This window comes from Phoenix dactylifera, chromosome 4 (assembly GCF_009389715.1).
Source record: "Phoenix dactylifera cultivar Barhee BC4 chromosome 4, palm_55x_up_171113_PBpolish2nd_filt_p, whole genome shotgun sequence".
NCBI lineage: Eukaryota > Viridiplantae > Streptophyta > Magnoliopsida > Arecales > Arecaceae > Phoenix > Phoenix dactylifera.
The window spans coordinates 32178795-32250336 of NC_052395.1; the positions used below are offsets into that span (position 1 = coordinate 32178795).

The window sequence follows — 71542 nt, forward strand, 5'->3', positions numbered from 1 at the left end:
GGATGGGGCCCAAGTGACTATGTAGCTGCTCACATAAGTGTAACCCACTTAAGATGGGCCTAAGCGAGTGATTATTGGGCCTTTTACTTATATGAATGTTTAAGGTTATTGGGCTAATTGTGATGATCCCATCTGTTGGATCTTGAGAGTTATCATTGATAGGAAGAAACTCTACTAGTATTTATAGGGTCTTGGTCTCTCTCCCAGATAGATCGATCATTTTCTCTTCTATCTGAGTGGGATATCCCTTTTGTCCATTTCGAAAGAAAGATCAAGTTTCAGGGAGTGGAAACCAATACGCAATACAATAGAATCATCTTTTATGGGTAACTGTTCTCTTCTCTGAATATTGTGTTATAGATTTGGCAAATTTATTTCATGCAAATTTTACTTATATTGGTATCTGAGCGGGGTTCCTCGGCCTCTCTGTGAACAATGAAATCACGATTTCTCTAATCACTTGAACAGTGAGAATCGAAATAGGGTGAACAGTGGAAATCGTGATTTCACTATTCACCCTTCTTCCTCCTTCCTTTTGGAAGTTTTTTTTTGGGTTAAAAAAGAAAAAATAGACAAGCACCATCGGCGGTCGAGATCGCATTGCACTTCGTGGGCGTGGTAATAGCCACGATCGTCGGCGATCTCGGTCGGATCGTGGATCGTTTCGACAGTTTCCATCGCGTTTGAGATATTGTTTTTTCAAATGGGTTCTAATTGCTTCATTGAGAGGAGAAATGTTGGCATCTCCTCTACAATGGACGTGTAAAGCCCATTCAACAGGCTCATTAAATAGTAAAGTTACAACCCATTCAATGGCCCTGTTAAAATAATAAAAGGGCTATTATGTAGTTTTTGGGGCCGACCAGGAACCTGATTAAATTGTGAATATTGCTAGTTATTGGATTATGTTCTTGTATTATGAGTTCTATGTACTATTCATGGGGCCTGTTTATAATAGTGGCTTCCAAGTTGTAATCATTCATCTTTTGGTTTGTATAATTGGACTTTTTGAACATTATTATTCTTTTATTTGTGATGATGATGTTATGTTTGGGTACCTAGTCGAGCCCTATAGCTCTAATCTAATCAATTTAGATTCATATCTCTAATTATGCTATATACATGTTTTATACGTGTTGTTGCCCTGTATGCCCATATAGCATGATTAAATTTATGATTGATGATTAAATTTATGATGGAATGCATAATATATATCTCTATGTAACATATATGGGTGGTGTCAACTTGCATTTTCGACTATGTGAGTGCAAGCCAAAGCGGCCTCAAGCCGAAAAATCTGACAAGTTCACCACATATGTATTCATGTTCACACTATCTTGCACTTGAGTTCTAGCATGTCTAGTCTGCTCCCAAATGAGGGCTGAGCATGATATTAGACCCAGGTTGGAGCAGGATGGGAGTTTTCTGTGACCTATTTTGTAAAGATCTGGACTGCCCAAAGGTGTCTGACTCCCTACAGAAATTGGAAACTTTAGAACTCCTAGTCTTGAAGACAATTGCTAATTGTTAGGATGGGTGAATCTAGAGGAGCTATAGATCTACTCCCAAAGGAAGAAATATGGTGTTGCAATTGGTTACTCTCCAAAATGTCATTAAATTTTTGTATACTGTATTTTGGGTTCCCAAGCATTTTTAGTTTCATGAACACATAGTGACTTGGGATATTTGTGTGGATGTCTTTTGATGTGGTTTCTTTACTTATTTTTGTTTATTTTTAGTAATGAAAGCTTCCCTATTGTTACCCATGAGTAATTCTCAACCAATCCTTAACGGTTCCAACTATATGGAGTGGAAGGAAAGAATGCTTATTTTGTTGGAGTGCATGAATCTTGATCTAGCGTTGAGAGTTGATAAGCCATTTGCTCTTATAGAAGGGGCAACGCTAGAAAAAAAGGCTTTTTATGATAAGTGGGAAAGTTCAAATCGGCTAAGTTTGTTGCTGATGTCGGCGCATGTCGGTAGGAACATTAAGAGATCGATCCTTCATATCAGACAACCTACGAATTTATGGAGGCAGTAGATCATCAGTTTGCTTCCTCCAACAAAGCATTGGCTAGCACCCTAGTGGCAAAACTTTCCTTCATGAGGTACTCCGGTTCGAGATCCATTCGAGAGCATATAATAGAGATGCGGGATATAGCTTCACAGTTGAATGCGATCGAGATCACAATCTCTGGCCCTTCAAGATCTCTTATAACACGCATAAGGATATATGGTCAGTTAATGAACTACTGACCATGTGTGTTTAGGAGGAGGGCAGGTTGAAGCAAGAGGGATCTCTTAGCATTCATTTGATCCCTCATAAAGGATAGAAATATATCAGAGGAGAGAGTAGTCGATTTGCGAGACGTGACTCGAAAAAGAAGAAAGCTAAATAGGCATCAGCTGCAAAGGGAAATCAAGTTGGCATTTAGGAATGCAGATGCTTCTTCTGCAGGAAGAAAGGACATGTGAAAAAGGATTGCCCTTATTTTGCCAAGTGGCATCAGAAAAGAGGTAATTCTTTTGTTTTAGTGCTCCTTGAAATGCATTCAATATCTATTTCATTCAATACTTGGTGGATTGACATTGGTGCCGCTGTTCATGTGGCAAATTCCATACAGGGATATTTGAACAACAGGTTGCCAAGAGTGGATGAGCACAGTGTGATTACTAGGAATGGCGTGCACTCAAAAGTTCATTCAGTCGGCACTTTTAGGCTGATTCTAAATTTTGGTTTGGTACTTAATCTAGAAAACACTCTTTATATTCTTGTTTTTTCTAATTTTTCTATCTAAGCTTGATATGCTGGAATTTTCTTTTAGCTTTAGCAATTCTCGGTAGCTTAGCCATTACTCGAAATCCACCAAGGCTTCTTCGAAGAAGATTGTGATTGTTTGAAATTCACCAAGTTATAGCTGTAGATATTGAAATCTATGAGGATGGCTTTAGAATTTACTAGAGTTGTGCAAAATTCATTAAGAAAAAAATTAAGAGTAACCACGAACTAATATGTACTTAATACAAACAAGTTTTCATTGATAAAATTTAAGTAAATAGTGGAGGGGGGTGTATATTTATAGGCTCTAGGACCCAAATATTGATAGGGACAAGCGGATGCCCATGAAATTCGACTTGTAACTTACAAAGTAAGCAATCTAGGAAAAATTCTTGACCTGAAGGGTATTTTGGATATAAATAGATAGTCTGTTGCAAGATTTTTACCATCAAAATAATTTGAGAGCTCACTAACTACCACGAGATACTTCCCACTTGACTTAGACTTGAACTAGTATTATTTTCCGATCATGTGGAACCCAAATTAGATCGCGGTACACTTTCTATCATCAAAAATAATCTACCACCAAGGGTGCTACGGTCAAATTAAACATATACTATAGATTCTACTATTAGAATTCAATGCTGGACTGCATTGACACAATTTAAGTAACTCAATCATAAGTTTCGCATTCAAGCTCCAATTGAAGCGATTCAAATAACGTTGGTGTTGCAATGGGCAGGGACAATAACAAAAGAAGAAGAATAAGAGAAGAATGAAAGCATACAGTATTTATATAGTTCGGTCTATGGACTTATATCCATAGGTAGAGATAATGCAAAAGCTTCACTATAAAAAAAATAAAGATTACAGAGGATAAAATTACCTCATAAACTCTAGCTCCAATACACTCGATCTCTAAGACACTCAATTGCTCTCTTCCCTTAAGATTACAAAAAATATATATAATAGATTAAGTCGATTTAGACTCAAACTAGTATTCCTGCAATAATTATATTAGGTCAATATATAACTGAGGTTCTAAATTGATGTGGACTTGAACTAGTATTCTAAGTCGACCTTCTACAATTGTTATGGACTTGACTTTCTAGAACTTATAAACTTAAGACATACTTAATAGTTGAAAAGCCTACCACAATATTGGATGCAATAAAAGGGGTTTGAACTTCAAATTAAATCTATACTAACCAAAATGAAATCATTTTTCAGACTGATGCATGTCAGACTATATCTATATACATCATTGCAACTTGACCTAATTTACAAAATATTATGCCCTTTAGGCACTTGTAAGTCAAGTATCACTTTATATTCTCTTATTAGCTAGATTAAAAGTAATCCAAAGGTCTCTTGGAAATCTAGTGACCACAAGGGATGCAGTTCTAGCCTATATTAGTCGAATTTGTTATTTTAGGTTATTCATCAAAAATGGAATTTGATCATATATATGTTTCATTGCATGTTTCATATATGTACTCATGTCCATTATCGTCAAAGTAGTGATGACAAGAAGTCACTGATTGCACAGATAGTGATTTCTTTTCAACCAAATTTGAAATATAATTGCACAAACTTAGCCCAAATGAGGCTAGATTAGGTCGGGCAAAACTTGCCACCTTCCATAGATCATAAATGGACAATTTCATAAAACTTATCCAGCTATGCTTTTGCTTATGTTTGTACCTTTTCATTAATCTCAAATTAACAACAATTGTTATAATGTAGATGCAAATCACGAATACTTTCCTAAAAAAAAAGTGTAAATCATGAGAATGTGTATTCCTAAATTCATTTATATGGAGATAATATGGTATACCCTTGCCCATGCTCAAAGTAAGGAATAGATCATTCTAGGGAGATTTATGATCTCATTTTAAGACATTATCCTCTGTTTTAGGTTGTATGATTATATCAAATTTGAGGTTTCGTAAGTTAAAATGCATTAAGATCTAAGTTATGGTGGGTTTAGGTTTTTCTTTTTTAAATTTATGTTAAGAGATCTTATATTATGTTTTTATTATTAAGTTAAATTTTTAACTAAATTGTGATATATAAGAAGGCATTTTTCCAATTTTAATATTTTAACAAGCTTTTCTTGCTGACTTCAAAGGAAGGGTATGGAATAGAAGAGAAACTTATTTTTTCCTCCAAACCTATATAAGAGTTAGTTACTTACCATTTTAAATTTAGCCAAAATCCTCTCTAGTGTATCACATGTATCACCCCCATAAATTCTCCTTAGGACTCGTATCTTTCATGCTAGGAAACTAAGTGTGAAACCAATACAGATGACATTTCAAATTTTTGTAATATATATAAATATGCAAAAGCACCTTGCATGCTTACAATGGCAAGAAATGAAAATAAAATAGAATAAAAAAGAGGTGAAATGAGAATGGGAGAAAAAAATAAAGGATAAGAAAAGAGACAGAGGAAGAGTAGGATCCCATCTAATCTCATTCTTCTCTCCATATCTACTCATATACATTTCAAATTTAGTCAAAATTGTCATTTAGAAAAAATATTTTTGATTTAATTTTGTTATTATGCACTACATCACATGCATCACACTTCAAACACTCTTAATTAGAACCTATACTTTTCATGCAAGCGATTGAACAAAAATGCATGCATCCATTAATTTTTTAGTTACAAGTATACAAAAAAGTAGTGCCACCTTTCATGTTTACTATGGAAGGAAATAAAAAGGAATATAGAACAAAAAGGAGGTGAAACAAGAATAGGAGAAGAAAGAAAGGGTAGAGAAAGAGAGGGAGAAATGTGAGGTACCCTTCTCTAATCTCATTCTTTATCTGTTATAGCATCATCAATACCAAATTTCTTTCTACTCTTCTCTTCACCATTGTTTATATTTGCCCACTCAAGAAGCATATTCAGAAAAGAAAGGTAATTATGCTCAAATCTATTTAATTAGATTTTTTTCTTTATCTATATGTTCTTTATCATCTCTATGATGTGAAAATTTGGATATTAGACTATCATTGTACCTTTTTCTGGTGGCTAGTTTATTGGGTGCTATTTAACTTCGATTTTAGGATTTTTCACTAGTTATTATGGTTGCAAAGTATGATAAAATAATGATCTAAATAAATAAGTTTGTCTTATATGGCTAGCAATCTTATGTAATCATCAAACTTAGAAGAGATAGAGAAGAACGAATGTTCGATCTTGCTTTTTTCTTTTGATTTTTTTATAGTCTACATCATGGATCATGGTTTATGTCTCATGCCATATCAATGAATGGGTTTATCTATGCTATCTTTTTAAACCATCATTTTTAGTAGTCTTGTTCATCTTATTTAGGCTGATTTCTTAATGTTTCTTTTCAAAAGAAAAGTTTTGTTTACTTTTGTGTTATTTTCATTAGAGCTGGCATTTATTAATAGAATCTTAAATCACTTGTGCATATGATTTTTTTTTCTTTTATTACATCAATTTTTTTCCAACTTGCCATTTTTTAGGGCTAAGATGTCAATTTGATTTCACTTTAGCTATGCTAGGACATCTTATAATTTTAAAATCATAATTCTTTCCTCTTTATTAGTTTAACCATTTCAAGATCAGTGAGTTAAAATTTAGGAAAATGCTTTGGATTGCCTATTGGTGCATGCAACAAGTCATATGGGCCTGTCAAAATTCGACCACCTTGTGTGTTACACCAATTCTTATGAGTTAATGCACTAATCCCCTTATGTCATGTGACATAGATAAACTTTGGTTGTTAATTAGGAAAGTTAAACAAATAAAATATATAAGATGATAAAAGAGAGAAATATTATAAACTTGATTATTCTAATTAAAAGTTGAAACTTCCTATTTTACTATTTTAAGAAATTTATGAATTTTACAATAGAACAAAAGTGCCTCACTTTTGTTATAAAAATCATAAATTATAAATTATCAAATATTCTATATTATAAAATATAATGATTTTACAATTAATCCACATGCATACTAAATTTTGAATAAAATTTACCATTTGGTATATTAAATTATCATTCTTATTGGCTTGCATAAATTATTATGGACCTGAGGTGCGCTATTATGTATATGGTTGTGTTTATCTTCATCATTCTTTGTGAATGGGTTAGTTATTAATTTTGACTTTTATAATATTTAAGCCGCTTCCACCCACACATCGTGTACCCTAGTTGTGTTTCAAGCTTTTATTAGATTTAAATAAATTTAAGATCTTTTGTCAGCTATAGACAAGTTTTCTTTTTCCAAGGATAAATGATACTAGGCTTCGATGAGTTCAACAAGGATAAAATTATTATAAAAGGAGGAATATGACATCTTGTGAAGGTTATAGGTGGAACTATTGTGAAATAGAGTGAAAGAATATATTGAGATAAAGGGAATGAATAGCAATACAAATCATCAAGGATAGAAAATAAGGAAGAGCTTGTTGATCGAAAAAATGTCGGAAGAAACAAAACGGACCAAAGGTAACTTGGACGACAACTTAATGTTAGATTGAAAACAAGTGCAATTCTTTTAGGGCTTATTTGGATCTATCCTGTTGGATCGTCAGGATTGAAAACAAAATTTCTAGTAATATAGAAACGAGATTTGGTTCAGTTCTATGTCATACGTGTAGCTATTGTTGTGCAAAATTTATATGGCCTTGTATTGGCTCTCTCTAGTATCTGGCAGTGGAGAGAGACAAAAGTCCGAGTTTGCCGCTGCCTCCCTAGTCGGATGGATGCCCCTCGGATGGCGTCCTTGACATGGGATCTTTTGCTCCGATTCGGACACACGATTTCCCACGGGCGGATCCGTATGATGTAATTGGAACATGAGGGGTTCCCACAAGAGGAACACGTTATCTATCCTGTTCCCGTTTCCCGAACATAAACAAAACCAAGCATTACTCAAGAAGGGAACGGATTCCCTGTTTCACATCCTTTGTCTACTTCGAGGGGAACACTTTTACTAAACAGAGGGAAAGGGAAGAAGTTTAGGCGACGGAGCTGGTTTCGCTCTGCTCGCCGGTCGCCAGACAAAAACCCAAAACGGAAAATTCCTTCCGAATAAAAAGAGAGTAAGAAAGAACGAAGAGGAAGGAGCGAAGAAAGAGAGAGAACGAGAAAAGAATGGGGAAACGAAGCCCGGCCTCAGGTTCGTTTCGCCTAGTCCTTCTCCACGCTCTATAATTTTTCATCTAGGTTAGGCGATCAAATTCTGTAGATCTTGAATCTGTCCGAGACCGCTGTGAGGAGTGGAATCCACTGGGATTTGATCGGTATCTGAAACTCTCGTTTGGTACGATTTCTTGGAGGAATGCTGCTGATTGCGATATTTCTCGTTTCGTTTTTTGCTGATTATTTTTTTTTAAAGTTTTTCCTTTCGTGGTGTTTGTTCTTGATTCGATTCGCGATGAGATGCTAAGTGGAAATCGATGTTTTCAGCTGAGTGGGTGTTTTGGTTGAGTGATGATAATATGAATTTGATGTTTTCTGGTTATTTTTGTTGAGTTGGTTGGTGGTTTTTTTCTGTGGTGTTGGTTTGATTTCATGGCCTGCTGTTCTTGTTGATGAGTTAGGGTTTTAGCTGGTAAGATACATGCAATCCTTTTTCATATGTTTTATATAATTGGATAAGTATTTACTTAATGATATCTTATGAGCAGAATTTTCTAATTTTAGCTGAATTGACTTTTTGAACAATCTGAGTTAGTATTTTACCAAAAAAAAAAATCAATCTTGGTTAGTAGATATGGAGTGACCTTCACTTTTAGTATATATCTATTCTTCAAACATGGTGATGTTAGCTACTATTAAACAATTAAATGGAGAAGATTAGCCATATCCATGTAATAGAGTTCTTTTGTGCAAATTCTAGACTACAATAAAGCAATCAGTGTTCCTCTGGCTTGTTTGAATACCAGAAATTCATGATAGGTAGCATAGTTGATATGAGTCTCCATGCCAATTCTCTGTGGCCCTCACTGTGCTTCCGGGCCATGTGGTGCACATGATCTGTACTCGGTGCTGTTCTGCTGTTCGGGTCACTGGCACGTGGCACAAGCATGCCTGCCACAGTGAAAAATAACTCGGTTTATACAAGAACAATGACCATTAATTATGTCGGGGAACGATGCCACAAAATTGGGAGGGAATTGATTGGGTCTATGTTGATTATGGAAAGACTTACCTAAAAGTTTGTGGAGCTGCAGAATTTTGGTACATAAGAAGTAAAGTTTTTGTAATGATATTATAGTGGCGAAGTACGGAGAATAATAAAGAATTTGGAGGTTTATGTACGACAAGAAACATCTTTTAGAAAATGAATTTGGAAGATTGATTACAAATTAGCTATGGTAATAAGATATAAAGCTGAAATTGACGTAAAACATGAACAGGGTCAGCGATTATGGTTAGTAATAACTGTGGGTACCAACAAGTCAAGACAAGCTGACAAGTCTGCTGCTCAGGTTTGACTTTTTACGTTAAAGGAGTATTCAGTCTTGAGCTGAGCTTGCAATCATGTCTTTAAGCTTGACTTGTTTGTGATCCGAACTGAGTTTGAACAAGCTTCTTATTGAGCTGAGCCGAGCTTCTTTCCTTCTTCTCAAGCTGAATTGTTCAGGCTTGGCTCAATGAGCCAAGCTTTAAAAAGAATTGAGCCAAGCTTTAAAAAGATTTTCAAGCTTTTCTAGTCTCATAGTCGAATCAAGCTCGAACGAGCCAGTCATAAAGAAAAGCCTGAGCTGTTCATGAACATCTCAGTTCATTTTCAGCCCTAATAACATAGGTAGGGCGAATAATCTGGAGGCATGACCGTTTATAATAAAAATGTTAGAAGCCTATTTGAGAAACAGTACTAGGTTTTTTGCAGAATTGTGAATAAGTTGTAACAGAGCATACTCAATATGAATTTGTAGAATAATATTCATAATCATGGTTTGCCATACCGGTCCAGCCTGGGACCGGTACCAGATCAGCGTGAAATCCGGTGTCGGTAGCTTATCGTTGGAGAACTGTTATGGAACCGATAAGGAACCGGTACAGACCGGTACGAGATCGGTACGTATCGGTTTGGGCCACCATCGGTACGCCGACCGGTACCGGTACGGCGGACCTTGTTCATAACTGACCCAAGATAACTGATTGAAGGCTTTTTTGATAAAGTACAGTTCTCTTCCATGTTTTTTCTTTCTTTCTGTTTTTTTTGTTGAATATTTGTCTTGTTTTCTACACGCATAATATTCTTATCCATCCAAATTCAGTTTATGTGAAAAACTTCATAGTTTTGTTCCCCAGTCTTGATCACCTGATAATCTAATATAAAGTATCTCACAAGTAGAACTGTATGAATAATATATGATTTGCATTCTGTATTTCAATCACCTGTAATGCATGAAACCATGGGTATACTTATTTTATACTGTAATATGAAATGTATTCACTTCGTGTTCCATATGTTTGGTTGGTAGATGCCTGCATAATGGAGGTAGAATCAGTTACTAATTTTGTGGTGTACTGTGATCTGATAGATCTTTCCATGAAACTCCATCACAGTCCAAGATTAATATCTGGACTCCTTTTTTATGCTCTGTTCATATATTGACTTAAGTGCTTATATTGTAAGCTTTTTTTCCCATTCAAAGAGGTTCATAAAATTGGATTCAAACTGCAGGAGATCGACCAAGTCAAGGGGAGTGCAAGAGGAAATGTGGGAAGCATAATTTGTCATCTGAAGACCATACTGATGCACTGGCAAACAAAGATTTGAGAAATTTATCAGAGAGTGATATGGAGAAGGAAAAGTATGTCTTTTTGTCCAAGTTCAACAATGCTGGGGAAAAGGACCTTCAAACTACTAAAATTGTCTTGACAGAAAAAGGCAAAGAATATGCTGTACCAATTGACAGTCCTCTGTCTCAGAAAGGTGAACTTGTTTTGGAAATGGTTGAGAATCATACAGAAGTCTGTGTGGAACAGAAAGAAATAATGATGAAGCAGGAAAATAGTGCAAATGAAACTGAACCTAGCCAAAGAATGCCTGGTGAATTAACCTCTTGTGTTGTACAAGAAGACATTGCTCCAGTTTTTGAAACTGATGAAGCTAACAAAGTGAATAAGAACCTTAAGGGAGCATCCTTTAGTATGTCAATAGTTACAAAGGAAAGTGATGTTTCAATGATTGTAGGCTCTAGTGATGAGAAAAGACCTGAATTATCTTTCAAAGAGGATTCAAACTCTTCACTGCAAAATGTTCAAGACCATTCTTCTGCTGATGTTACAGCTTTATTGGATATCGTGGATATGGACTCCACAATGAAGAATGACAGGAAAGCATCCGGTAATAACAATTTTAATCCATTAGTCGGTAGGAATGTTGATAGTTTGACAGAGGATTTAAACATGGCTTCAGTGAAGACCAGCATGGTGTCTGGAATAAGTTCAAACTCACATGGTGTGAATGTCACTTATACAAAGAGAAATAAAAGTGCCACTTCAGAGGAGAAAAGTGTCTCTTTCGGCACCTTTGAATCTACTCAAAAGAATGGCAGTAGCCCCTTGTCTCAGGTTGCTGAAAATAATAATTTTGCTTGTAGCTCTGTATCACTGGAAAATGCAGGTTCAGATACAGTGTACAAGAACGACACTGAAGCATCGGTCGGTGGCTATCTGGTATTACTGACGAGGAAAGAAAGTTCATCAAAGAACAAAGATGATAATATGGTGAAGATGTGGGACATGCTACCTAACATTGATTCGAAATCCAACATGTTTTCTGAGATTAATTCAGTTCCCGAGCTTGCTAATAACAATGATTCAGTATTAAAGGAACGCAGTACAGGAGATGCATTTGCTGATGCAAATAAGAGCAACATGTTCACCGAGAATTCAGTTTCTGAAGTTGTTAGAAACAGTGATTCAAGTGAGTGTCAAAAATTGAAACAGAAGGTGGAGGAAAAGGTTTTTGACTGTTCTCAGTTTAACATAGAAGTTGATCAGGATGGTCCTCCTGTAACCACTTTAGTCTTGGTAGAAGTGGACAGATTTAATGTTGATGATTTCATCGAAAACAACCAAATCCTGGATGTTGTTGTAAAAACTAATGGTTCAGAAATGAGTGCAGGTGAGGTTTCATCAAGTGGGGATCACTTTGTCCCTGAGGTAGCTTCAAACTCATACCATGCAGAAGCTTCCAGAACCTCAGTAGAAGTTTTTGCATGTGGTGATGCTGATGGTTCTGATAGGGATCCTGTATCAGATGTAGAAAGAACAGTCAGGGAATTGAATGTAAGACAACCTATACATGCAGACCAAGAATCTGACAGTGTACCAAGACAGAAGAATGAGAATTTGTTGGATGACTTTCGAAAGGCTCCAGAGGGCTGTCTCATTTCTTCAGGAAAAAATCTGAAGATACTTCCTTCTGATAGCAAAGAGGGAGTAAGCTTGCCTCCTCCAATTAGAGGTGTCATAGAGAATTCTAGTTCTTTTGATCTACCAAGCAAACCAAAATTGGATTCATCCCATGAAAAAGGTTCTAATTTCTCACTCCAAATAAGAGAGAAAGTTCTCATGGATGACTCCCATCTGAATTATCCTGTTATAACTGGAGCTGGATCAGAGAATGTGAAAGTGGCTACTTGCCAACATAATGCTTCAAACTTTGCATACAATCATGGAGAAACAACTAATGATCAGGAGAAAGAAGTGGCATCTTCATCAATAAGATATGCTATAGAGGATGTCACCTCTTTAGGTGTAACCAAGGACCAAGATGAGGAAACAAAAGCAGGGACGATGCCACTTGAGGGGGCATTAGTAAATCGTACCGGTAAAAAGCTTCTTGTCCTTGATTTGAATGGATTGCTTGCTGATGTTAATTCAGATTATCGGAATATTCGTAAAGCACATAAAAGGGTTGGGGGCAAAGCAGGTTTGACATTTTACACAGTCCTTTAAACTTTTAATGATAAATTTGTCAGAGAATGCTTCTACTTCATAAGTACTGATGGATAATGTTATGTTTTGGACCCAGTATTCAAAAGACCTTTCTGCGACGATTTTCTGAAGTTTTGCTTTGAGAAATTTGATATAGGTGTCTGGTCATCAAGGAAAAAGTATGCCTTTGAATTAGTTCTTGCTTCATGCTTGTTTTCCTTCTTTCTTTATTCATTATTGTCTTTGTTATATGGTATCTTTTTTAGACATTAGCTTTCATGCTTTTGGTGTTTTGAAGTTCTATTTAGGTGCCGCTGAATAGTATATTGTGGTCATATCCCTTTATTGCACCTTCTGCAGATATAACGTTGATGCTTTGGTTGATTTTCTTGTGGGAAATCTGAAACATAATCTATTATTTTCTTGGGTAAGTGATCTTGAGACTACATTTATCATGACAAGTTTATATATCCTTTTTGACTTATTTAATAATGCATGATATGTTGGTCACATCCAGAATCTTGATTTTTTTTTTTAGATATTGTCTTTGTAGTCAATAATAACTTATCCGGCCCATAGACTGGTCTAAAATCAGCTCCCTGCTAGCGGCAAATACCAGCTTTTACTGAATTATTTCATCTATATTTAGAATTGACCATCTTCATTCTGCATCTTCCATTAATCATCAAAGCTTCACTTACAATTTGATTGCAAGTTCTAACTGAATACATGCATAAGTGCAGTTATATATATGAAATAATGCATGCATGATGTACACACTCAAAATAATGACAACCAAAACCAAGCCCAATTTTGTCAAGATGATGTCAACTTTGAAGAGTAACTCCAAATTGAGAGTGCTTCAGAACTGGTAGTTGGTTTCAAAGTCACAAGGTAGCAAAAAGAAAGGATATGGATGCAATAGGTTAAAAACTTGTGGAAATATGCTGGCTAATAGATTGTGATAGGTCTCAGTACGAGAGTCACAAGTAAAATAGATAGATAGCTCCGCTTAGGGAAGGAGCAAAGTCCACGATTACAATCAAGTTTTCTCCACCTTCAACAACTACAGACTCCTACTATAAATAAGCAACTACAATACGTAATAACAACTTCCTATTCTAATGGTAACAGACTTTCTATTCTCATGGAACACCACTCTCTAACAGTAACATAAACGTTAACATGACCCAGTCCTCACGTTCCTCACGTTCTTCATGCCTGGTCTTCCCCATCTCCCACTCCCTTAGCTGTTGCCTTGCCCTTCTGCCTCCGTATCTCCCTGCTAACCACATGGTCCCCGAAATATCTGGGGTTGAGGTGCTGTGGCCTATCAATTCCTCCCCCCTTAGCAGGAACCTTGTCCTTAAGGTTCAGCTTCGGAAACCGCTCCTTCAGCTGATAAATATTTTTTCAAGTTGCATCTTTGGCTGGTAAATACTTCCATCGGACCAAAGCTTCAATAAAATACTTTGCACCATGCTTAACCCACCGATAATCCATGATCTCTTGGGGCTAATATCTGATCTCTTCGTCTTCTGCAAAGGGCGGTGGAGCTGCACACACCTGGCTGCCCTCGCCACCAACCTTCTTGAGCAATGCCACATGGCACACAAGATGTATTTTTGCATGGGCAAGATGTTCCAACCTATAGGCAATGGTCCCCACTCGCTGTAAAATTTTATATGGCCCAAAGAACTTATTTGTGAGCTTCTGGTGAACTCTCCTGAATAGTGCACACTGAGGATATGGGGGCAACTTAAAAAATACCCAGTCTCCCACATTGAACTTGACCTTTTTCTGTTTTTATATCTATTGCTTCATCTAATTTTGCGCCTTCTCCAAGTTGCTTTTTAGCTATTTCAACAGCTTATCTCGCTGCTGCAACTCACGGTCACCTCTGCTACGGCCGATGTACTTGTGAGATAGTTGATGATCGTGGGAGGAGCTCGCCTATAGAGCGCCTGAAACGGCGTCATTCTTGTTGACTGATGGAATGTGGTATTATACCAATACCCAGCCCATGTGAGGCACTTATTCCATTTCTTCGGATATTGGCTAGAGAAACATTGCAAGTATTGTTCGACACATCGGTTAACCACTTCCGTTTGCCCATCGGATTATGGGTGGTACGTCGTGCTCATTTTAAGCTTGGAACCCTGCAATTTAAAAAATTCTTGCCAAAAAGCACTCATAAACAAAGAGTCTCGATCACTTACAATAGTTATAGGCATGCCGTGCAACTTGGCTATATACTCTACGAACAGTTCAACAACTCGCTTGGCGGTGAAGGGATGCGACAATGGTAGAAAATGTGCATATTTTGTAAGCCGATCGACCACGACTAGTATTGTTTCCTTACCCTCAAACCTTGGAAGCCCCTTCACAAAATCCATTGAGATGTCCTCCCATACCTGAGCCGGAATTGGAAGCGGTTGTAACAGCCCTGTTGGTGATTGTGCTTCACTTTTATTTCTCTGACAAACCAGGTATTTAGCTACAAAATCCTGCACGTCCTTCTTCATACCCACCTAAAAGAAAGTCTGGTTCAATCTCTTGAATGTTCGAAGTACACCCGAACGCCCACCAATTTTACTCCCATGGAACTCCTCTCACAATGATTGCTTCATAGAATTATTCAGTGGAAGCCAGACTCGACCCTTGTGGAAAAGGATGCCAACTTTGAGCTGAAACTTTGGATCTTCTTCTAATTGGATGCCAATTTGGGCCAATTTTTGCTGGTTGAATGGGTCACGAGCCTGTTCATTTTTCACATCAGCCCATAGAGTCAATTCTCTCCCACTGATGGACTCAATTGCATTTAAATTGGGGCTACGACTTAATGCATCTGGTGCCGAATTTTGCTTGTCGGGTCTGTAGATAATTTCATACGCGTATCCCATGAGCTTTGTCAGCCACTTCTGTTGTTCAGGGGTTGTGACCTGCTGCTCCAATAAGAATCGAAGACTCTTCTAATTCGTAAGAATTTGAAAGTGTCGACCCAACAAATATGGCCTCCATAACCGTATTTCCTCAATAATGGCCAGCATTTCTTTTGCATACGTTGACCATCCTCTCTTAGTTGGGCTAATTATCTTGCTCATAAATGCTAATGGCCTCCCCTTTTGACTGAGCACTGCTCCTACCCCCAAGTCTGATGCATCTGTTTCCACTACAAAAGTTTCTGCAAAGTTTGGCATGGCTAAAATGGGTGTACTAGTCATCGCCTTTTTCAACTGCTGAAAAGCTTGGCCAGCTTGGGGTCCCCAACTAAACTACTTTTTTTCAATAAGGCTGTTAAAGGTACAGCTAATATCCCATAATTCTTCACAAATTTATAGTAGTACCCAATTAGCCCAAGGAAGCCTCTCAATTCGGTGATGGTTCTTGGCGTGGGCCATTTGACCATTGCTTCTATTTTTGAAGCTCTGATTAGGGAAGGAGCAAAGTCCATGATTACAATCAACTGAATCAAGTTTTCTCCACCCCCAACAACTACAGAATCCTGCTATAAATAATTAACTACAACATGTAATAACAACTTCCTATTCTAATGGTAACAAACTTCCAATTCTCATGGAACACCACTCTCTAATGGTAACATAAACGTTAACATGACCCAGTCCTCACGTTCCTCATGTTCTTCATGCCTGGTCTTCCCCATCGCCCACTCTCGTAACTGTTGCCTTGCCCTTCTGCCTCCGTATGTCCTTGCTAACCACATGGTCCCCGAAATATCTAGGGTTGAGGTGTCGAATAGTTTGTGGCCTGTCAGAATGACAATGCTTAAGACCTAAAGTTTGCATTAAGCAAGTGATGAAGGATTTATGAAAGTAGAGTCAGCTTGTGTGAAGGCTTGGAGAAAAACATTCAAATCTATGAAGAAGCTGTAAGTTGAGACAGTAAGAGAATGGACAAAAGTGCAACAACGTGCTAAATAATGGGTATGCACCAAATTAATCCAATGAGGCACTAAAAGGACCCTCCTCGTCAAGAGCCATTGGGAAGGTTGAGCGAATAATGTGTCACGGTTGAGTGAATGACTATCTAGAGGTTTGAATAACATAAGAAGGCAAAAATAACAAGAACGACAATTAACCTGATAATGCTAAATCTGCAGCTGTGTTTGAGATGCAGCATAACAAGAAATGACATGCCTAGATTGTATGTCTTTGAAGATAATCGTAAAATAGACTAACTTAATGAAGTTTAGGATCAATGTATCCTGCAAGGGGAGATTTAGGCCCTGTTTGGGGGAGCTTTTGGAGGGCCAAAAAGTACTTTCTGGCCCTCCAAAAGTACTTTTAGATAAAAAATGGTGTTTGGTAAAATTTTCGGAAAGCTGTTTCAGCTTTTGCGGGAAGCTGAAAACAACTTTTGGGGAGAAGCTCCAATTTGGAGCTTTCCAAAAATGCTGTTTTCAGCTTTGTTGGGAAGCTATTTTTGGACCAAAATATCTCCATTTAAATCTCACTTTTTTTCCTAAAATCCTCATCCCACCTCTTTCTCTCTCACCCATATTATATTTTATTATGTTCTGTTGTATAATACTTGTAATGTCCTTTATGGTCATTTTGCCACACAAAAGTACTTTCTTAGTTTGTTTACTAAATACATGTTAAAGTGCCACAACATTTTACAAATATAGTTACCAAACTGCAAACAGCTTTTTATAAATGCTTTGCTTTAGACAGCTTTACTTCCAACAGCTCTACTTCCAAAAGCTCTACTACTAACAGCTTCCCCAAACAGGGCTTTAGATTCCACAGAAGTCATTAGTCTTGACATAGATGGTGATGAAAGAAAAGGAGAAGAAAAACCTTTTATAAGTAACTGCAGTGAATTGTGGTAATTGGCTAAGGACTTGCTCTTTTAGCAGAAAACCACAAATTTAATCAAGGAATCTGGAGAGCGGAATTAACAAAAAGGTCTGCAGGAGAAAGCCATAGTCTGCAGGAAGCAACATAATAAGGATGCAGTTCGTATTCTTGATTGAACCTTGTCAATTGCTGTGTTCAGTTTGTGATTAACATTTTTGAATCCTTTTGAGTATCAATTTCTAATGCATTTGGCTAAAGTTAGAGCCGCTAAATGAAAGGGCTCATGTTGATTTCATCAAAGAATCCTTAAGAGGGTCTAATGATTCTCCTGATGTTCCTGTAGCCATATCTCTACCATGTCAAAGAAAATGGTGGCCAATTGCATACTGGCCGTGCTGGCAAAATAATGGTAGTGCTACTAACATACTAATCCTAGTTAAGGTGTGCTTTCTTCTAGCTAAATGGACGTTCATGATCCATTTGAGTTTATTCTCTTGATGAATGGAACTTCATGGGGTTATGACCACAAGAAAATTATCAAGTCCAGTAGCAAAACCAGATGTCAGACACAAATTCGAGCTGCTGATTTAAAGTGGTTTCTTTGTGTTCCTGTAGCAAAAATGGAGGAAGAAAAGATACTCTTCTCAGATCAAGAAAGAACAGACAAAAGACTGCAAAAGAGAAGGGGCTTAAAAAAATAATCAAAAGGAGAGTCTATCATGCTCTCGACCTATCTGAGGAGTGAGCTTGCAGTCACAAGCTTCAAGAAGAGGAAAGGTTCATGAGGGGTTTGACTTTTGCTTGGGGGGGGGGGTCTCCTTACACAAACCTAAGTTCAAGTTTCAGCTCCTTGAAGAATGTTTGGCAGACCTCCGTAGTTCGTCAGAACCTAGCAGTTACTTTAGCTGACTATGGCAATTAGATCACTTGATTCTGTTAGCCGAACAAACTCATTGAAAGGTACAATTGGAAGTGGAATTTTGTGGTATTGTAGCCCCATGTAGAGATTCATATGGATGGATGGAATACTCATGACAGGTCTTCAAAGCTTTCATGAAGATTTTAGGTCCACAGACCATTAAGTCCATGATTCATAATAGAACGCGCACATGCACAACATGCTAAATATGTCCTACTTGTATAATATTAAAAGCTAGTTGTTGCTGCTTTTTCATTCTGTAGCATTAAGTTAGAGAAGTAAGGAAGCAATCTGCTTAAAGGTTCAAGTCATAATAAAACTCTACAAAAACTTTGTGATGCATTGCAGTGAAGACAGAACATGTTGAAAAGATAACTTTATCCTCAAGAGTTTGCTTAACCTAACAGGGAAACTATAGTAGGTTGTTCTTTTTGTCTTTAATCATCTTCTTAGTATCAAGGCTTTTTTTCTGATAAGATGCTGAAGAAAGAAGTTTGATTACTATTGATGGTTTAGGATGATCATAATTACTTTTTTCATTGTTACACCAAATCTTATATGAATTTTGATGTACAATTTATTTACAAAATCATGTAATATTAAGGAAAACACATGCACAGAAGTATGAAGATACAAATGTTGTTTTCCAAGTATATATTAGGGTTTGTTTGGTTGAAATAAGGGGCCTTGATGGCAATTAGATTCCAAGTCATTGTAGAAATTTATGACATGATGGTTAGGCATTGTAACATAAACATATAATGCTCAAGGAATATTCTACCTCCCTCCTCGAGTTTTCTTGACTTAGTAATAAGTCTTTATAAACTTAGTTGGTCTTTGCACCATTCATCTTCTAAATAGATAGAGTCCATTGGTATGTTTTAGGAAATACACTAGAGTCCCTCCTCAACAACTTATTTTCATGCATATTTTGTTGAAATTGAAATTGAAGATCCAGCGAATAACCTTCCTTAAAACCAACAAGCCTATCTAAAGGCGCTGTTTGATTAAAGGTTCCATCGTAAGACCGCCATCAACCACTTATTTTTTTAGATTTCAGCAACCGACCAGAATGGAAAAAATCCTTAATGGCACCTTCATTAGTGACTCCACGGAGCTAAGGCCCTGTTTGGGAGAGCTTTTGGAGGGCTAGAAAGCACTTTCTGGCCCTCCAAAAGTACTTTTAGATGAAAAACTGTGTTTGGTAAATTTTTCAAAAAGCTGTTTCAGCTTTTGCGGGAAGCTGAAAACAGCTTTTGGGAGAAAGCTCCAATTTGGAGCTTTTGGGAGGAAGCTGTTTCAGCTTTTTCGGAAAGCTGTATTTTTGACAAAAATGCCCATATTAAAATAACATAATTACATAGTTTGTCCCTTTATAAACCTAAAAATCTGCTGGAGCCAAGAACCCTAGCCGTGAGACTCCCTTCCGTAAGAAAAGGTATTTTTCTTTTCAATTTTTGTATGCATCTCTTGAACCACATTTTAGAAGAAAAAATTTTTAATCATTTTCCATACCTTCCAAAATCAATCTATTGTTTTTTTTTTTTTTTATCATCAACCTCGCGGCCCACGCTAAGGTCCTCCTCGAGCGTGGACCACGAAGAAGAGCCCCTGGACCGCGGAAAATTATTTTATGGGAAATTATTATGGGAAATTATTTTATACTAATAATTATAATATTTTATATCTTTATTTTTGTATTATACTATAAATATAATATCATATTATATTATATCATAATACATTAATATGTTATGTTAAATAATTTAATATTATGTTATATTATGGAAAATTAATTTATACTAATAATTATAATATTTTATACCTTTATTTTTGTATTATACTATAAATATAATATCATATTATATTATATCATAATACATTAATATGTTATGTTAAATAATTTAATATTATGTTATATTATGAAAAATTAATTTATACTACTAATTATAATATTCTATACCTTTATTATTGTATTATACTATAAATATTATATTATATTACATTACATGATAATACATTAATATATTATTTTAAATAATTTAATATTATGTTATATTATGGAAAATTAATTTATAATAATAATTATAATATTTTATACCTTTATTATTGTATTATACTATAAATATTGTATTATATTACATTACATTATAATATATTAATATGTTATTTTAAATAATTTAATATTATGTTATATTATGAGAAATTAATTTATACTAATAATTATAATATTTTATACTTTTATTATTGTATTATACTATAAATATAATATATATTACATTATATCATAATACATTAATATGTTATGTTAAATAATTTAATATTATGTTATATTACCAAATATTAATTTACTCTAATAATTATATTACTATTATGCTATATTAACATAATATTATTTTATATTACAATAATATTATACTATATCGTATATTTATGTATTAATTTATGTTATGTTTTATTATGTTCTGTTGTATAATACTATGCAATGTCCTTTATGGTAATTTTGTTATACAAAAGTACTTTCTCAGTTTGTTTACCAAACACAAAACAAAGTACCACAGCACTTTACGAATATAGTTACCAAACAGCAAATAGCTTTTTATAACAGCTCTACTTCAGACAGCTCTACTTCCAACAGCTCTACTTCTAACAGCTCTATTGCCAACAGCTCCCCCAAACAGGGCCTAAAGCACTTTTTTATTATGAACTTTGAGCGATGTTGTGTTTTGATAAATTAGCTTGGATTGATAGAAATATCCTTTGGTTGTTTCACATTGGAGTTGGGCAAGCAATTTAACCATAATCCTTTTTTGAGGTAGCAGTTTAAGCATACTCAAAGATTGCTTTCTTTATAAAGATATACTTGGCAAAGTTCACTGATATTGTTTAAATGCAATCATAACTAAGATATATCTGAGAGTGATAATCAGCAATTCAGCAAGTGAAAAAATAAAGATGGATGCATCAGAAGTTCTACTTAAGGTTTGCTAAACAATCCTGAAGCGGGTAGTTCAGGATTCGCCAAGAACCGAGACGGTTTGGCAACTCAATTGGGTCCTTGGTCAACAATTGTCCGAACCGGGCTGAAATGTTTGGTTCCACCCGATTTCAAGTGGTATTGGGTTGTTCCAAAGCCAAATCGGGTTTGGTTCTTTTATAACCCTTTCCTCTCTTTCAATCCTTCTGATCTCTCATGACTCTTCTCCTCTCACGATTTCCCTCACTAGTGTTAGGGTCCCGTCGCCCCCATCATCATTGACAATGATGATGACAACCGCCGTTCCTCTCTTTCTATTCTCTCTCTCACCATGCCACCACCTCTCTCTCTCTCTCTTCCCCCTCACGACCATATTGTTGGTACTAGAAACAACAATAATAGGCATTGAGGGTTGGAGATCGCAGATCGCGGATTGGAAGTACGCTTGTCTCCTTCTTCCTCCCTCTCTCTACCTCTATCCCTCCCTCTCCCTCTTTTTCTTCCCCTCCCTCTCTCTTCCTCCTTCACCCTCTGCCTGGTTTTGATATGTCTCAGGTTGGTAAGTTCATTACGGTATTGACCTATTAACCGACTAGTATGATACTTGGTACTAGTTTGGCGAACCTTGATCCTAGGGTTGCTAAAGTTGTCTTCACGTCAAAATTCATTTAGAATGAGGTTTTTCTGGTTACTTTTGAACCATTTGAAGTTTGTATAAGCTAGGGTCCACTCTCTCAATCTTTAATGAGCCTTTGAAAGGAGATAATAGACTAATTGGATGGTAGGTGATAAACAAATAACAAAATGAATAATGAATAGAAGAAGGCTGTGTATTAGTCGTGAACTGAAACATATGCAAGCTTTTTTTCCCTCCTATGTGGATAATAATGTGAATATTTCTTTTTCTTTTTTAGGATCTTAGTTTTATATGTGATGTCTACCATCACCAAAATGAGTCCCAATGCTTATCTAGTGTTGTAAGAGGGAATTTTACAAGGTGCTGAGGGTATCATATGCCTATTTTTAAAATAAAAGGACAATAACCAAAAAAGTTTTAACCTTTAGGATGCCATTTAGTATATCTGAAATGTTATCAATTCTACCAATAGTGGATTGCAACAGCTAACCTCTGTGTATAATTGAAAAGTAATGTTCCAGATAATGGGGTGGGCTGTAAGTTTGAAGGTTCCATGTTATAGACAATCTTTAGGAACATATTCAAGGAGCGATCTTTCCCTCTTGTTTCTACCAAATTTCTCCATATACAGTTAATCTACTATTTAGGAGATATACGGTGTGCTGGTATAGAAAATCCAAGTCATATTTTATATTTGTAACATGAAGTAGACTGGATGAGGGTCGTGTAGTCTGAGTAATGTGAACGATTCATGTTATTGTACTTATCATGATTCCTTTCACATTATTTCACATATACCCTTCTAGATATTATGAATCACATGTTTTTTTAAATTATTTTACACAATCTTGTGCAGGATGAATCTAAATGCACTCATACTGGGTTTAAAACCATTGAGAACAAGCATAAGCCACTGGTGCTAAAGGAACTAAAGAAATTGTGGGACAAAGAGGAACAGGACCTTCCATGGGATAAAGGACGGTACTCACCATCAAATACATTGCTTGTGGACGACTCTCCTTACAAAGCCCTCTGCAATCCCGTAAGTAATCCATATGTGGTTTTCATAGTTGGCCTTATTGAACGAATCATAACACTTTAGCCATGTTTTAGTTCATTGGATGCTAACCATGGTACTCTTTTTTCCTCTTTCTTCCGTACATTTTTTAGCCATACACTGCTATTTTCCCTCGCCCTTATCATTTTGAGGATGTAGACGACAATTCTCTAGGTAAGCGATCTGCAGTATGTGCAGTTTTTAATGTTTTACTTGGCCATACGTATTTCGAAATTTAATCAGATATTCATGAGCAGGACCTGAAGGAGATCTTCATGTCTACTTAGAAGGGCTAGCAGTGGCTGATGATGTTCAACATTACATTCAAGAACACCCATTTGGCCAGGATGCTATAACAGATACTGATCCTTCCTGGAACTTCTACCTTCAGGTCGTTGAGACAATTGAGAAAACTTCAGTTGCAGCCTAATAATCATGATGATGTTTAAGTGTCCTTGCAGTGCTATATTTTTGAGAGATTGTAGGTCAATGGGCCACTTGTTTTTGGTTCCTATACCATAGATCATCTGGTGAGAGATGGTAAACTGATTCTGCTCAAGCATTGCTCAAACCGAATGAAAGACAGTGGTAACAGCTGCTGAGGATCTTTTCTTTTCTTTTCCTTTTTCACTTTACCTTTTTGGTGAAAGAGGCAAAAGCAATTTACTGACTATAGGAAGGCCAAATCTGTAGTATTTGACTGCTACAACAGCTCCGAAATTGGAAAAATCAACATTATGTTACAGGCTGTGGTTGATTTTCCTGTATTGAGAGAATCACAGCATCATTGTAATGAGTTTGACCACCAAGTTCTGTTGAATGGGGCAGTCTGTTGCAATCTAATTTCAGTTGTGTAAAACCGCAGCCACTTATTTATTCAGTAATTTCATACCAATGATCAAGTTGCAGAACAGAAATTTGTCTTTTCCTCTTTTCTACATCACTAGTAATTCTCTTCTTCTGTAAGGATTTTGAAGGCTGTCTATTGAGCCAAAGGTAGCCTGATGGTAAAATGTCTGGGGTTCTGTATATTGTTCTTGTTAGTCATTGCTGCATGTCATGTCATTTCATGAACTCGATCTTATTTCTGGCTTTTTTCTGTTCACAATAATTGTGAGCCATACATATCCATCAAGCCTTCAACGCTCATCATTGATGCTTTTTCATTGCTTGGATGTATTATGCTTCTTTAGTTAATTGGCCATTCATCGGCTGTCAACAGGCGGACACAAGTTTTGATCAGCAAAATTTGATTGGAGTTTGTATCGTAGCAAAATGATAAGTTTTCTGTGTGATTGAAAGTGCCAAGCTCTCTGTTTCGTCACAATCTGCTGTCGTCTTTGCTCCCAAGTGATGCTACCAACTAAACAAAGTAAGAAGATGTCTATGATACATCCTACAGCAATTAGCTGGAGAAGATGAGTTGGCGGCCTCTATTTCAAGCGCATCACGGAAGGTGAAATCATCGAGTTGATCCTACTGCAGGTTTTAGATGGCTCAGTTGCTTGGACTTGAATTATTTGACAGCAAAGTCAGCACCATCTTTGGGCTTTCCTGGTGGCAGCTTTCTGGTACAGCCATTGGCCTCTTGTTTCTTAGTCTGGAGATTCTTGGACCAGCATCAACCGTCAAACCTGTTGGAGATTCATGACAAACATCACCTTATCCTATACAAGCAGCACATGATATTTTGTTCCATGTACATGTGTTGTCGAAAGTGATTTGAGTACTGATTGAGATTTTAATCCATTGCCATGTACATATTATCTTAAAAGTGAGGAGTGGTAATCGAGATGTACCTAGTGAACTAAGTTTGTCATGATGTAAGAACAGATACCGAGATTGATAAAAAAACATGAGCTAATATCTCTTAAGAGCATACTGTACTAATTTCATATCATCCTGAGGAAGATACAGGCGTCAGCAGCGCAGGAAAAACACCTGGGAGGACCATTAGAGCTAAACAAATGAGATTCTGTTTGATAACAATGTAGATCAAGAGCAGCAAAATGGGGACCAATTCTGCTTCCTTGAGTCACTTGTTAGTTTAATGCCTGACGACATGATTAATTAAATTCAATTTGCCATGCGAGCAGACAAATGATCCATATGATCTAAAGTCAAATGCAAAGCGCACAATGTCTGCGGTCAGAATGCATGGATAGCTATGTTCTGCATGAAGAAAACTGAAGAATCTCTCGAAAATCCTTCGATCAAGAAGACTGGTTTTAAAACTGGTCTGGTATCAAGATCAACATTTTCTTCACAAGAAAGCCCCACTCAAGGCTCCCCATCAGCATGAAATGGATACAGTTAAAATGTCGCAATCCTTCCTACCATATCACATGGACCTTCACTTGCCTATGTCTCCAAACCACCACCAGTATAATGGGCTGAAGCAAAGGGACTGCCATCTCTTTCAGCTTCACATACACAAAGCAACCAGGATCTTTTGCAGTTAGAGGCAGTAATGCTGGCCATCTGCTTCAAGGACTCCATGATTGGGAGGATATCACATGTTCATTGAGGAAAGAGGGCCCTAGTAAACTGGCAATCTGCCCATCTCTCTTGGCCCACCCTCACATGATGTGAGGGCATTTTGGTTGGCAGTAATGATACACCTAGATGTTCTTCTGTGGATAAGGCTTAAGTTGGCATGATAGATGTTCTCCTGTGAACCAGAAGTTCTAATTATCTTCGAGTTGGGTGAGTGAGTTCCATATGTTGGGTTTCTATTTTGTCTGTCAATGTTACTTTTCCACCATGTTACATCTTTGTCATGCACATAAAAAGAGGAACAATGAAGTAGGCTTTGTAACATCAAGGGAAAGCTTAATCATTTTATTCTGTTTATCAGTCTAGGAAAACTATGTTGCTTATTGAGTGGGAGGCACCTTAAGTGGCAACCTTGATTGGATCTGAGGAGATTGAAAGATTCTTGCTGACCCGCTAAGCAAACCTTATTAACATGGAAAATCCCTGGTTTCATGGAATATATGGCTCAGTCAAAATAAAAGGGCCAAGGATCACAGAGGATCAAAAAGAGAAATCAAGACCACATTGACTCCAATTTGTTAATTATAAAAAGAGGTTACTCCTAAAGATATGCCCTAACATGTAACATCCTTGTCACATGGTGAACCAATATTTTGTGAAGAGAGCGGAGGGAGCCTCATCTCCTGCAGTGTTCAATTGCTTCAACATGACAACAGAGGTTATATAGATGGAATTTTTTTTTTCTATGTATAAATTCTATTTTCCCAAGAAAAAAGACCGACAAATTCCCAAATCTTATGACAACTTCCCATACTACTTATCTCATCTGAAGGGCAGATTTTTTTTTTTTCAAGAAAAAACAACAAACAAGTAAACTTTCACATGAATGTCAAAGAATTAATGTCAATTACCATGTCGATGGTTTGAAATAAAGAAGAAGAACAAGAACAAGAAGATCGACTGGCGTATTAGAAGTTAAACCCTAACCCAACAAGAATCTTGAAGTCCCTGTTATGTTGCATTTATCCAAATGAGAAAAACTCTCTTTCCCAATTTACAATGGAGCTAAATAGTGCTCAGTGAACTTATTTAGCAAGCAACCTTCATGGTATCATAAAAATTACGGAACTAAGGACCTGCAGTGAAACATATATCTAAGATGGTCAGTTCCTAGCTTGAGAGTGAATCATCATTGAAGTATGCATAAAAAGTCAAGGGGGCCGACATATGACATGTGGAACGCAGTCATTTTGCTTATCCATGGATCCACCTTTAGATCTCATTACAAGCCAAATGATAGACTTGGGGGCTTTGAACCCACCAATACCCAACCTTCTGACATCCCTTGGGCACATGGTGATTTGGTGGGGAAGCTTCTTTAGAAAAATTAGGACATCATGTGGCAATCTAGTTGTGCAAATGGTGGTTGTTTCTTGGAACATGGATGAGATGATTGTGCTGAATAAGTTGGTCCTCCCAAGGGCACCACCCCATGTGATCTTTCAACTTTATGCATGTGGTGGTGCATCCCTTATTCTTATCCCACATCTCAGCAACTCTACATTACCTTCCTAATAGGGCATCCATTATTCCCTCATAGGGGCATAACCTATAGATGCACACATGCATGTGGGCACATGCATCTATGTAATAGTTTTTAATGTTTAAATGATCCATAGACCTTTTTTTGGGGGAAATAATCTATAGACTACTGGGCTCAAGAATGAATTATAGGTAACACCTGCCTCCCTTACAGATAAGATAATGCCTCTTGCATCATTTCAAAGGCACTAGCAGCTACACAAAGCCAACGGCCACCTAGAATTTACAAGGAATTTTGCATGATCACATTAAAGAATTGATAGTGGGAGGACATATTTCTATTCATAAAATGCTTAATGTCAAAGTCTAGGAATATATAGACAAAGTTAGATATCATTCTCATCTCAAAAGTTACAAAAAGCACACTGGTAAGACAAAAGCGTATCATTCTCACTCCGAGGAGAATTTTATTAGAGTTATTTTAATTGGATGGTGAGGCTACCATCATTAATATATTTCATCTGCAATGTAACAGCTGTAATTTGAATTTAATAGTAAGTTTGGAGACTTCATACTCCCTGTGGGTGGGTCTTGAGTTGTCTGATGAGCTTGTGATGAGTGTCAGGAGATAATATATGAGGAGGTTGGTTTTGTGCTCTGGGAAGTCTCTGCAAGTTCAGTGCTTTCCCACTGTCTGCTTCCAATCTGCTTTACTTCCTCACTACCTCCACTTATGTTTTGCTGCCTCCCTTGCTCATTGTTTTACCACTGTGAATTTCCGATGATGATATGCCCTTTAAAAAGATTTACCAATTACCATTGTTTTACTGCCTCCCCTGCTCATGAAATATCTATAGGTCTTTTTCTTACAGCTGCTGTAACTTATTTCAGGTCTCCTCTTTCCTTTTAGTGAGCCTATCTGTATTTTGTTGTCTACTAGTATTGATATCAGTCTTTATTCTTATTTTTATTCTAAATAGGAAAGAAGGAGTCCTTTTTGGCCCATAATCCACCTTGATTACACAATAATATGAAAGCAAATTAGTTCAATTCTCTTCCTTAATAAGATGTTAGTTGGAGTTCATACAATGTTTTCACCTAAATTAAGGGGCAGCAATGGCCGGACTCAGGTTGTTTCCCATAATAATCCAAATACACTAATAAATAGTTGGATCAAATTTAATTAGAGTCATGAGATCCAAATCAATAACTAAAACCAATGAAAGCAGTAAGTTGTAAAACCAAAAGCAAGTTCACTTTGAGATCGGATTCAATTACGTCTCAAATCTTCCTCTATTCATACAGGGCTATAGGATTTATATCTGAGTTGTTGGATCGATGTGAAGTGGTATCATCGGCCTTTGTCGCTAAAGTTACTGAAAATAACTATATGCCACATTCTGCAGGACTATTTTGTGACCACAGTAGCCATTTATATCGTACTAACTGGCAAGCAGTTTGGTGTAAATGCGATCTTCTTACAATGTGGTCCAATTCACAGTTGCCAAAAAAACTCCTTGCATGAAAGGGAACAGCTCGCATCCTCCATGAACTCATTCTCATTGTCTCATTGCAGACCGCACTATATGTATTCCAAAGCAAGACTGAGCTTAATATAAAGCATGCATGGTCCTTCATGCAGAATGGTAGGGACCATAAGGGATTTCATCCTAAGATTCTTTTGCAATCAAAGCCATGTTTTTTTTTTTTTTTTAATGAAAATAATCAAAGCCATGTAAGCATGCCCAGTGCTTCATGTCTTTCTGAGTTTGCAAAAAGAGTGAGGATTTATGTCCAAAACTAATATTTTCATGCAGGGTTGCATTAACATGGAAAAATGGATTGGAAGCGACATTTCCATCGAGCAACCAAAGCACATTAGACAAGGTTGGATGGTTATGCAGCCATTCGAGCCTATGTACATACTTCTGCAATGATCATTTATTTATCATTACATTTTTTACATTGGCAAAGATTTTTTTTTTAAAAAAAAAAAACACTGTAGTTCAGAAATACATGCCTTTCTTGGTAGAGCCTATCAATCCTTCATGGGTGTAACTTCTTGGTGTCATTTTTGGTAGATTACTTCTTGGTGTACTTTGACAACTAGTTTTACCACATATCCAATTCAATATTCCTATCTTTCCAAAATTCAATTTTTTTCGAACCTAAAGTGAACTTGTGCTTAAAATCACCCCACGTTGCACAACATTGTAAAACACACATGAATCATCAAACTTTATCTCCACTCTACAGCTGAATAGATATGAAGCATGTAATCATTATATTTTTATTTTTAATCAAATTTGGTGGGCTTTACCCTCCCCTTCCATCACAAAAAATAAAGAAAAAAAAAGATCACACATCTCCATTTTACCATTTCCATATCCTAATGGTATGTTGTTCAATCTTTTTACTTAATTCCTATGGTCTTATTGTGAGGACCCGTGCGGGCGTGTGTTTAGTCCCACATCGGTTATTCGCTGGGTAGATCTTGGGTACTAATACAGAATCAAGGAACCCAAATAATACCTTTCGGCTAGCCATTTTGGATGAGGTCCTGGATTGTTACAAATGGTATCAGAGCGGACCCAGCCCATAACCTATATGGACTAGGGGACACTACAGCACGGATCCATTGGAGCTGACTACGGGCCAATCGTGGTGTTTGTGATTAGATTTGAATAGATTTAAACCCTTAGCCTGACGAGGACGTCAGGGCTTGAACGGGAGGAGTATGTGAGGACGTGTGTTTAGTCCCACATCGGTTATTCGCTGGATAAATCTTGGGTACTAATACAGGATCAAGGAATCCAAATAATACCTTCCGGCTAGCCATGTTGGATGAGGTCTTGGGTTGTTATACTTATAGTCCTTTGGATCCAAATAAACATATTTAAAAAAATAAAAAAAAGGGATAAATATGTTTTCCTCTATGTCAGCCTCATACACAAATATCTAAATATTATAACCCTGACAGAAGTTAATACCTCCTGGTGAATCCGTGAATCTATGTGCAAACTTGAGAACTGTGCATGCATGTTCTACGAATATCAATTCCAAGTGTCTACACTCCATAGGCTGAAATGGAGAAATTCCTTCTTGTGGCCTTGGGGACTATTCAGGTCATTTCAGGCAAACCAAGAGAAGAGACCCAGTGCTTGCCCCATTCTGTTCCCTGGGGCTTCAGCCTTCACTCTCTTTCTAGGTGGCATTTATGAGGAAATGAGAAGGGCGTGATGGCATGTGAGATTCCTCTGCTACATGATTGCCCACCATGCCTATGCCTGTGTCAAGAACTGCCGGCTTTCACAGGTCACCTATTAATACATTGTGGGTCACACTTCCCTCCATTCCTCTGCAATGGTTTTCCCCTATAGTTGTAAAATACATTGCCCTATACAATTAGAAATGCTATAATCGACACATGACATGCTTTGAGAGCATTTCTCCTGTTGAGATTTTTTTTTTTTTTTTGGTTACAACAGCTGCTCACACTACTCTAGCATAGGTACAGCGAGCAGAATCAAAAGCAATTTTATATCTAAAAAAATTCCTTAGGCACCTATTACCTATTGATCCCTTTGTTTTTTTTTATTTTTAAAACAAATGAACCATCTTATGGGCAATTAGTGGTTTTCTTGGAATGGGATATCAACAACAGTTGTGTTGCTTGGAGCCTACATGGAGCTGAACTGCCTCTACATAATATAAAACATTTTGGTGAGCACATAACATTACAGTGTGATAACTTGCATGAGAGGATATGTTTTCCAAGAGTTGTTTGCTCTAGTTCTTAGTTTCCAAGATTTACTAAAATAGCAATTGCTAGTAAAAAAAATTGCACAGAGGAGTTGAAAACTTTTGAGACATACTTAATGCATGGATTGTTAGGCACATGGGTTAGAGTGGAGGTATCAAAAACCTTCTGACCTGTTCATACCTTTCAAAACTTGCAAGCCCAAACTCACCTCCTATTGAGAAATCTCAGTATCCTTTGGATATTTTTTGCTTTTCTTAACAGGAGTAGACCAGGACTGAGAAATAAGAAGACCAACAGAGCATTTAGCTTCACCTTCTTCTCATTTAATACTCCCTAGCCCTGCTCTCTAGGGCATACCACAATATTACAAGGCATAGAAGGTGGGCAAGGTGCTAATTCTACCTTCCTCTGTATCTCTCTTCTTCTCCTTTGTCTCTCTTCTTCTCGGAAGGCTTTAGGCGGTTGAGAGAGGCAACTATTGATATGATGCTGGCGTAGGAATCATTTCTCCTGTACTGCTGGTTGCATTTATGAGTTGGAAGGAAGATGAGAATTGGGTGGAAGGTTTATGAGGAAATGTGGAAGGGTTACCACCTCAGGATTGTGGGGGATTCTTTAAATGCTAGGCTTTAAGGTTCCTCTCAAACCCTAGAATTTGGCCCTGGAAATTTCTCTGTGAGGGAGAGTCTTGGGTTCTGTCGGGAATTATATTTTGATTCTGGGTTTTTAGGGTCTTGGGTGCTGGGGAGGTTCAAAAAATGTCAGCGAAGTTCCTTCACCCATTTGCCGACGAAACCCCGGAGTTGCAGAAGCAAATTGGGTGCATGACCGGGATCTTTCAAATGTTCGACCGCCACCATTTCCTCACTGGAAGGCGCCTCAGTGGACGCAACCATAAGAAGCTTGCTTCAGGTGCCTAGCCAACGTACTCCACTTCATGATATTAAACCATCTTCATTCTAGTAAAGGTTTTGCTTTGTTGCTGTATTTCTTATTTCCAATTGGCTCATTTCCAAAAAAAAAATTAGGAAGCAAAGAGGTGCTGGGATTTCTTAAAGTCAAAATGAATTTGCTATGATTTTCTAGTTGATTCTGTTTCCAAGCTTCTTTTTTCTACCAAATCTATGAAGGTATGTTTGTGTTCTTATTCTGATTCTTGTCTGCTCTTGGTTATTTGTTGGTAGTTTTTACTATTTCTCATCTCTAACACTGTGCGTGTAGCTTTGAGATAATTAAATTATATGTCTCATCTTTCATGACCAATTTGACGATCAATGTTGCCATCACGGAAGGAAATACTCAATTCATCATTTCAATCATGATAACATTTCATTTGTAGCTTGATGATTAGCGTTTCTTCATGGATTTTTTGCTGTCGCAGTTATATAGTGCTTTTCTTTTATGGTTCAGTTCTAGTAGAAATTAGTGGTGCTGAAGAAGCAAGGTGATGGAAATTGTGTACGCTACCCCCTACTAAGTCATTTTAAGCATATGTTGTTTCTATGAATTATGTACAGATAATGATAGTTCATTGAAGGATATATCTACCTTCTCTAAAGGAAGCCTAGTAATCCTGGTATCTCTTTCTCCCTCTAGAAATATACATATACATATGTACGTACGTATTGGCTTTTGTTAAACTTGGACAGAGTTGCTATTACTAATTTTGATTAGGCTTTATATTGCTTTACTCAATATGCCTGACTATTTCACCTAATTGATTGTACAATATTTCTGCAGGCCATGCCCTTCAAAACAGCAGTAATACTGAAGCATATCGGAGTACGTATTCTCCACAGATTGTTCTGGTAGGATTTCGAGTTGGATATCATGACAAATTTTCTTTTTTCTGCTATTTTTGAGGATTATGATCATGTAAACTGTTTGTTCCAGGAGAAAAATCACAGCAAGAGCTCAAATGAGAACCAACAAGCTTCAATGGAGTCATCAAGGACTTCTTTTTCCTCCTCATCCTGCTCATCATTTTCTTCTCTAGAGTGTAACAGATCAACTCAACAAGAGCCTGCCTCTATCAATCGAACTTTCCTAGAGAGGTCCGCAAAGAATTCACCTAGGTTGAAGCGTTCTGACATCAATAACAGACCTGTTCGGTTTGAGCCTCTCAGTGACCCACCACATGCATCCACTCAACCTGATCGCCAGTCCCTCGATTTCCGAGATGTTGTGAAGGACTCTATCAACAAAGAAACTCGCAGTTTATCAATTAAAACCACAACAAAAGAGGAGGTGAAGAACCACAAGCTGAAGCATAGAGACTCTCCAAGGCCCATGCTGCTGTCAAAGTCAGTGGATGGATCTTATGTGATTGGTGGAGATGAAAAATCCAGATTGTCTGCTGATCTCAATGAATCCCTTCAAGTCCTAGTGAAGCTCAAAGAAGCACCTTGGTATTTCTTGGAGGCTAGCGAACCACCAAGATCATCACTTGAAGCAAAAGATACCTCATTTTTTCCAGTACCGAGGGAAGCTCCACGGTTCTCTTATGATGGAAGAGAAATTTCACGCCCTTCTCTGGATTCTCGAGATGTCAGCAAACCTGCCTCCAAATTCAGAGAGCTTCCTAGGCTATCCTTAGATAGCAGGGAAGGCTCTCTAAGAAGTTCTAACTTTGGCTCGAAGCCAAACTCAATTTTGAAGGATTTAGACAAAAGTAGTATCAACCAAGGCGCACCTACACCTTCAAATTTTCAGCAAGAATGGGGAGGTCACAAGCGCCCTAGCAGTGTTGTTGCGAAGCTCATGGGCCTGGAGGCAATGCCCCACTTGGGCTTGGCTAGTCTGAAGCCAGCTGATCTGACAGAAACCTACACAAGCAAAGACAATGATCCTTTCAGTGGACAAAGGAATAGGAATCTCATAGCTAAGGCATCTCGAGGAACTCAAGACAGCAGGAAGGATCAGCTCTTGCACTCTCCAAAGAGCTCCCTCAAAGATCCTATTACACAACAGTTGAAAAAGTCTGATCCTGTCATGAAACCAGTTTCGAATTCAAGGCTTCCGATTGAAACTGCACCTTGGAGACAACAGGAAAGAATCCAAATTCCCAAGAAAACAACAATTGGCTATCGGGGAGCTCAGTTGAAGCAGCATCCTGAGTCATTTTATAGTGAAATAGAGAAAAGGTTAAAGGAACTTGAATTCCAGCAATCCAATAAGGATTTCAGGGCTCTTAAACAGATATTTGATGCAATGCAAGCAAAAGGGCTGTTAGAAACCAAGAAAGGTGAAGATCAGCGTTCTGAAGTATCAGTTTGTAAGAACTACAGTGACCAAACTACAACTGGGAATGATCAGAATTTCAGATCAACTGATGCTCGAAACCCACATAACACTCCTTCAGTTCCCACATTAATGAAAGGAAGCAATACTCCAAGAGCTTTCGAGTCTCCTATCGTAATCATGAAGCCTGCAAACTCTGTCAGCAATTCAAGTGATTCAGCTTCTTCAGATATTCCTTTGGAAGGCTTGTCTGGTCTTCGAAAGCTGCATACTAGTGATTCCATGTATAGAAAGAAGACTTCCGCAAACAACAGGATGGTTAAAGACCAAACTACTAAGGCCAGCACCAGGGAGCCTGCTTGCCAGCCTCTTGTCTCCATGGATAAGAAATCTACTGACAGGACTGAAGAAATTAGTATACAGAAAACTCATTTACGGATGGAGCAGTGCTCATATAGGCGCCATCATTCATCAAGAGAAAATAGTGGAAGCTCGCTTAAAACTTCAGGCTCTCTTAGCCCAAGACTACAGCAAAGAAAGATTGAAACAGAGAAGAGATCACGTCTGCCTATTCCTTCTTCCGAATCAAATAAGCCCCGAAGGAATTCTGCTAACAGACAAACTTTGGAATCAGTTTCTCCAAGAGGCAGGCTTAGACAAAAACCGGCACAAAAACAGCAGAATGATGACCAGTTGAGTGATATAAGCAGTGGAACAAGGAGTCTGAGTCACCCAGCTGATGAGATCTCTCTAAGGCCAGATATTAACATAAGCTTGGTGTCACAGGTTGATATCGAAGTAACAAGCACTGATAGTGCAGAGATGGGCCTTCCTTGCTTACAGCAGGGCAGCTGGAGTCCATCAAGAAAGGCTGCCAATAGCACATCTTCAGTCACAAAACAGAAGGTATGTGCATCATAGACCCTAATCCTTGTTGTGATTAAATTCTACAATGTTTACAGTTAAAAAAAAAAAATTATAATGCCAAAAAATATTCTAAAGTTGAATTAATTTTGGGAAATGCAGATTAAATTATTTTTTCGAAATTCTAAAATTTTATTCATATGGATAATAAGTAGATGAGTCATGGCTATGATTGTCTTCCTCAACTGGTCTCTACGCATTTCACTGTCCTGAATTAAATTGTGATTCAAAATTTCATTTCTAGACTATATATTTGAATATTAGAGTCTTAGTAATCCATCAGTTTCATTTCTCTTTTACTTCCATACAGAAATTAAAGTCACAAAGACCTTCTATCTATTGACAACATGATTTTATTTTTCCAAATATCAGTTTTGTTTGCAAATAGCTCCTTGTCCTTGATTATTTACAAACGTTCCACATGGTTGATCAGTTTTGTGTTTTTATTTTCTCTGTCTGCTTCAGAGGTCCTCTTGTAGTCTGAATGAAGATGTTTCAGCCATGGAGCTTGCAGCTGTTGCTCCTGAACAGCCAAGTCCAATCTCTGTCCTAGATGCTTCATTTTATCAGGATGACATGCCACCTTCTCCTGTCAGCAAAGCTCCAAGTGTATTCAAAGGTAAGGAGATGGTTTCTGTACTGTTTTTTCTCTTTGTTTTTTCTTCATTGCACCAAAAAGGATAATGATTTGTGAAGTTCTTCATTTGCATGGTGACAATGCATACTTTTTTGCCTTATATGAAGCCATGGCTGGCAATCTTTCATTGAGGTGAAAATACTGTCACCGGTAAGTGAAATAGGCTATAGTTCACTCATCTATTTTTCTGAGGAAGTTTGCTCATCTATTTTTGACTCGTTTCAGATAAGAGATTCTTAGGGTTCGTCAAGAAGTTGGTAGTAAAATGGATGGAAACTCTGATATACTATCTTCTGAATTCATCTTGCAGAGTAGATTAAACTAATTATATAATTTAACATTTGACTTAGGGTTCAGTCCCTTCATTCCAAACTAGTACCTGCTCTGCAGCAAGCATTGAGCAGGCTCATTTAGCTCGCTCCTTGAGTTCTTCATATATGACTAAACGAGCAAGACAAGTAGACCCGACATAGTGCTGCTTCGCCAGTGGTTTAATATCTTAATTAAACAACTTATGCAGCTCCATAGGTTAAGCAAAATTTTCAAGAGAAGCCAAAAGGTTTTGGTGAATGAGCATCTATAAAAAGAACTGTGGGGCTAGTAGAAACTACTGAACAAATACTGGATTCAGCATATACTTCGCCCACTAGATGGACAGACGTACATTTGTAGCTCATGCACATAAAATGAGAGAACAAGACTCCAGCAACAAATGAGAGGCCCCCATTTTCTAACTGTATTTCAAAGGACAGGCACTATTGCCTGTCAGCTGTCTTCAATAAAAGGATAAGCAGATAACTGACAAGTAGCGAAACATGTCGGCTAAGTACCTGGTCCTACGTCATTTAACACCCACAAGAACAACTTATTTATTACCAAAAGAACACCTACAGTTTCTAACAGACCAGCTTCTGACATACATGTGATGTGTTCATTGACAGAAGCATGCAATTTATATTGGACATTGCAGTAGGTGTGACTATGAGGCCCCGCATCGTGGGATCACACATGGATCAATTCAGGGGGGCTGTCTATAACTGCTGATTAAAGAGAAGGCACTCCCAGCTGTCTCTCCCCCCACATTAAAGAAAAAACAGCTGGACGTCTCAAGCAATATGTGAAACCAAAAAACAGCACGGCCTAATCAATATGCTTGTGAAATATGTCTCGTGGTAAATAGGCTAACATAACTTTACACATAGGTCACAATTAGTACATTGTTCGTATTTGCTCATCTTATCTTTTTATATTTACAGATGAATGTTATGCATGTAATCTTTAACACAAGTGGTAATGTTTTATGAACCACTGAACATAGCCATGGAGGCCTAACTTTTGGATTACCTGTGTGATAAAATTGTAGCACATGCATGTATACATACAAAGATATGCATATATAGAATATTTATACCATACAATCAAAAAGATGCATATCAAGGATCACATAACTAGTAATATAGACCTATGGACATAGCCACGTATATCCAGAATGCTAGGTTTTTGGATATACTGATGTGATAAATTTGGAGTACATGCATGCATGAATACCAAGAATACATGCTTTGCCTATATAGATCTGCAACCACATAAACTGGCACTTAGATAGGAGAATGCGTATTATACTCTTTTCTTTTCTTGATGGATAGGTGATGAGAGTCAACTTTCAGAACATCGCTGGAGTCCAAAGACATCGCCTGACAGCTCATCACCCAAGTCAAGCTCTAAATTCAATCACAAGAAGCTTGAAAACATTGAAAACCTGGTTCAAAAGCTCAGACGGTTGAGTTCAACTGATGATGAAGTTCCAGCCACCGATCATATTGCATTGCTCTGTGAAACTCCGAGTCCAGACCATCGGTATGTGTCTGAGATCCTGCTGGCTTCAGGCCTTCTAATGAAAGACATCAACATTGGACCCATGGGTCCAATGCCTATTCAACTCCACCCTTCAGGCCGCCCAATCAACCCTGATTTGTTCCTTGTCCTGGAGCAAACAAAGTCTGGCATGCTAACCAAACTCGAGAGTATTCATGAAAACATTCCCAGGCCTAAGCCTGAGAGGGAGAAGATTCATAGGAAGCTCTTATTTGATGTGGTAAATGAACTACTAATTCAGAAGCTGGAGCTAACTAGTCCTGGTGCTCAACCCTACCTGATGCTTCGAGCAAGGAAGCTTGCTGGCAGCTTTCCTAGCGGTCAGCAACTGCTAAGAGAATTGTGTTCTGAGATTGAGCAGCTCAAAGCTGATACCTCAATCAGTGACTGCTGCAATGATGATAGCAACTTGATATCAGGTCAAGATGTGCTGCGGCAATCGAAAGGATGGTATGAGTTCGGTACAGAAGTGCCAGATGTGGTGTTGGAGATTGAAAGAATGATCTTCAAGGACCTAATTGATGAGGTTGTTAGTGGAGAAGGTGCATCTGGTTTGCAAACAAAGGCAAGCAGGGGCCGCAGGCAACTATTTGCCAAGTAACCAAAGTAGTCTAAAAATCTTCTGCTATGATTTTTTTTTCTTCCGTTTTCTTTTTACCTTGCCTGGCTTCCTAAGGGTATAATAATTCACAAAAGGAACAACTTTTCCTATCCATGTATCGTACAGACTATCTTTGTTCAAAATCTTTAAGCATTATACTGAGGACTTATAGAATAAAGCCATAAGCATTTATAAGTTCACAATCCTTACATAAAAGTGAGGTGAAAATACATTGTTTCTGTGTGGTTATCAGCTTTACGTTTCACACTTACGTGGGACGGAAATCGCATGCAAATGAGCTTTGATGAGGGTTCCAGCCATCAGAACGGAAAAAGTTTAAAGTACCAGAAGTACAAAATTCCAGTTACTGAGGCTGTTGAGATTGCGAGGCCTTAATCATTTGGGATGTATTATCAGATCATATGGATCTAGGATGATATGAGACCTTTATCAAGTGGGAAGGAAAGGCTTTATTGAACCACAAAAGAATTCTCAAAGAAATCACAAATGTTTACCAGTGTTGGTGAGCTGTTACCTTGTGCCAAATTGGGAGAGAGACTGCCTGCAGCCTAGTCGTAACGTAATCAATCAACATAACTAGCTCTACAGCTGATAAAGGAGTCACCAAACGCCACCATTGCTGATATTCTACGCACCTCAAATAGGCGAGAGTCATTGGGAGGGGGGAACATGAGGCATCAGCTAGTCCTCCATTGTCAGCATTAGTAAGAATTATAAACTGATTAACTAAAGAAGAAGCCATATTTTTATATAACGTTTATAAGATATAATGTCACACCACCCTTATGACCACCATCAAGATCCAAGGTTACTGACAAAGCAGAAGAGGCATAGCGCTGCCAAAACATTAACCCGCTTCATAATGAAAAGATTCCCATTAACTCAACTCCACAATTCAATTGTACTGGTATCCTGAATATTAATACCATAACCAGGACGATGGAAACGCAGTAAAGCTGGATTTACACTTGGAACTGCAAAAACTTGATCATTGATGTACGTTGCAAGGAGAACCTCTTACAGTGCATACACAACCAATTGCAGATGCTTTCTGGTGTCCAAACAGTAAGCCAGCAAAAAAAGTAGAGATTAAACCACTGTTATATCCAGCAGGGCTCCTTCAATCGTCATGCTTGTATAACCAAAAATAGCAGACATTCTTATCCCCCACATGAACAAGCAAACATGTTAAACTTCTATAATCCTCATTAGCACTAATGACTCAGGTTAGCAGTCTGATGTACACGTGTCCCACAAATAATGGTGCAGATAAGATGTTAAAAAATAGTGCCAAAAACCTAGAACACTCGAACACATCATCAAGTGCACTAACTCCATCCTAATTCCTTATAGCCATTCACTGCACCACTAAATCAATCATGTCCATGCAGTAATAACCAAAAATATTTGAATCAGGTTGCAGCCCATGACCTTAAAACCTGAATGACTGGAATGCATTTGCCCACGATTCAACATTGGATGCATAATGATAAGTCATGAGCCTACCAAGACGTTATTGTCTTGCCATAAAGTGCCAGGCTCCTTTAATTGACCACGCCATTTTACATCTCCGAGGCTATGATCCTGCATCCGTTCTGTCAGCCTCCACCAAAGACCTCCTGCAACATGAGGAACAGCTCTCTGCAATCCATCATGGAACAGACGGTCCCACTTGCAGACACCATCATCCCAACATCTGCTCTTAAGATATTCCTGCAAATGCTGCGGCTGCTGGTCTGGTCCCAAATCCAGATGGAAAAAGGTGGAGGATTGATGTTAAACAGAACTATGGTAATGAATCCATAGAATTAACCACAAATACGTGGGCGAAGCTACATGGTTACAATTATGCAGGGAAGCAGCTTTTTATGTGATTTATCCTGACAGCTGGTCAATCTGGGGCTTTTTCATTGTTGGGACATATCTAAACTTGCTTGGCATATTTGAAAAGATTAATTCCAGCTGCCATATTACTGCTCTGTTATGGTGGTCCTTACCAAAGGGGAAACTTGTTGAGACATTCAAGCCATATTTATTGATCTCTGACTTTGGCTAGAGAAGCTTCAATCCCAATCAGCCCATATAAGGAGGAAGAGCTTTTCGCAAGTTGAACAATGGTGTATCAGATAGAGGCGACCTGCAATTATTTCAAGAAAGATGAGAAAGGCATTTTCATTTCCAAATATGGCTAATAACTGGTTGAACCAAGTACTGGCCTAAGGTAAACTCGCATATAATTGAATGTTTGAGACATCAAATATACTCACTTTGTTGTGGCCCTAAGTTTTGTGGAATTATGATTTTTGTTTATACTATGATACATTGAGAAAGAGGCTGCCAGAACATAAAAGGTGCCAACAAAAGGTGACCGTTTCATGGTTTCCCCCATTTGGTTTAGAATTTGAAATGAAATAAATATAAATAAAGGCGGCGGCGGCACCAGCATCATCAACTCAGCATATTACAAGCACCATTCTGTATATGTGACACACTTGACACATGAAGCAGGAAGAGATGCAGAATTATCAACACACGAAGCAGGAAGAGATGCAGACTTATCAACAAACAAAACAGGAAGAGATGCAGACTTATCAGCATATATGTCATGAGACTTGCATTTTTAATATAAGCTAGACTTAAGCAACTGAAAATATTCATGGATCTCTGATTTGCACTAAGTTATTTCAATTCAGTAGTACAGAATAGGACGTTCAAGTGAGACACCATGTTCAGCCAAGTTTTAAGTGCATTAAACAATGTTATATTCAATGCTAATTCCATGATATCCAATAAAATGACTCCATTATAAATTAATTGAGGTCCCATTAGTGAATGCCCAGAGGGCATTCATTAAGGGCTATCCCTTAATTTATTCAAATGACATGTCAACATCCAATGGGAGCTCAAACTATTTTTCTACAACAATTTGAGCTTCCACTCATTGGATTGGTCTCCTAAATAGATTGTTCAAATTTAATTGGCAATGCTAGCAGTCATATTGTAGATGAAGGATATGAAGATTGTCATTAATTTACTAGTTCCTTGCATAATTACTAAGGTGAGTAAGATTGTTAGTGTATGGTCTATTGTTATAAGTAGAGGTGCCAACAGGCCTTGTTCTCTCCAAGTTATGGTCAGCCTTAAATTGACAACATTAACAGTTACGACCATAATGGAGATAAAGAAGGATAGAATTCTGTTAAGGTTTTCATCAACTTGAGAAAAAGTAGCTTCTTTCCTGGTTATGAATGAGTGAAAGATGTTACTAATAGTATATTGGCTACTGCTATAAACTGGAGTGCCAATGGACCAAGCTTGAACCAGACAATGGTCAGCCTGGCCCTCAATCTCTGGGCACAAGCCTGCAAAAATTAAAGGTCCTACACCCAGCTTAATTTCAGACTATCCATCACAGTAATGCAATACATTCCAAAGAGATGAAGAAGAAGCCCCATTTCATTTATCACTGCACAATTCTAAATCCACTAGTCATATGCAGCCTGCTTCCTCACTTATGTAGTTGAAAAACCAGCATCCATGGCTCACAAGAGAAAGAAGGTTTAGCATGTAGGAGTGGAAAGATAAGGAGATGGAGAGTGGGAGAGGGTGGATGAAAAGAAATAAGTTAGGGGCATGGGATTGGAACCAACAAAATGGGAGAGAATGAAGCCAGGGTGGAGAGAGGGAGGGAGGGAATATATATATACATACACACACACACACACACACACACACACACACACACATATATATATATACATACACACACACACACACACACACACATATATATATATAGAGAGAGAGAGTTGTGTAAGGACACAAGAGAAGCGCAGATGGGAGCAAGAGCAGATGGAATGGGGAAGGTTAAGGCATGAGGAATTGGGATAAATTCGTGAAATTTTAACTTTGACTTCAACCAAAAATCTTTAAATCGCCACTTTTATGTGTCTCCCTCGAGACAATTGGCAAAGGGGCTGCATTAGCAAGTCAATAGATGACATGTAGGCATACAATTATATTTTATATATATATATATATATATATATATATATATATATTATCATACATAAATATCCTCATGGTCCAAGGGGCTCCATAGCTAGGTCAAGTTTGCCCCATTCGATCAAGCCCAACCTAAGCGACTATATCTAGCCTAATCCCTATCTCAAGTAATATAAGCTCATCAAGCTATCAGCCCAGCACAACCCAAGCCACACATAGCACAAGCAAGAGCAATTGCTTGCCACATAGAAAAATATAGACATTTGGCTGTCCATGTCATATCAAGGATTGCGGTGTTATTCATGTTGGCTGGCACAAATCAGGACATAGCATGTAAGTGCCCAACAGGGCACCGGCAAAGCTCCCTGCCAATGCATGTCCACATCATATGCCTCATCATGATACTCTAGAATTCACGCATTGTTAGCATAAGACTCAATCTACCACAAAATATTATGACAATTGATACAACAATAGCTCCAACAAAGAAGCACTTTAAAATCTTGGAAAGTTCTTACTACATAATTTTCAGGTTCTGAACTGGTTGAAATTCCTACAACACTTCAATCATTGTCTATGATATTCCAAATCAACAATCAAGAAATGGCACATATACCTTCAAGGGAAGAAAAGCTATATCCTAGACTCTTTTCTAATAAAACAAAAACATTTTGCTATAATTAATAGATGTGCAAAAATTCACATTACATTAAGGACACTGAATAACTTATTATGACTATTATAATTGTTTTCTTCTAAAAGAAAAAAGATTGAATGATTTTCATCTTAACCACGTACATTATGGTGTTTTAGCCCAACCAAAGACAAAAGAATAAATAAACAGTAAGAGAATCATATATTACATGTTTTTGCTATAAAGAAAAGATGGATTGAAGGGAAGAAGAAACAAGTATAGACTTTTTTTTGTCTCCATGCAAAAAAAATGTCTTCACAAAAAGGGTGTGATTTTGGAAGAATCCGGAACGAAAACTTAGGCAGACATTGTTGTTAACATTGGTGCTGCTATTGCACCAATGCCCACCATCATCATCACTATGACCATTGCCAATGCCACTTTACTATATCCATCATTACCATAGTTAAGACCACCACCAATACTGCCACTGATAGCACCACAATCACCCATAGCACTGCCATCTTTTCCGCCATATCATAGACAACACCTATGTTGTTACTATTATGTATAATCATCACCACCACCACCACTAAATATCATCAACCACTCTACCACCTCCACTATCATTGCCACTGATGTGACCATTACAGTCATAGCTACAACCACTGAACCTTTTTCCAATTCCCAATGACCTCTCTCCTTTACCCCAAAAAATGATAAAGAAAAGATAATCTTCCACATATACTTTTCAAGATTTGCTTGTTTGCTTCTTTACCTTTCTTTAAGTGCGTTCAACACATCATTCCAGAATTCTAAAACTTGCATAGATGCCATTCTAGAATTCTAAAAATTACAAATAAGCCCCTCCCAAAATCTAAAACTTGCATATATGCCACTCTAATATTTGAAAATTGCACACACACATGCTGTTAGATGGCATCCTTCAAATGAGGAGTAACATTATCATACTATCATCTTACCATTTTATCCTTTGAAGGATTTCTGCACACACACTCTTCAAAAAGAACTGAATTACTTATATTCATCAAAAACTGGAAAATACATATAAATTACTAGTACAAAGTTTTTGATAATCACCTTAAAATTTCAAAAAATATATGCAATTAAGTGCATAATAGACCATGGACAAGCTAAGTTATTTTAACGCAGCCAAATAAAAGGTTTCAATGGTGAAAATGTACAAATGATAGGAAAACCATACATGCAAATGTTTTGGGCTTGTATGCAAGCACTATCCAGTTTGAGGGATAAATACAGAAAGAAAAGTATTTTAAGGGATATACGTGCACAAATATGCCAAGAAGAATTATTAACAGTCAATTATTCTTTCTTCTCCATTCATTTTCTCAGTTGGATAGTTTCTTCCCCCCTTCCACTAGCAATCAAATAAGACATAAGTAATCCCTTACTATGAGAATACGTAAACTGTCAAGGACTAACAAAAAATAAAAAAGAAAAATGATACTACAGAATGGAAAGATGAGACTTGGTTGTCAATGGGAGACTAACTTTACCTCAAGTCCCTTCTATACTGAGAATAAAAAAAGAAAGTGCTCAATGATAAGAGCATCCTGGAGTATCTTGACTTAGTTGCAAGAAGATCTATTGTATAACATTTTTGATAACAACAGAACATAAACTGATCGAAGAAAAATTCATCAGTCCATAATGAAGCTAGAAGCAATGCAATATATAGCACATCGACTGGTTATAGCTTAAAGAAAGGAGGGGTTTAAATTGACTGACTATCTAAAAAAGATGTTGGAGCAGTTTAATGCTTGTGATTCAAAAGGAAGGAGGAATCAGTCAGTGACCAATGGAATGTTTCTATCCTATATAAAGTAGGCACAACTAGTGGCCATTATCCTAGCATAATAGGCCCCTAGAGCCGCTGGCTCTCTATGATGGAAGTAATGACTTCTATTTGCACATTTCAATCTTCGAACATTTTTTGTTGAAAAAATGGTTATTTTAGTGGCCTATAAAATAATAGATCATAAAAACAATAATAATTATATTCAACAACAACCACTGTTTATAGTATATAATTTTCTTGCATTAAAAGTTGGGTATGCTAATAAAAATATTAAAACAAAATATAAAATTTTATCTTGCAAACAAAGATTCAATAATGGCCATTATATAATTGTTATGTTAGTCATAACATATACACGGTGGTAGTTGTGTTGTGTGGCTGTTCTGTAAGTTATAATGTGACAATGTTGAAAACCCTTAGACAGCCATTATAATAGATGCCGTTTAGAATAATAATAAGAACTTCAATACCTAAAAAAGTTCAACCAGATAGTATAACTTCAATAAACCAGGAAAAAAGAACAAGAAAGAGAGATATATTGAGGGAGTATATTTGGGAGCAAAATTGAGCTGGATCAGCTTTAAATATAATTATGAAAAGGCATTACAAGCAAGGATTCACCATAATGTTAAGCAGATCAATAAATTATATCTTCCATTTAAACTAGCAAAAGCATGAGGCACGTGTAAAGATATTATCACGAGTAAGAGAATCTGCAAAGCCACAAACTTTTTTATCTAAAACAAAAGGATTCCCACCTAGTTCAGACTAATAGTTTTGATACCGAATAATAACATATTGCACGATTAGTGTTGTTCACTTATTAGCTCACGCTATACTTTACGGGGACCCAGATGACTCATTCTTGCTCCCTACAATTTAGTGTTGAAAATGAAATTACAAAAAAAATGTGGTGGAGCGATTATGTCTATCAGTCATCTCAGCATGGTAAGAAACGGTTACTCTACACTTTTCATAAAGAGAAAAACTTCATAACAATAACTGTCGACAAAGGTTACTGCCTGGTGGAAAGATTTCACATACCTCAAGTTTCTCATATGGATCCAACCATCAGAAGCCTAAGATCGTAGTTCCTCCCATCTTGATACACCATGCCAAAGTGACAGAACTCCACATCAGCAAAACCCATCTGCAATGTAACTTTACAACTGAGCAAGTTCCTGCGGGTTTTCCATAGCTCCTTTAAGTATCATCTCTGCTCTCCGCTTCTTGTCATCCTTCTCATCATCCCTCAGGAACCAGGAATCCATTTTAGCATTCCGAGTTTCCGAGGACAATGGCACCACTATGGATTTTTTGTGAATTCCAAACTTGAAATGGGGCCTTTCACTGGGAAGAACCCTTTCCTCGCTAATCAACGAAGGAAAAGACTCTCTCTTTGCTGCCTCGATGGCAGGTGCAAAAGTCTCGAGCACTGACAACTTCTTCTCATCAGCATCCTCATTCGGCATAACAATTTCAGATACTTCTTTCTCCCCATGTGGCAAGGGTGGGGTGAGGAAAGGGTTGTTAGTAACAATCTGCTTCCCCTTCCCAGCATCACCAGCAATGGCAGGCATAAACCCAGCTGTAGCATTACAAGCAAGCCGCTGCTGTAAGCTTAGCAAAGACCTCTCAGCCTTCCGCCGCTGCCTTGCTTGTTCAATTTTATCTGCCCGGGGATCTGTAGCCCTCTCGTTCCAAACTGGTGTGCGGATATAAGTATGTGGATCAGGGAATGCCGGCAGCCAATCAGGTATATGGTTCCCTGCGGGAGCCTCCCCAACATGAGCAAAGCTAGGAATTTGCTTGGGGGTCCGAGCAATTGGGAATCTGGGAACAGGCCGAGAAAATGGTACCTCCACCGACGTGCTCACAAACTGGCAGATCTCTTGAACAACACCTGAACTTGCCAGGCAACGGTATACGTCAGATGCACCAGAAAACCCTTGCGGCAAACCCAAATCCTCCAGCCCCTGAATGACATCAAACACATTGCTACTCGTCCTCCCAGACAAATTAGCATAAAAGTTTGCAGCTTTGCCTAGATCAGATATGTACCGGATCGCCACATCTGTGAGAGCATCGAGTGCAGAGTGATGGGAGCTGTGGAACCCAGTCGACCCGCAAATCTGAGTCACGGCGATCTTGGCAATGGCACGGCCAAACTCATCACCTCCGGATACCTTACTCTTCTTCGAGCTGGTCTGGTTGTCCGTTCCACTCTCCCTGCCTCCATCGCTCATATTCAACTAATCTATCATCGGTCCCGAATCCAGACCTTCACCAGCTTCAACAGCGATCTCAGACCTCAAAAGCACGCCCGATCTGGAACACGGATTTAGAAAGAGATACGTTTGGAAAACCCTAGATTTCAACAGCATTTGAAACGGAGCGAGAGAGGAGAGACTGGGAGAGAATGGAACTGCTCGAAGACTCACCGTTGGTTAGCGCGGCGACAAATCGGTTCCGCCATGCATATCGGCGGCTGGAAATCGAAGAGGACCGAAGCCTTGGAGCTCAATTGAGCCCTGGAAGATGGGGGGGAGAATCTAGGGTTCGTGGCAGAGAGATCGAGAAATAGAAGGAAAATCTAGGGTTTGGTCGTCCGTTAGGGGTTTTGGAGGGGAAAGTTTGAAAATTTCCAAAAAACCCTAGCGGAGAGAGAAAGAAGGAGAGAGGAGATCGAAGAAAGAAAGAGGAGGGGGGAAATAATTTATAGACGGGAAGGTATCGAGCGATGAGGGAGTGGTTTCTATCTTTAAAAAAATACTAGCGGCGAGACATTGCGCGGGGGAGGTGGTTACAGCCGCGCCGCGTGGTGGACTGTGGTTGGATGGAAGAGATGAGATGGCTTGGAGAATATGAGAGGATTGGGAGATTTAACGTGGTCCGGCGGGATACTGGCTTAGGATAAAAGTCCCGGGGTTTGCGTTGCTCCTCGGTGGTCACGAGAAAGGCACCACGTGGAACCAGCGTCACTGGGACTTGATGGCTTCAAACGATGAGAGCCACGCGGCAGCTAAGATCACCGGACGCGTGGTTGCGTCTGGCTGTTTGCTGTTTGGTTGGTGCAGCAAAAATGTTATCTTCCTAGCTTATGCTATGCATGACCGCATTTACTTTGTTCTTTATTATTTTATAAAATGCTTGCTTGATGGGGGTTTATTAACTCAAATAATGCTTCATGTTTCAAATAATGCTACATAATATAATAGATTCAACCCCTAGGAGGTCTAGCATGTTAATTTATAAAGTTTTTCTTTAACACTCAAAAAAAAAAAGCACATGAGCTGCCTTCATGACACAAGATGGTCTACTGATATGATGATGAAGATGTCATAAAACACATAGTCGAGGTTTTCAACATATTATGAAATTATATTGTAAAACCACTTAGAATTTATTCAATTAGAGATAATCTAGCATGGTAAAATTAATTTATATGGTAAATTATTATTTTTTTATAAAAAAATAATAAGAGATGACAAAATAAATAATGAATCTCATATATGTTTTATAGAAGAAAAAAGGTAAAACAAATACTATCAAGAGAATGAATTTTTTTCTCACACCAGATTACTGAGTGGAGGCAATCCAAAATTATCATTGCTGGACCAAAATACTCCCACTTATATTATATTAATTATGTTATATATTTAGTATATTAATTATATTAATAAATCATAACCATATATTTTATCAAATTTATTAAATAAATAGTGCTACAACAATATATTTATTATCTATATTAAGTATAGTAAAATTTTATATATTTATATTTAATATATTATTTATATTCATATGATATAAATTTATTATGTAATTCATATATTATAATTCTATATTAATATTAACTATTTATATTGATAATTTATATATTAATAAATATACTGATTTTCAAGATATACTGATTATTAGTATTCTAATATATTAATTATATTATAGTAATGATAAATAATAATATAGTTGCATATTAATTTTATTTATTAATAAATGTTAATTCTAAATAAATAAATAATTAATATTTATTAATTATCAATAAGTTTGATATGGGATTTATTAATAATTCATATAATTTATTTATAATAAGAAATATATTTTCTAATATATGTATAATAAATTTAAATATATTTTTAACTTATGTATATGCTTCAAAATAGCATATATTGACAGCCTTTATATAAATAGGCCATAAATTTTGGTTAATAAATGTATTTGAAAAAAAAAGAATTTTCATTACTTAATAATTTATTCAAAAATATTGTTGGAAAATTAGTTTTTATATAAGATTATTTCCAATGAAATATAATATTTTTTTGCGCTATTTTTTGAAACAATTAATCAATCATATATAGTAAAATTTATTTTTATATTATAATTATTTTTTGTTATAAATATTTTTCAATAATAGTAAGATTACCCTACCCCAATCAAACGAAACTTAGGGCTCGTTTGGTTCGCGGGAAGTATTTTTCCTCCTAGGAATATGATTCCTGGGAATCAGATTCCTAGGAAGAGGATACCTAGGAAAGTACTTTTGGCATGTTTGGTTAACCATGGGAAAGTGACAAATTTCCAAAGTGCTTATGTTTGGTTGACCATCCACTTTCCTAGGAAAGTTAAGTATAATTCCTATTATGCCCTTAATAAAAATTAGGTCTTTAATGCCTCTTTAATGCTTCTTTAATGCTGAAGGGTCTTTTTGGGAAAAAATAAAAAAGGAGTGATTCCCACCTCATGGAAAAGTAACTTTCCCATGTTTCTCATGGGAAAGACTTTCCCATGAAATGTGGGAATCATATTCCCATGGGAATACAACTTTCCCATCTCTCTCCTTTGAAAACTCCAACCAAACAAGAGGCATTTCATTACTTTCCCGTTGACCACACTTTCCCCCCTCCTTTTCCTGCGAACCAAACGAGCCCTTAGGTCTCCGGACCGGACCAGAAACTTCAAGAAGACAACCTACTCCCAACTCCGGTCGTGACCGTCCAAAACTCAGTCCTTCTCATAGAAGATTTGACCTGGTACCCTTCTTTTTTCTCCCTCGAAACTTCGTCGGAGGATGAAGTCGGTACCACAAGAAGAAAAGAATCAGAAAAAGAATAGAATAGAGAAGAGAAGGTAAGCAAAGAAGCGGCAGCGAGAGCGAGAAATGGAGGACTTCTGGTGGAAGGTATACCGGGGGGACGCGGGGGTGCCGCACGCCGACCCGGATCGGTTCGTGAATACATGGACGGCCACCTTCGCCTTCTCCGCCGTAGCCTGCTTCAACTCCTTCACGCGGCAGCAACTCTTCCACCACTTCAGGTCAGCCACCCATCCCTCTCTCCCTCTTATCATATTTCTCGTTTATTCCCCCGGTAATAACGAGGGGTTAGGCCATGGATTATCTGGGGTTCTCGATGTTGCTTTATTCCCTTGAGTACCGATATTTATCCCGGATAGTCAAGCTACTATTCAGGTGTCTGGGAATTTGTATTTTTCACTGCTGCATGCTGCACTTCAAGGTTGAATACTGCCTTCAGGATGCAAGATTAAGTGTTTCGTCTTCTTGTGAATGGCGTTTGGAGTTTGCATTGTAGTAGTAGGATGTAGAAATACAAATTACCAAGGTTAATTGGATGGCCTGTTGGAAATATATAATAGATTGTAATATAAAAAGAGTAAATTTATGGTTTACTACAATTGTTGATCACACCGGATCAAACCTCGTGTACAGTTATTTTAAAGTGGCCATTGAATATGTAACTTTCAAATTAGAAAGTTTTGGCAATCTGTGTGGCAAAGAGAGAATGTGCGAGAAAACCGAATGGTTATTTGCTTCACGGGTTTAGACGGTTACGTATAGCGTCTAATGAGAGCGGAAATTGCTGCAACTTAAAACATTTTTTGGCAAGGAATGTACCGAACTGGTACATCGTTTTGGTGCCAATGGATGCACCAAAAAGGTTCGTTGTTTTGGAATAGGAGATGCGCCAATTGGGAAGGGGCATCAAGTCTCTATAAATAGAGAGCCTTGCCCTAGATTTTGGAATGCAATTTTCATTTCTTCTCCCACTTTCAGCAATTCCGTCAGCAGACTTTTATTTTCCTTTAGTTTCTAAAATAGTTTTCTGGAGATTTATTGGAATCCCTTCAGAATTGCTATCTGCAGAATTTTCTAAGGTTTTGTTGTATCCTGGGGGTGATTTGCTAGGAACCTATTAGCAAACTCTTTTGAGTGGGGGCAAATATCACCTTAAAGAAAGTGATTTTATGCACCTCAAAGCCTTGAATTGTTCTACAATTTTTTTTTATTTTCTTGTTTGAACCCACTTTCCTCAACATAGCCTAGCTCTCTCTCTCTCTCTCTCTCTCTGATAAATTTGGAATCGAGGTAATAGAGACAGTTGTGGCAGTTATGGGGATGCATAGTATAGGTGCGGCATGTCTTCGAAGTGATTGTGGTACAATGCATTATATGGATTTGCAAAGTTCCATCTAGTTACTCATTCATTGAGAATGAGATCTGTGCCCTGCTTCAAGTGTTGCAAGGTTTTTGTGGGGCACATAATAAGTGTTTGTATAATTCTCTTGTAATATATTCAACAAATGATTCTAGCAGAGGGGAAAATGCATTGTTGTGGCATTGAAAATGCCAGCTTTTCGTCGCTTCTTTCTAGATAGCGGTAAATGAGGATCTAATCTCATGAACTAGTTCTAAGAGGTTGTGACTTACCATCAAGTAATGCTTTACAGAATAGAATAATACTTTCACCTTTGAGCTTTGATCCTTTTCTTTGATGTGGCTTTCTAAGTAATACTTTTAGGTGTAAAAAACTTGGAAGTAGTCGCCATATTCATCCTGGCAAAAGCATTTAATTCCATAATTCATATATCTTTTAATATTTGCATATAAAAATGTTGAAGTTTAATTGGATATTGGAGCTTTATAGAAAAGTTGCAAGTGTTGCTTTTATCTCTCTTTGAAGCATTCCTCAGTATGCAAGACAACCAGCACCATTTGACTTTCTGTCCATACACATAATCATAATCATCTAGCTTTTCCTCAATTACATAGGGTTGGTTTGGCAAACCTTTGTTCATGGATCACTGGTATTAAGGTCTCCCTCACTGAAGTTGTTTCAAAATCTTTCCTGTTCTCTTTCTTGACCCTTTGACTCCAATGGTAAAGTAAATTGATTATTTTTTTATCGATCAGTATAAAAAGCTATGGCAACTGTTGTACTCATTGTCTTTTCAAATTCGCTTGCCACTTTTTTGTATGGTATTGTGGTGAGGGGGAATTAAATCAGGGAAAAAAGTGTTAGCATCGGTGTAAAAATTATAGAAGGTCTGCATTCTTCATTGTCTCAAAAATAAGCTCTAAATCATTTGCTGCTTATCATGCGTAGATTTTATATCTTGTGTTTCACATTCGTAGGTTTATTGACAGGTTTTTTTGTTTTTAAAGAAGCCTTTCAAATTAGACTCTATGGACTCTCTTCTTTATCTTCCTCTATGTCTTTACTGGAAAGTGTATAATGGGGTTAAAAATAAAATTAAAAAAAATGGAATGAATATCGTTGATACTAGTCAATATATTTGCTTTTACGCACAAATTTTCTTGGACCAATTGGGAAAAAAATTGTTGGCTTTCTTAGCATTTCTGTTTCTTCGCATGGAAGAGATGAGGAAGGAGTGAACTTATGACTTTCAGGCTTCAACTTGTGACCAAGAAGAGAAAGATGCATAGTATACTGCATGGTGGGAGTTGTCGAACGGAAGAGATTAAGTTTTTTTTTTGAACTTCTGCCTGCGCCATGATAAAAAGGCAGCTCAGCGCATGAGGCTCCCGTTATTGCAGGGTCTAGGAAGGTTCAACTATTTGTAGCCTTACCCCTGCGTGTGGAGAGACTGTTTTCATATTTCAAACATCTAGCCTCCATGTCACAATGGAGCGATCTTACCATTGCTCCAAGGTTCACTCTCTCCTGTCTTTACCATGATGAGTTTTGCAAACATATATGACTGATTTTTGTTGTTGTTTAGTGTTTGTTTTTTTTTCTTTTGCCTTCCTTGGTGTACTCTTCTAATGCCTTATGTAACCTTTTGTTAAACTTTTTGGAGTAGCAAGTTTCACCAAAAACTGCAGTGGCTGCTACCTTTTGCTACTTGTTATTAAGAATATTTGTTTTTACCTATGATGCTTTGACTTTTCCTGCACATCACTGTTTGAGAGTTTGCAATCGCTGCCTTTAATCTTACTCTTCTGGGGATCAAACTCGATCATGTAGCAGGATCCATGAAGTAATTACAGCTCGTCACATTTCCATTAACTATCTATTTGGTATATCTTTTGCAGACTAAGATTTTTAGTTCTTCGTTTTCTTGATTTTAGAAAATGCTATTGCTTCTTGTAGCTTTTGGTACCAGAAGTAGGACATGTGCTTTGTTTTTCCATCCCTTGGTGTTAATTTGACTAGTCTACTGTTTCTTCGAAATTCCATATGATTGTAAAAGTTGTAAGGAGTGATACATTAGCATGTTCTTGGTGTAGCTGTCCCACATTTGTTGTTGTTTTCATCGCATCAATCATGCAGCAAACATGCATATCATTACTTGGATCTCAAATATACTGTTTCAGAAAGTCTACATTCTAAATTTGTCCTGCATATTTCTTTCTTACGTTCTTTTTTTTTTCCTCTTTTCCTGCAGTTGGGATGACAAGGCCCTGATGTTTGATCACCACCATCGAAAGAAAGCTATGGAGAAGCAGCAGCAAATCAATTTGAGGTCAGTTACTGTGATCCTTGTTACTGACCATCACAGACATTTGCAACAGATTCTTTTGTTTCTTGTTCCTGTTTTGTTTCTGAACAAATTTTTTGATAGCTTTAATCAGGTCTATAGCTGGCTGCTTCTTGATTCCTAAATTTGTGGCCAACTTTTTTGTCCTGCCATTGTTGCATGTTGGCTCAGACAAATTTTTATACCATACGGCTGAGTCAAATATGGTTGGTCACAAGCTGATATATAGTTGTCAAGGAAGTGACACCCTGCATCTATCTAGTTGCATGACCTGCCTTTGCCTTGTATTAACTCATTTCTTTTTTTTGTTTGTTTATTCTATTTTTCCAGTGGAAAGAATAAATAAGCAAGCCATCATGGGAATATGCTTCTGCAGTTGGACTGTTTACATTCCCTAGCTGAAGTGGTGCTAATATGCAGCTTTGAGTTTCATTCGAGTCTGGAATAAGTAGCTCTAAATGTACATGGTTTGGGTCTGCTAGATAGGTTTTCAGGCATGGAACTTTGTTGATAAACTAGCTGTATACCATACAATTTTTTTAAATACAATCATAGTTACTTATTTTCTTGTCGTTTCATTCGTTCTATCATTAAATCAACTTCTTGCATTGCCATGGTTGTTCCAAGATAATATTTGGAGAGAATATGTTCACCATGGTGGACTCTTGGTTCCATGGTTTAAATGTTTCATGGAGGCCTTGAATGGCAAGTGTGCCTATTCTTATCCAAACAGATGTCCCTGAGAGCAGCATTTCATGATGATTTTATCAAAATTGGAGCTTGCTTGGCAGGTATGTCTGTTAATCCAAGGCTTGTATGGGTCCGAGGTGTTGTTTGTCTGTCACTGGCAAAGAGGTACGGATTGGAAAAATAGTATATGTTTTCTTAAGTTCATTTTTCTGCAGCAATGTAACTGTCAGCAGTACCTACAGGCCTTGGCCGTAGAATTGGAGGAGGACACCTGAAATTATTACGAGGTTGTTTGTAAAATAAAATGTTTGGATCTCTGTTATGGTAATTGTAGGTTGCATTTGAGTTACAAAAGGGGGTCCAAATTATGTAAACTCTAATTGCACTTCCAAGCAGCCTCTACTCTGAAATTTAATGTTCTATAATTTTAATGTTCTAAATATATTAATTATTTTAATGAATGTATTTAAAATATGAATTATTTATAATAGTATATGAATATTATAATATGAATTAATTTTTAGAATATTATATTATATAATAATTGCTATTTTAATGCTAATTAATATATTATTACTATTGTATCATAGTGATTCTTGCTATAACTTATAAATAATTAGTAATAATCATAATTATATTTTATTATTTAATAGCTATTATTTATCATAACAATATATATCACAAATATATGTATCTTGTTGATTAGATATCGATTTATTCCTCTCAAGAGGTAAGGTTATCTATTATTTGTGACTCCAAAATCAATAGTGGGCCATTGAAATCAAAGATCGAAGATCATTATGTGTACTATAAAAAGTACATAGGAACAAAAAATAATATATTTTGGTGGTTTTTAATATATGTAACATGTAAACCCAAAATTAGACAATTTTATTATGTCAATATGCTAAAAGACATGATAAAATGATTAAATTGATAATTTATTTTATTAATAATGAGTTATACATGTTAAAATATGTATAAATTTAGAAAAATCAATAAATTTTAATGCGAGTACCCCACGGGAAGTTGAATGAATCAAATCCATGTCAATGCCCTTTTGCATGCAACTAATCAAGGTTGGACATTGTCTCTCTACCAAATCAAGTTCAAAACTTGTCCATTAATAATGCATGAATTGTTAGTTGAAATGTTTACCACGAAAGAAAATGTAAATAAATACAGAGAACTTGTCATCCAAATGTAAAGTAAGAAAATGGTCGAAAACCAGCTAAATTTGACCAAAACTCTTGTAGAGATGTTCAATTGGCAAAAGGTAGCAAAAAAGCGGTTTCTTCAACTTGTTGAAATCCAACTTGTAAATTAAGACTTAGGACTAATTAGAAAAATTCTCGTATACTCTCTTGAAAACTTAAAAATGTATTATCAAAAATATCTAAAACATTTTCTGCCTTTTTTTTTCTTCTATTTAGATGTCCAGTTTTATCTCATTTGATCACCTGTGCAAGGCGAAGAAAAAGGAAAAATTGATTTCCAACCCCTCAAAAACTATATTTATGTAGCATCATGTCAACATACCTTCAAAAATTAATCAAATATTTATTAAAATTTATAAATAATAAATTCTTTTCTGAAAGATAAACAATTGCAGCCATCCATGCATTCTGTCAACCATAGAAATTTTTTTTTTTTTTAAAAAAAAGGTAACTCATGGCTTGTGTAAAACTCCAGTGTACCTGCATTATTATTGTCTAACACTCTAAAGAAAAGTACACTACTGAGAGGGAAAATCCCCTACGGTCATGATCATGATTTACTGTAGGCCGGGTGTAACGAGCCATTTCCTGATGCCGGATGATTGGACCGATCAGACGGTCCGGAACGGTGGGCCCTTCCGACACGAGATCACTCCCCGCCACATCCTCCACTTTATAACAGCACCCGTCCTCGAAGCCAACCCCAAACCCTAACCCTAATCCTAGCTGCGGCGGCGGAGGAGATGGTTTCGGGATCGGGGATCTGCGCCAGGAGGGTGGTGGTGGACGCGCGACACCACATGCTCGGCCGGTTGGCCTCCATTCTGGCGAAGGAGCTTCTCAATGGCCAGCGCGTCGTGGTGGTGAGGTGCGAGGAAATCTGCCTATCCGGCGGCCTCGTCCGCCAGAAGATGAAGTACCTCCGCTTCCTCCGCAAGCGCATGAACACCAAGCCCTCCCACGGCCCCATCCACTTCCGCAACCCAGCCAAGATCCTCTGGCGCACCATCCGTGGGTAAGTTTTTATACGCCCATCCGTCTTTTTCGATCCAATTTGATCATTTGTGTTTGATGCTTGGTTGTTGCTCCAATGTGATGGTTGCTTTTGTTTCTGATTGATTGGTAGGATGATACCCCACAAGACCAAGCGCGGAGCTGCGGCGCTGGCGAGGCTCAAGGCCTACGAGGGCGTTCCGCCCCCCTACGATAAGACGAAGAGAATGGTCATCCCCGATGCTCTCAAGTAAGTCATTGATTTATTTAAAGCTTCTGACTTTGTTCAGCGTGTCTGTTTATCTATGGATATATAGATGTTCTGAGAAATAATGTGGCTTTTGGGTTTGTGGTTTATGCATCGACTAATTGATCGTTTGTGTTCTTTTTTGTTATGAATTTTAGGGTGTTGAGGCTTCAGGCAGGGCACAAGTATTGCCTGCTGGGCCGTCTTTCTAAAGAGGTCGGATGGAGTCATTACGATACCATCAAGGTGAGTGGATCTTCCTTTTATTCCTTTGAATTTAAATTCTTGATCCAATGGGAACTTATGGATTCTACCATTCGAAGAAATCCAACATTTTGTGTTTAGGATGTGGTTGATCATCCCTGGCGATTCCGTTCTGTATTCTGCTGTTTCTCTCTTTCTTTGAAATTGTTGATCCTTAAAGGCTTTCTATATTGTTATGCAGATCATAGCACTTTGGTGTATATTATCTATTTCTGTTTATGTATTGTATTTACATCCCAATGCAAAATGTAATTGCAATAACTATATATATGTTGTTTAACCAAGGAGTTGGATAAGTATGCGAAACAATTGATGATTGTCTTCAAATATTGCAAGTAGGGTGGTTGTTATTCCCAGGCTACTGCACAACTTCATAATATTGCTCTTTTCAGGAAAATTTGACATAAAGATTAAGCTAGAGGTTCCAATTATGGTTTGAAGTTTTCTTCTAACTCAAGCTAGAGGTTCCAATTATATTTTGTTAACAAAACTATATTTTTTAAGGGTAAAAAAATTCAACTTTAGTTTTAAATGGACCAAATGACTTTCCAGTTGGCATTTTGATGGTTTTAATGGTCTTGCTCTAGTTTGCAATTTCTCTAGGAAAACGTGAAGGAATTAAGAAGATTTCAATTAAAATCAAGCAACAATAAATTATTGTGAAGAAAAATGTATTCAGTAAAGAATGTTGGAATAGACAAAATTCATAACATGTATTGATGTCTAAAGTCATGTTCAGAATTGTTATATTGTTTAGGACCTGGAAATTAATTGTTCAAAAATCATGTTTATGGTGTATTTATTCAGTCTAACATATGATAGTATTGATGTATATAAAATTAGAGCTCTAGGATGATTTACTTTTCCTCTAAATTCCTTTTGGAATCAAACTTAATAGTGCTTTGGGAATGCCCTTGGGATTTGCAAAAAAATAAAGTTTAATTTACAGAAAATATTTCCTGATACATATAGAAATAAAGAAAATGCAGTATGTATTTTGGAGAGATTCTGAAGTGGGTGCAATACACTAGTTATAAGCTTCAAACCATGACATTAGGTATTGTTCCTCTTTTTTTTTTTGTCGGAGAAAGGATGGCAAGACCTTCCTGAGATAAAATCCTAGTTCCAGATATTTGGGTATTCATGAACCAAAACTTGAATCCAGAAACTTCCCAAGAAGAACAGGGATGTGAACACTAGGGAATTGCCAAGTCCAATTGCACCTCAAATCTTGGATTTAGAATGTGCGATTGTTATATGGAAGTCACAGTTGACTGTAGGAAAAAAGGTTACAAGTAGATTTGGAGCAAGTAATGTGATTTTGAGTTGAAAACTATGAGGAGAAGTGGTGTATTAAATATTAAATGTTAAAGTAGCACTCAGCATTTATTTTTTCACCCCATCTCCAAACTTTGGTCATTCTTGGAATGTGCAAATTTTTCAGCTAGATGCTTTTCAAGGCTTTATGCCTTGTTATTTAGCTTACCGTAGTTGGAATAAGTATGAAATATTCCTAAAGTTGAGAAAGAGTAGTTGGTTGAATAGGCCAAAGAAAAGCCAATAAGACCTGCAGCCATAAGGAAAGGAAAGCACTCACTGTAATTCAAAATTGATGTACAGACTACGCGGAGGCAACTAAGGGTCGATGATACTGCCATTACTTGGGGGCAATCCATGTAAGTGTGATGTGAATCTGGAACCTAAAAGGGACTTGTCACTGAAACTCACGGTCTCAAACTATGGCAGATAGTATAGGATCCTTCCAATTATACAGCTATCTGCTTGTAAGAGAGGAAAATAAAGAGATAAAGAGGTCGAGGTTGAGGAAGAGAGTAAAACTGAAGGGAAAGAGTTGGCATGGCAATAAGTTTTTTCCCTTGTTTTTATCCACTTGTGTTAAATGTATTAGGGAGATCTCTTGGAATTGACAAATGACAGAGTTGCCCCTAATAATGTAAGTTCTCTACATCCATTCCTGTGTGGATGGCTTCCCTGTGAACCATCGGTGATGGCTGCATGAAAATGGAACCCGTCAGTTCAACTGATAATAGCAAGATTTGGGCCCATATGTTCCCAGACCAACCTTTACTGGGCACCGGGGCAACTTTGGCACTTATATTCCTGAATTAGCCATTGCTAGCAAAGATTGCTTTTGAATTGGTCTATGGTTGGTTCTTTTGTGTGAGCTGTCTACTATAGGTAGGAAATTTTTTTTCTGTTTTCCTGTCTACCACTGCTAGGACTGGTGCTGGTTATTAATGAATTCTTTATTTTTTTCAATTTTCCTATAAATTATGCTAATTCTGTTATATACTGCTTGTATGCTTTCTAAATATTTTGCTCGGATTTTGTGTATTTGTGTGATAGGAATTGGAGGAGAAGAGGAAGCAGAGGTCTCAGGTCGCATATGAGAGGAGGAAGCAGCTGGCTAGGCTGCGCCAGAAGGCAGAGAAGACAACTGAAGAGAAGCTCGGCTCTCAACTTGACATTCTGGGCCCGTTGAAGTACTGATGATAGCCTTCTTTCAATAGAGTGTGGACAGTTTTGCAGAATATCTCCTTTGGCATATCCGACTTTCTTTTGAAATCTTCTTATATTTGAAATCTGTAGTTTTGTGGCATCTGTAGCTTTGTGTTAATCTGGTTACATCTATTTGGACTAAAATGGTTGTGTGGTGAACCAAGTTGCTTTGATCTAATGAATGCAATTTTTTTTTATCAAGCCTCAGCTTAGATGCTTCGGTGATTGGTAGATTAGTTTCACAGCTTCAGTTGCAGCTGTCAGTACCGTAACTGATGGTATGAACGTGAGAGCATTTTGATAGTTCTGAGAGCAGTTCAGAGGAGGCAGCCGAAGTGCTGTCAAACTGAAGAGAATACTTCAGGCATATCCATACCCTTTTTTATTTCTAGGATGGATGGAAGAAGCCTTCTATGGGGTCTCAGTTTTGTACTTAAACCTCCCTTTTTCTTTTTTTTATATATTTTTTTAAACATTGATGGCTAAAATGTGGTATCTCAGTTTTAAACACAAACATTGATATCAGCTGCATATTGTGCCTTTTCAGTCAGCAGTGAAAATGCTTCATCAGACGTGGTCCATCAGTTCAAGCTTTGGCTTCATGGCGTTGTCTGATGTGGTTTGATACGGTTCCAGGCTGTGGTTATCTGTCTTAAAAATAAAAGAGGGGCTTGTTTCAATTAAAGCAGGTATGACCAGGGTAACTATTCCTGTTATTCCCTTTTAAGTCTATTTGGCGGAAATAATAGTCATTCCTGGCCTTATTCCTGCCTTTATTCCCAGGGAAAACACAGCCAGGGCTAACAATATCATGATAAATCGGCACTTTAGAAGGGGATATTTTATACATAGTTCATTACTAATCAATGCAGGGCGTAGCATAAGCCTCTCTTGATCATCACAGGTTTGCACAACAATGCTCTCAGAACTAAATCTAAAGTTTCAAAAGCACAGGCATGCCAATAAATGCACGCCTGAATCAGCTACAAGAGTTATAAAACCCAAGCTCTCCACCCTGTAAGCCTCTTGAGGTGCTGTTTCCTCCATTAGCAAGTGCCATTGTAATTCACTATTTACTTGCAGCTACATTTTTAAAATTCGCGGTCACAGAGTTTTACCATAACCTTCCAGGCTTTTCTTAACAAGTTGGGATTGCCTTTTGTGGATCCCCACTCGAAGTTCAGAACAGGTTTTGTATCGTGCATATACTCATGCAGACAACGTGAAATAGAGTCCCTGCATTTTTATCATTCAATATCATGTAAATTGTGAATAAAATCCTGAGGTCTTCCGTTATATCTCCACCAGCTGCCTTTTTTCTCGTGGTGGTGGCGGTGGTCCGCGGTGGTCCGGAGAGAGTAGCTGGTGGTCGGAAGATAGAGGAATGAGGGAGTAGCTGCTGCTGCTGGTGGTGGTGGTCGGCAGCTGTCGTGGGCCAGGTCGGCAGAGACCATGGTGGCTGCAGTGGTGGTCGGCCGCGTTGGATAGATTATAATATTTAATTAAATAAAAAAAGGGGAAGGAATAAAAATGAGAAGAAGGGGCAACGGATGTGTACGGTCACTTCTCAGAAATAAATAAATAAAAAGAGAGAGAAAGATAGATTGGAAGGGACCAACGGAAATTTAAGATTATTTTTTTTTAAGTTACTTCTTTTTACTGTAACTCTGCAGGATAAATTTTAATTTTAAATTGAAGCCTCCTGACTTTGGAGAGGTGCTTTTTGCGCTGGTTCACTATTATGGGACAATCGTTGGTACTAGACTTCAGTTTAAACTAAATAACTATATATTTATAGGTTGAAGGGTCATATATCTACAAATTGAAAAATCACATATTACCTATTTGGACTTCATAAATATATAGCCTTATGACCAGAAACAACAATCTTCTCTCTTCCTTTCCGCCTTAAAATTTTTATTCTTCTTTTTAGCTTCTAAAGGGTTTCCTAAAGAGTTCCAAGTCAGGCCAACAAAGAAGCCCGGGTGAGCAGGTGTGTTGAGATTCGCATGTTTGGGAGAGGGGGTCTCAGGGGACTTTCGTTGAACGATCACAGGGTCACTGATATAGCCGAGTAAGGAGCTGGGCCATCGGCAATGCTGGTGTCGTGAAAGTCCGGCGGACGAAGCAACAAGACTCCTAGGAGTGCGGCGAAGCACCCTGTGGGCGGAGGTGGCAAAAGGCGCGCCGAGGCAACCGGTATGGACCAACCATCACATCTCTCCCTATGAGCTGGAAGTGGTGCAGAGCCGGTTCACTGAGATGGTGGAGGTGTCGGAAGAGGAGTTGGAGGGTACACGGTCAAAGTGGAGGAATACCACGATCCTAGTGAGGAGCTTGGGGAGGAGCATTCCGGTGGACTGGGTGGCCAAGGAAATCCGCGGGCTGGGAGACTGGCGTATAAGGTCAGTTTTGAGATCTCTTGAGCAGCTATTCAGAAACTTCATTTGGGGAAGGCATGGAGGCAGAGGAGGTATTCATATATTAGTATGGGAGGTAGTGTGTCATCCCACCAGGTTTGGAGATTTGGGGGTGCAGTCCTTGTTGGAGAGAAGGGAGGTGTTAGCGGCTCGACATGTCGCAAGGTTTGTACTAGAGCCCGATAGTATATGGTCTTCGTTGATGAGGGCGAAGTATAGAGTATTGGTGCCTGGAGCAAGAGCCGCTCGTCGCCATTCACCATTGTGGAGGAAGATGTATGCCAGAGCTATGTGGGTCCTCCTGGAGATTAGATGGGCCATTGGTGACGGTCGGTCCATCGATGTTTTGGAGGATTGCTAGGTGATTACACAACTGCTTAGCCGTATGCCGACCATGGTGGATTCGAGATGACTGGCGGGCCACACGATCAGTGATTTGCTGGTTTTAGAGGAGGGCTGATGGAGGGAGGGGCTGATTCGGGAGATTTTTGGAGAGCATTTGGCGGAGATGGTCTTGGCTCTTCCGGTGCCTGCTCGGAGGGTGTCTGACAGGTTAGTGTGGGCGCTGACGGGGCGGTCGTAGATGCGTGCGAGGGATTTATAGGCTCTGCTCTGGGGGGAGCTAGTGCGGCAGATCAAGGGAGGTAGGATTTGGAGGATGCGAATTCATCCACTGGTGGCGCTCTTCTTTTGGAAGGTGGCATGGGGCTGCCTTCCGACCATGAGTGTACTAATTAGGCGGGGCATGTGGATCCCACTGTGCTGCGAGGTGTGCATGGGTTCTGAGGAGACTATTGGGCATGCTCTTTTGCAGTGTCCCAAGGCTAGGAAGATATGGAGAAGGTCACCATTTCCTCTTCCTCAGTAGGTGGCGATGGTACAGGATCTGTTGCAGCTGCTAGAGACTCCTTTCGGATATCTAGATCTGTTGAGGCAGGGGTACTTAGAGCATATCTGGCCTACCACATTTAGTTGGACAGGAATGCGGGCTTGTTTGAGGGTAGGAGGTCTTCTCCGAGATTGGTGGTGGTTAGAGCAGTGCTTCAGGCCGAAGAGATGATTTCATACGTTGTTGTGTGTTCTCTTGGGACGGTCAGGGACATCTGGGGTACTCGTTTCGCTGCTACAGGGCCCAGGTTTGCTCTCGTTTCTTGGGTGCTCCCACCTTCTGGTTTTCTCAAGGTGAACTTTGACGGCAGTGTGTCGGCGGATGAGAGGTCCGGAGGTGTTGGATTTGTGATCAGAGACTACCGGGGCAGTTTGCTAGCAGCAGGAGGTCAGCGCACGCTGGGCCTTACTATAGCTGGGGCAAAGCTTCGAGCAGCCTGGGAGGAGATATCATATGCGAGGCGGATGCTCGGCGCCGAGCGGGTGTACATTTAGGGGGACTCATCTATGGTGATCGAGTAGATACGGGGTGTAGACAGGTATGGAGATGGTCACCCACTCATTCGTGAGACACGCAGACTAGTAGTTGAGCTGGATGTGTATCAGGTAGCACATGTTTTCCGAAAGACGAACAGGGTAGCAGACTGGGTCGCCTCCTATGTTGCACAACATTCCAGGAAGTTCTTATGGACGCCCGCAGTGGGGCTTCCGCCCCCATTATACTTTTTACTTTCTTCTGACTTGGCAGGATGTACTTACGTTAGAGCTATATGATTGGCCGTTTTTACCCGAAAAAAAAAAAAGAGTTCCAAGGGATTTCTTCATAATTGTTATCTACAGAGTTTCATAAGGCTTTGTTGTACTCTAAAGATGATTTGCCACAAAACGTTAGCAAACTTATTCAAGTGGGGGCAAATATCACCTTAAAATAGTGATTCACGTGCCTCAAAGCCTTGAATTGTTCTATTATTTTCTCTATTTTAAATAACTCTTCCCCAACAATTTGAAGGTGATATTCGTGATGGCTATACTTTCAAGGTCATGAATCAAGACTTTGTCAAATTGGATCAATTTGATGGAACCAATTTCATTTACTGAAAGGACAAAGTGATGTTTCCTCTTGACTGCACTGAAGATTGCATGTGTTAAATCCAACCCTACAGCCTTTTCCTGATGAAACACCACAAGATACTGAAGAGATTAAGAATGAGCGAAAGAGGTGATGAGAGGATGAATTTGTTTGTCGATGTCACATCTGAATGCATTGTCCGACATTCTCTATGATCTCTATGTTTCTCTTCAGCCTCCTCGAGAAATCTGGAAAGCATTAGACGGGAAATATACCACTAAAATGCAAGGTACAGATAAATTTCTGATCATGAAATATTTTGCATTTACATTGAGTGAAGACATACCCATCATGGATCAAGTGCATGAATCATAGTTCCGGTTAATAGACTTCATGATTTTAAAATTATTGTTCCCGAGTCACTTGAAGTGGAGGAAATTATTGCAAAACTTCCTCCTACTTGGAATGATTACAGAAATAAACTTCTGCATATGGCAAAAGATTTTACTATAGAACAAATACTAAAGCATCTCAGGATTGAGGAAGCATATAGAAAATGTGTGTATCTGAATTCTAAAGTGAACACCGTTAGTAAAAATAGGTCTAATAAAAAGTTGAACTCTATATACCAGAAGAGTCTCAAAGTGCACAAGACAGGTTCTGGTTTCAAGAAGAATAGCAATCCCAACAAAAAGAATAAACCATGTTATCATTGTGGAAAGAAAGGCCATTATATTCGTGAGTGCAGATACCGCAAGAATGAAAAGAAAGTCAGTAAAAATAATGCCGACAATAATGCAAATATGGTGGAAGAAGAAGCCAAAGATTTTGTTGCCATGATTTCTGCATTACAAGTTGGAATGGTCACTGAATTGCACACAGCCACTATGAATCAATCCTTTGATTGGTGGCTTAATTGACTCTGGCGCAACAGTAGATATTTGCAATGATAAAGAGCAGTTCAAGTGATAGGGGGCGAAATGGATCGTCCAGCCCACAACAAAAGGCCGCCCAATTTTGGCCCAATAAACGCCAACGTCGACCCGTTGAATCCTCGGTCCGGCCCAAAATCAGCTCAGCCTCAGGCTCCGCCAAAAGCTCCATCGGCCTCGAATATTCACCGACTCGTCCGACCAAGTTCGGAGCATCTCCGATATTCTCCGACCCGCCCCGACCAAGCTCGGGGTGCCCACTTCAGTAGTACGCCCCGACCCTCGAGCTCGGGGCGGTCCACCGAGCATATCTTCGAACTCGAGGAGCCGAGCTATCCTCGGCACCTGTCTAGCCGACCTCGCCAAATGCATAATATGACCTCTCAACGGGTTCGGCCTCGCCAATAACCGCACCCATGTGTGCGCCTACGCCCTCCTACATGGTCGTATATTGCAACGCCACCGTGCCACGCTTCGATAGCTAGCCCTCGACAGTCAAAGAACAGCGCCATGACTACTCCGGCATATCCTGCTACGACTGTCAACACCTTACCATTCTCAAGAACGGACAGCATCACATGCCGCTGGCCAGCCTTAGCTGCGTGCCATTCGACTCAGAGCCACCCCCCTCTCATAATGAGGGCAGACAATGCCTCTGCCACTTAGGCTTCTCCACCGGAACTATAAATAGTCCGATCAGGTAACTTCTAAGGAACTTTTTGACGGGACCAAATTTACCCCACTCTAACTTGATCGTCGGAGGGCCCTTATTAGAAACACCGGTGAGGCTTTGTGCAGGTCCGCCGCCGCCGTCCTACAGGAGGTGGCCCCTGTCTTCTTCCTCCAACCACTGGCGGCTCCTTCGACTCCTCTGGCATGGTCACCCTCGAGCCAACTTTGAACCACAACATCAAGAATTATGAAGTTGCTGCTGCTGGACAGAAAGTATTTATGGGAAATCATAGTCCTACCAAAGTATTTGAAAAGGGAACAGTTGAACTCCACTTCACTTCGGAAAAGAAACTAACTTTGTTAACTGTACTGCATGTTATAGAAATTAAGAAAAATCATGTATCTGATAGCCTTTTATGTATGAATGGCTTTAAGGTCATTCTAGAGTCTAATAAGTTGATTTTGTCTAAGAATGGGGTATTTGTTGGAAAAGATTATTCTCGTAAGGGTATGTTCAAACTCAGTCTTGATGATAATAAAGTATCTCCAAATTTTGCTTATATTATTGATTCTTCTTTAGGGCTTTCTAGATTAGCACATTTAAATTTTAAGTCTTGGCATTATATGTGTAAGCATCAATATATTTCTTATAAGCATGAAGATAATTATAAGTGTGAAATCTGCATTCAAGCAAAAATCATCAAGAAACATTTCCCAAGGCAGAAAGGAACACACAAATATTAGAATTAGTACATTCTAATATTTATGAATTATATAGAATTCTAACGAGAGGTGGTAAATGGTACTTTATAACATTTATAGATGATTGCTCTAGATAAATATATGTGTACCAAATGAGAAACAAAAATGAAGCATTTGAGTTCTTTAAATGTTATAAAGCAGAAGTAGAAAATCGGAAGGAAAATAAAATTAAGATTCTCCACAGTGACAGGGGTGGATAATATTTTTCTGATGAAGTTTCTACTTATTATGAAGAATATGGTATTATACCCCAAAAATCAGCATTGTATACACCTCAACAAAATAGTTTTACTAGAACTTTGGTTGACATGGTTAATGCAATGATCTTAAATACTAAACTACCTCTGAATTTGTGGGTTGAAGCATTGCTTACTGCATGCTATGTTCTTAATAGACTTCTATCTAGAAAAATGTAGATTTTACCTTATGAATTATGGAAGGAAAGAAAACCAAATCTAGACTATCTTAAAGTATGAGGGTGTTTGGCCTTTTATAGAGTTCATGATTCAAAGAGAACTAAATTAGGGCCAATAGCAATAAAAAGTGTATTTGTGGGATCTGCTCAAAATTCAAAGGCTTACAATTTATTAGACTTGGAGTCTAATGTTATAGTAGTAACAAGAGATATAGAATTTATTGAAGATAAATTCTATTCTAACTTTGTGCCTGAGCCTATTCTTGTAATTGATAATCCACAAATCCCCAAATCTGATTTAACTCCTAGCACATCTAATAATGAGAGCAATTAGAGGAAGGAAAAAAATAGTTCCTCTAAGCTTAGGAGAAGTCAGAGAGATAAGAAAGAAAAGAATTTAGGTCCTGATTTCATTTCTTCCCAATCTATAGTCTTCCTTGTAGAAGGTAATAGAACCAATGTACTTAATAAAATGCCCATTTTATTAAATATTGAAGATGATCCTAAGACATATGGGGCAATGGCTTCAAAAGATGCAACCTTATGAAAAGAAGCCATAAATGATGCAATGGACTCAAAATTGTCTAATAATACTTGGTTCTTGTGGATTTGCCTCAAGAATCAAAACCTATAAGATGTAAGTGGGTATTTAGAAAAAAATATAATACAGATGGATCTATACAAACCTTTAAGGCTAGATTAACAGCCAAGAGATACACACAGAAGGAAGGTATAGATTATTTTGATACATATGCATTAGTGGCAAGAATTACATCTATTAGAGTTCTTATAGCATTAGCTTCAATTTATAATTTGCATATTCATGAAATGGATGTTAAAATGGCATTCTTAAATGGTGACCTCGATAAAGAGGTCTATATGGAACAACTAGAAGATTTTATTCTTCCTAAAAATGAAAAGAAAGTTTGTAAATTAGTCAAATCATTATATGGTTTAAAGCAAGCTCCAAAGCAATAGCATGAAAAGTTTGATTCGATAATTTTGTCAAATGGATTCAGACATAATAGTTCTAATAAGTGTATTTACTCTAAATTCATTGATTATGGTGTGATCATTTTTTTTATGTAGATGATTTGCTAATTTTTGGGGCCAATTTAGAAGGTTTATTTGAGACTAAGAAGTATCTAACTTCTAAATTTAAGATGAAAGATCTTAATGAAGTAGATACTATCTTAGGTATAAATGTTAAGAAACATAGTGGGGGTTATGCTTTGAATCAATCTCATTATATTGAGAAATTATTGCTGAAGTTTAAACATCTTAGAATAAAGGAAGCAAGTACCCCATATGATCCTAATGTTAAGTTAAATGAAAATCTTGGAAGAGCAGTGGCACAGCTTGAATATGCCAGTGTTATTGGAAGCTTAATGTATGTAATGCATTGTACCAGGCCAAACATTAATGCATTCGCAGTATACAAGCTCTCAAGATATACCAATAAACCTAGTATAGATCATTGGAAAGTAATAAGCAGAGTCTTTCTATATCTCAAGAGAACTATTGATTTAGGACTATTCTATTTTGGTTATCCAACTGTATTAAAAGGATTCACCAATGCAAGTTAGATTACAAGTGCAGATGATAATAAATTAACATCTGGATGGATTTTTACACTTGGAGGTGGAGCAATTAGTTGGGCCTCCATGAAACAAACATATATATCACACTCAACCAAAGAATCTGAATTTATAGCCTTAACAGCTGCTAGTAAGGAAGCATAATGGTTGAGAAATTTATTGCTAGACATAAAGTTTTAGCAACAGTCTACGCCACCTATCTCTTTACACTGTGATAGTGAAGCAACTATGTCTAGAGCACATAGCAAGGTCTATAATGAAAAATCTAGACATATAAGCTTAAGACATGAATATGTCAAACAATTAATAATGGATGGAGTTGTTACCATTATTTATGTGAGGTCTAGCAATAATCTAGCATATGCTTTAACTAAAGGATTATCAAGAGAATTGATAAAACTTACTTTTGCTAGAATGAGACTAAAACACTTTCTAATTAGTCATCGATAATAGGAACCCAACTTTGTTCTAGCAAAAACTAGTTCTAAGGTTTAAAGGGTAACAACAAGTTACTGTTATGTGACTGAGATGGCACTAAAATTTATATTGAGTTCCAAGTAGAAAAATCAGTGCCAACTGTTACGATAAATAGAAGATGAGTTTTTACTATTAATGGAGTCTAAATTATTTTCAACTTTCTATAGTAATAAAGACACAAATAGGGTATGAATTCCACCTATATGAATATAGAAGTGGTGCTGCTTCTAGCAAGAGTTTAAGAGTTTATTCTTGTAAATATTCATAAAATTAGGATTAGCACGTGGCCATAATAGTGCTAAAGCATGTTTATGAACTTCTCATTGAAATTGAATATAATCATGTGTGTGATATTTTTGGTTCTAATACAAAGAAGTGTTGATTTAAGCTTTGGCCACCAATAATTTTATTAGAGCTTTAAAACATTTGCACTAATTGAAGGTTTAAATCGAAAGATACTTTCATGTATGCATGATTGTATTATTAGAAGCTAAATAAAATTAATATTATAATCTAGTGGGGGAATGTTAGATTGATTGTAATATTTAATTAAATAAAGAAGGGGAAGGAAGAAAAAGGAGAGGAAGGGACAACCGATGTGTATGACCTCTTCTCGGGAATAAATAAATAAAAAGGAGAGAGAGGAAGGGGCCAATGGATGTTTATAGTTATTTTTCTGAAAAGACTTGTATCTCTATAGGATAGATTTTAATTTTAAATTAAAGTCTCGTGATTCTAAAGGTGTTTTTGCACTGTTCACTATTAGGGACGACCGTTGGTATTAGACTTCAGTTTAAACTAAAGAGTCGCGTATTTATGGATTGAAGGATCACGCATCTATAAATTGAAAAATCACGTATCTACAGATTGAAAAATTACGTATCTACGAAAATGCGCAATTCAGACTCTATAGAAAACAACAATCTTCTCTTCATTTCATCTTAAAATCTTTTTAGCTTTTGAAAGGTTTTGAAAATTTCTTCAGAATGGCTATCTGCAGAGTTTCATAAGGCTTTATTATATTCCGGAGGTGATGTGCCACGAATACGTTAGCAAATTTACTTGAGCGGAGGCAAAATATCACCTTAAAAGTTAGCGATTTACACGCCTCTTCCCCAACAGGCCATGGTGGTGGTCACGAGAGAGAGAAGTGAGGGAGGAGATCTGGTGGTGGTCGTCAACGGCCGTGGTGCCAAGGGAGGCCGGGAGAGAGGGGGTCAGAGAGGATCTGGTGCTGGTGGCGTTGCTCGATTACATCGGGGTGAGAGCGAAAGAGAGAAGAGAGCAGACCTCGAGGACCAGAAGAGCTAGAGCAGACCTCGAGGACTAGAAGAGAGAGAGCGGTCGGCAGCGTCGCATCCACCGTCGCTCAACCGCGGACTAGGAGAGAAAGGCGAACGAGAGCGTATAGGGGAAAAGAAGGAAGAGCAACGGCCGAGATACGAGGCCACAAGTTCCTTCAGCAATGCGTGACAACGTAAATAAAAATAGCAACAAGGAGAAATATGAAAACTATTACTAAGCCAGTTTTTTTTTTTTTTTTTGTATAAACCTAAGCCAGCTCTTTGGAGACAAAGTGATGAGAAAATAAAGAGAAGATCAACCATAAAAAAATTATTGCTTCTCCCAGAAAAGAAAAGAAAAAAAAGGAAAGAAATAGAGACCAAGCGCCATTTGCCGTTTTGTGACTTGCCGGTTTTCCATGTTTCAGCCAAAAGCTTTGCAAGATTTGGTCAAGGTAGCAACCCGAACACGGACGAACTGATGAGTTTGGAGGTGAAGGGGAGACCCGCCTTCCCTTCCCACCCATTACCATGCATGCTTTCAAGGCCCGTGGAAGGCGTCCTGCCGAGATCTTCCAATTACAGCCTGGGAGAGATCTTGAGAGCGGATTTAGGAGGAAGCTTGGAATCTGAATGCTGGCCTTTAAATAGTTGTTTAACTGGTATGAAGTGGAGAACAGACCCTTCAATAAAACAAAGCTACTCCTGTCAAAGTGCCCTTACATAAGGGTGCCTGCTTAGACCGTACGTGACTTTATAAGTGCAATTTCTCAATCCTAAACCAGATCATGTTGTTTATGAAGGACTGCACCGTATGTTACTTGTGCTCTTTCTTAATTCTTTTTTCAAATTTTAGGCCTTGTATTTGCATTAATTTTTATATTATTACACATCCAAATAACATTCATCTAGGATACTAATTTCATCTTATCAACTCTCTTAGAGCCAACGCAATAATTGATGACAATATATGAGTATTATTGTTGCTTTTAACTCTTAGTTTCTAAGTTCACACAGTTCCCCCCCTCGAGTTGCTTGGTGCTTGTCACGGCTAACAAAGGCAATGCAACCAGTCCCATGAAGGAGAGAGACTCTCCTTGGCATTAATGAGAAGGGTGTTTTGGGAGTTATAAGAACAGAAGGGGCCCAATTCCTATAGAACAGAAGAAGCTCATTCTCTTGGACAAATGCTTTTTTGAATATGGGATTCTTATTACTTTCTGGTGTGCCTGTCCATCCACTAGCTCATGCTTATCTGAAACTTTCCTTCCCTCATCATCTTTGTAATCCTCCACTACTGCCCTTTCTTTCAGCTACTGGCTTGGCTAGATCAAGCTCAGTTCTATGCCTCAGGGCAAGAAGGTAATCCCCTTTCTTTAGTTGGTCACCTCTTTCCATTTCCTATCTCTATAACTTGCTTCCTGCAGTCTGCATAGCTTCTAAAAGATCGCATTCCCAGGGATGTAGGATCAAAAATCTCTGAGCGGTTCCTAATGATCAGTTGGAATCTGGCAGCAGTAACCAATTGATCGCTGTCATATGAAAGGACAAAATAAATCTCTTCATAAGGTCGACAGATTAACCA

The 71542-nt window shown here is 37.9% G+C and overlaps 5 protein-coding genes across 8 annotated transcripts; 4 read left to right on the top strand and 1 right to left on the bottom strand.

Annotated features, from left to right (window-relative positions):
* The first annotated feature begins 7658 nt into the window (after positions 1 to 7658).
* LOC103718221 lies at positions 7659 to 24053 on the top strand. 3 transcript variants are annotated; one of them, XM_008806934.4, is made up of 7 exons: positions 7678 to 7942; positions 10463 to 12721; positions 12824 to 12905; positions 13087 to 13153; positions 22936 to 23121; positions 23250 to 23310; positions 23394 to 24053. In XM_008806934.4, exons 1-7 carry the CDS (start codon positions 7918 to 7920, stop codon positions 23564 to 23566), a joined length of 2853 nt encoding a protein of 950 aa, XP_008805156.2. In that variant the 5' UTR covers positions 7678 to 7917; the 3' UTR covers positions 23567 to 24053. The 3 variants fall into 3 exon arrangements, 2 of the variants coding, with proteins under 2 accessions (XP_008805156.2, XP_008805157.2); XM_008806935.4 differs by having other exon boundaries at positions 7681 to 8086; XR_005511798.1 differs by lacking the exons at positions 12824 to 12905; positions 23394 to 24053 and having other exon boundaries at positions 7659 to 7942.
* A 6938-nt stretch (positions 24054 to 30991) lies between these two features.
* On the top strand, positions 30992 to 38442 carry LOC103718220 (protein LONGIFOLIA 1). Of its 2 annotated transcripts, none has more exons than XM_039126126.1 (5): positions 30992 to 31849; positions 32678 to 32745; positions 32831 to 35083; positions 35567 to 35720; positions 37385 to 38442. In XM_039126126.1, exons 1-5 carry the CDS (start codon positions 31696 to 31698, stop codon positions 38212 to 38214), a joined length of 3459 nt encoding a protein of 1152 aa, XP_038982054.1. In that variant the 5' UTR covers positions 30992 to 31695; the 3' UTR covers positions 38215 to 38442. The 2 variants fall into 2 exon arrangements, with proteins under 2 accessions (XP_038982054.1, XP_038982055.1); XM_039126127.1 differs by lacking the exon at positions 30992 to 31849 and adding an exon at positions 32080 to 32513.
* A 515-nt stretch (positions 38443 to 38957) lies between these two features.
* On the bottom strand, positions 38958 to 47444 carry LOC103718219 (transcription initiation factor TFIID subunit 8). The gene is made up of 3 exons (XM_008806927.3): positions 47156 to 47444; positions 45759 to 47042; positions 38958 to 40372 (listed from the first exon to the last, which is right to left on the bottom strand). The coding sequence occupies exon 2, from the start codon at positions 46958 to 46960 to the stop codon at positions 45878 to 45880; it is 1083 nt and encodes a 360-aa protein (XP_008805149.1). The 5' UTR covers positions 46961 to 47042; positions 47156 to 47444; the 3' UTR covers positions 38958 to 40372; positions 45759 to 45877.
* Positions 47445 to 49647: 2203 nt separating this feature from the next.
* Positions 49648 to 54088, top strand: LOC103718218. Its single transcript, XM_008806926.4, has 3 exons — positions 49648 to 50027; positions 53418 to 53495; positions 53841 to 54088. The coding sequence occupies exons 1-3, from the start codon at positions 49873 to 49875 to the stop codon at positions 53854 to 53856; spliced, it is 249 nt and encodes an 82-aa protein (XP_008805148.2). The 5' UTR covers positions 49648 to 49872; the 3' UTR covers positions 53857 to 54088.
* Positions 54089 to 56091: 2003 nt separating this feature from the next.
* Positions 56092 to 59642, top strand: LOC103718216 (60S ribosomal protein L13a-2-like). Its single transcript, XM_008806925.4, has 4 exons — positions 56092 to 56432; positions 56544 to 56660; positions 56816 to 56903; positions 59289 to 59642. The coding sequence occupies exons 1-4, from the start codon at positions 56161 to 56163 to the stop codon at positions 59430 to 59432; spliced, it is 621 nt and encodes a 206-aa protein (XP_008805147.2). The 5' UTR covers positions 56092 to 56160; the 3' UTR covers positions 59433 to 59642.
* Positions 59643 to 71542: the final 11900 nt, after the last annotated feature.

Bases quoted from the DNA above. Each gene is read 5' to 3' on its own strand.
- LOC103718218 (XM_008806926.4), top strand. From the start codon at position 49,873: ATGGAGGACTTCTGGTGGAAGGTATACCGGGGGGACGCGGGGGTGCCG. The intron at 50,028-53,417 runs GTCAGCCACCCA...CTTTTCCTGCAG, and splicing joins CAACTCTTCCACCACTTCAG to TTGGGATGACAAGGCCCTGA.
- LOC103718219 (XM_008806927.3), bottom strand. From the start codon at position 46,960: ATGAGCGATGGAGGCAGGGAGAGTGGAACGGACAACCAGACCAGCTCG.
- LOC103718221 (XM_008806934.4), top strand. From the start codon at position 7,918: ATGGGGAAACGAAGCCCGGCCTCAG. The intron at 7,943-10,462 runs GTTCGTTTCGCC...TTCAAACTGCAG, and splicing joins GAAACGAAGCCCGGCCTCAG to GAGATCGACCAAGTCAAGGG. The intron at 12,722-12,823 runs GTTTGACATTTT...TTTTGGACCCAG, and splicing joins AAGGGTTGGGGGCAAAGCAG to TATTCAAAAGACCTTTCTGC.
- LOC103718220 (XM_039126126.1), top strand. From the start codon at position 31,696: ATGTCAGCGAAGTTCCTTCACCCATTTGCCGACGAAACCCCGGAGTTG. The intron at 32,746-32,830 runs GTAGGATTTCGA...TGTTTGTTCCAG, and splicing joins ATTCTCCACAGATTGTTCTG to GAGAAAAATCACAGCAAGAG. The intron at 35,721-37,384 runs GTAAGGAGATGG...CTTGATGGATAG, and splicing joins AGCTCCAAGTGTATTCAAAG to GTGATGAGAGTCAACTTTCA.
- LOC103718216 (XM_008806925.4), top strand. From the start codon at position 56,161: ATGGTTTCGGGATCGGGGATCTGCGCCAGGAGGGTGGTGGTGGACGCG. The intron at 56,661-56,815 runs GTAAGTCATTGA...TATGAATTTTAG, and splicing joins GTCATCCCCGATGCTCTCAA to GGTGTTGAGGCTTCAGGCAG. The intron at 56,904-59,288 runs GTGAGTGGATCT...TTTGTGTGATAG, and splicing joins GTCATTACGATACCATCAAG to GAATTGGAGGAGAAGAGGAA.